Source organism: Thalassophryne amazonica, chromosome 17 (assembly GCF_902500255.1).
Source record: "Thalassophryne amazonica chromosome 17, fThaAma1.1, whole genome shotgun sequence".
NCBI lineage: Eukaryota > Metazoa > Chordata > Actinopteri > Batrachoidiformes > Batrachoididae > Thalassophryne > Thalassophryne amazonica.
This window is the reverse complement of record NC_047119.1, coordinates 64,558,700-64,625,441: the sequence shown is the minus strand read 5'-3', so window position 1 is coordinate 64,625,441 and position 66,742 is coordinate 64,558,700. Positions and strand designations below refer to the sequence as shown.

General features: G+C 41.7%; 7 protein-coding genes across 7 annotated transcripts; 4 read left to right on the top strand and 3 right to left on the bottom strand.

Moving 5' to 3' along the window:
* Nucleotides 1-18,283: 18,283 nt before the first annotated feature.
* On the top strand, nt 18,284-18,595 carry LOC117529124 (histone H4). The gene has a single exon (XM_034191825.1). It carries the CDS (start codon nt 18,284-18,286, stop codon nt 18,593-18,595), a length of 312 nt encoding a protein of 103 aa, XP_034047716.1.
* A 500-nt stretch (nt 18,596-19,095) lies between these two features.
* LOC117528905 (histone H2B) lies at nt 19,096-19,524 on the top strand. Its single transcript, XM_034191528.1, has one exon. It carries the CDS (start codon nt 19,096-19,098, stop codon nt 19,468-19,470), a length of 375 nt encoding a protein of 124 aa, XP_034047419.1. The 3' UTR covers nt 19,471-19,524.
* A 5,429-nt stretch (nt 19,525-24,953) lies between these two features.
* LOC117528902 (histone H1-like) lies at nt 24,954-25,598 on the top strand. The gene has a single exon (XM_034191524.1). It carries the CDS (start codon nt 25,035-25,037, stop codon nt 25,596-25,598), a length of 564 nt encoding a protein of 187 aa, XP_034047415.1. The 5' UTR covers nt 24,954-25,034.
* Nucleotides 25,599-29,196: 3,598 nt separating this feature from the next.
* LOC117528907 (histone H4-like) lies at nt 29,197-29,567 on the top strand. The gene has a single exon (XM_034191530.1). It carries the CDS (start codon nt 29,197-29,199, stop codon nt 29,497-29,499), a length of 303 nt encoding a protein of 100 aa, XP_034047421.1. The 3' UTR covers nt 29,500-29,567.
* A 12,170-nt stretch (nt 29,568-41,737) lies between these two features.
* LOC117529123 (histone H2A, sperm-like) lies at nt 41,738-42,378 on the bottom strand. Its single transcript, XM_034191823.1, has one exon. The coding sequence runs from the start codon at nt 42,376-42,378 to the stop codon at nt 41,809-41,811; it is 570 nt and encodes a 189-aa protein (XP_034047714.1). The 3' UTR covers nt 41,738-41,808.
* Nucleotides 42,379-42,650: 272 nt separating this feature from the next.
* On the bottom strand, nt 42,651-43,339 carry LOC117528900 (histone H1-like). Its single transcript, XM_034191522.1, has one exon. The coding sequence runs from the start codon at nt 43,236-43,238 to the stop codon at nt 42,651-42,653; it is 588 nt and encodes a 195-aa protein (XP_034047413.1). The 5' UTR covers nt 43,239-43,339.
* Nucleotides 43,340-62,162: 18,823 nt separating this feature from the next.
* LOC117529832 (histone H1-like) lies at nt 62,163-63,069 on the bottom strand. The gene has a single exon (XM_034192703.1). The coding sequence runs from the start codon at nt 62,977-62,979 to the stop codon at nt 62,386-62,388; it is 594 nt and encodes a 197-aa protein (XP_034048594.1). The 5' UTR covers nt 62,980-63,069; the 3' UTR covers nt 62,163-62,385.
* Nucleotides 63,070-66,742: the final 3,673 nt, after the last annotated feature.

Sequence of the window (66,742 nt, the reverse complement as noted above, 5' to 3'; positions counted from 1 at the left end):
TAACTCAGACAGAACAATCGGAGAGAAAGAGTCTAACCAAATACCGGCATCACTGAAAGCAGCCAAAGATAACGATACGTCTTTGGGATGGTTATGAGTAATTTTTTCTCTAATAGTTAAAATTTTGTTAGCAAAGAAAGTCATGAAGTCATTACTAGTTAAAGTTAATGGAATACTCAGCTCAATAGAGCTCTGACTCTTTGTCAGCCTGGCTACAGTGCTGAAAAGAAACCTGGGGTTGTTCTTATTTTCTAAAATTAGTGATGAGTAGAAAGATGTCCTAGCTTTACGGAGGGCTTTTTTTATAGAGCAACAGACTCTTTTTCCAGGCTAAGTGAAGATCTTCTAAATTAGTGAGACGCCATTTCCTCTCCAACTTACGGGTTATCTGCTTTAAGCTACGAGTTTGTGAGTTATACCACGGAGTCAGGCACTTCTGATTTAAAGCTCTCTTTTTTAGAGGAGCTACAGCATCCAAAGTTGTCTTCAATGAGGATGTAAAACTATTGACGAGATACTCTATCTCACTTACAGAGTTTAGGTAGCTACTCTGCACTGTGTTGGTATATGGCATTAGAGAACATAAAGAAGGAATCATATCCTTAAACCTAGTTACAGTGCTTTCTGAAAGACTTCTAGTGTAATGAAACTTATTCCCTACTGCTGGGTAGTCCATCAGAGTAAATGTAAATGTTATTAAGAAATGATCAGACAGAAGGGAGTTTTCAGGGAATACTGTTAAGTCTTCTATTTCCATACCATAAGTCAGAACAAGATCTAAGATATGATTAAAGTGGTGGGTGGACTCATTTACTTTTTGAGCAAAGCCAATAGAGTCTAATAATAGATTAAATGCAGTGTTAAGGCTGTCATTCTCAGCATCTGTGTGGATGTTAAAATCGCCCACTATAATTATCTTATCTGAGCTAAGCACTAAGTCAGACAAAAGGTCTGAAAATTCACAGAGAAACTCACAGTAACGACCAGGTGGACGATAGATAATAACAAATAAAACTGTTTTTTGGGACTTCCAATTTGGATGGACAAGACTAAGAGTCAAGCTTTCAAATGAATTAAAGCTCTGTCTGGGTTTTTGATTAATTAATAAGCTGGAATGGAAGATTGCTGCTAATCCTCCGCCCCGGCCCGTGCTACGAGCATTCTGACAGTTAGTGTGACTCAGGTGTTGACTCATTTAAACTAACATATTCATCCTCCTGTAACCAGGTTTCTGTAAGGCAGAATAAATCAATATGTTGATCAATTATTATATCATTTACCAACAGGGACTTAGAAGAGAGAGACCTAATGTTTAATAGACCACATTTAACTGTTTTAGTCTGTGGTGCAGTTGAAGGTGCTATATTATTTTTTCTTTTTGAATTTTTATGCTTAAATAGATTTTTGCTGGTTATTGGTGGTCTGGGAGCAGGCACCGTCTCTACGGGGATGGGGTAATGAGGGGATGGCAGGGGGAGAGAAGCTGCAGAGAGGTGTGTAAGACTACAACTCTGCTTCCTGGTCCCAACCCTGGAGGATTTAAGAAAATTGGCCAGATTTCTAGAAATGAGAGCTGCTCCATCCAAAGTGGGATGGATGCCGTCTCTCCTAACAAGACCAGGTTTTCCCCAGAAGCTTTGCCAATTATCTATGAAGCCCACCTCATTTTTTGGACACCACTCAGACAGCCAGCAATTCAGGGAGAACATGCGGCTAAACATGTCACTCCCGGTCCGATTGGGGAGGGGCCCAGAGAAAACTACAGAGTCCGACATTGTTTTTGCAAAGTTACACACCGATTTAATGTTAATTTTAGTGACCTCCGATTGGCGTAACCGGGTGTCATTACTGCCGACGTGAATTACAATCTTACCAAATTTACGCTTAGCCTTAGCCAGCAGTTTCAAATTTCCTTCAATGTCGCCTGCTCTGGCCCCCAGAAGACAATTGACTATGGTTGCTGGTGTCGCTAACTTCACATTTCGCAAAACAGAGTCGCCAATAACCAGAGTTTGATCCTCGGCGGGTGTGTCGTCGAGTGGGGAAAAACGGTTAGAGATGTGAACGGGTTGGCGGTGTACACGGGGCTTCTGTTTAGGGCTACGCTTCCTCCTCACAGTCACCCAGTCAGCCTGCTTTCCCGGCTGCTCGGGATCTGCCAGGGGGTAACTAACGGCGGCTAAGCTACCTTGGTCTGCACCGACTACAGGGGCCTGGCTAGCTGTAGAATTTTACACGGTGCGGAGACGAGTCTCCAATTCGCCCAGCCTGGCCTCCAAAGCTATGAATAAGCTACACTTATTACAAGTACCATTACTGCTAAAGGAGGCCGAGGAATAACTAAACATTTCACACCCAGAGCAGAAAAGTGCGGGAGAGACAGGAGAAGCCGCCATGCTAAATCGGCTAAGAGCTAGTAGCTACGCTAAGCTAGCGGATTCCTAAAAACACGCAAAGTGAATAATGTGTAAATAATTTACAGGGAGTGCTTTAGTTAAGGCACGTAAAGATTACACTGGGAAACAAATCGTAATCTAGATAACTAGATCAATCTAACTGCGCAGATTAAACAGCTAACGGATACAGAAAAACACCGCTGTGCTCCGGAACAGGAAGTGATACAATACCGCAGTGAGAGCCAACCACCAATAGAGGCAAGCAAGGATCGAGACTGCAGCTCCCAGTGCCATCATGCACCTGCTGTTGTCACCTCTTCTCATCGCTGCAGGGCTTTCCTTCCCGTCTGCGCTCGTTGCTTAAAGTGGGGATCAGCTCGCGCACACCAATTCCACTCTTTAGGCAAGGTGGCACTCCACAGTGGCACAGACAAGCTGAGACAGCTGTGGCGACCACAAGGCTGTAGGTTTTACATCAGAGTGACCTTCTCCTAGCCTCTGGCTAAAGAACCTTCCTCGGAGCCACGGGGGCAGTAACCCAGGCTGGGGGTTTAACATCAGGGTTTTCCTTCCCCTAGGTGGACCGCCTTAACAGGGTAATGAGTCCCATCTACCCACTGCTATAACCCAGTCAGCTGGGAGGCTCGTGATGGCGGGAGCGCCTAGATCCCGTATAGGTCATGGACCTACCACTGCCATACTTGAATAAACAATATCTGTGTTGTAAAACAATAACAACAAAAACACAAAGCCAACCTAGTGAAAACCAACGTGAGTGCAGCTCCAGGAAAACCTACCTGAAACAATCTAAAACTGACTGAAAATAAATCTGACTCAATCTAAACCGAAAACAATTCATATAACGCAACGTAACTATAGCTTGTAAGCTAACAAACGGAATATCAAATCAAATCAAATTTATTTATTTATTTATATAGTGCCAAGTCACAACAAACAGTCGCCCCAAGGCGCTTTATATTGTAAGGCAAGAGCCATACAACAATTACAGAAAAACAGAAAAAAAAAGTTTGGCAGATAGTTCTGGAGGAAATCACTGAAGAAATTAACACATTGAAAATATGGTTTGACCGAAACAAATTGTCATTAAATAAGACAGGGATGAAGTGGAGGTGTAAGAGTCACTAGGTGTTCACAGGAAACATTTATGTATGTATGTTCATTGTTAGTTGCTTTTATATTTTCTGTTGTGTTTCTATTCAGGTTCTTTTTGCCTCTTTCTCTAAAACTGTATATAATAATCATTAGATTATTAATATATAAACAAAAATAAATTTAAGAAATATTACAATTTGAAAACAAATGCACCCGAACGTGATGAGAGCTGCTTAATGCTAACTTTTAACATTGAAAATGCCATAGACATGCTAACGCGTTAGCGCTGCTCCCGTTTTTAAGTTATAAAATACATCTATCAACTGTTTCAGAAGACCATAACAGGTCGGTTTAACATAGAAAAGGTAAATAATACTCACAGAAGTATGCTCTTTAGGGTTTTAGCAGGGGAAAATTAAGCGAAAGAAAGAAAGAATAAACGAAGCAATAGATCGAAGCATTGCTTCAATCTGTGAACCACTGCTTGGATTGGTTCACGGTTCAAAGCAAAGCCGTGCTGCAGAAAAGTTGATTAGAGGCGCACATGATGTGAAATATATATATATAAACATTAAACTGAAGCCAAGAGTAACGAGGCTGTTTGTTTTAAAAATGTAAGGAATAGAAAGTACAGATACTTGTGTGAAAATGTAATGAGTAGAAGTCAGAAGTAGGCAGAAAAATAAGTAAAGGAGTAAAGTATAGATACCTAAAAAGTGTACTTAAGTACAGTAACGAAGTATTTGTACTTCGTTACTTGACACCTCTGGATAAAATCATTGCATGCATAAAAACTTTAGTTGCCTGTACAGATAGTTGAGGCCGTATATAACGAAAATTAGAGAGGCTAAATTTAACTGTGTGACACACTTTTTTAACCTGTGTTTTAAATGTGAATGTGTCAGAGCCAGACCCCTAAATATTTATATTCAGACACCACTTTGATCCTTTCCCCTGCCACATAGACATTTGGTTCAGTGACTAGACTTTTAGATCGTGTAAAAAACATTGCAACAGTTTTTGATACATTAAGTTGTAAACAATTTTCCTCAAGCCATGTTGTGACATCAGCCATGGACTGTGTTAATTTGTCACAGACCTGCTGTACATTATTTCCATCTACATAAAGAACAGAATCATCAGCATACATTTGAGTGAACAAATTTGGGCAGACCAATGGGAGATTATTTATATATAATGAAAATAATAGTGGCCCTAAAATTGAGCCCTGGGGCACTCCTGTATTAAGACAGAGAGAAGGTGAGTGATAATTACCAATTCTTACAGATTGTGACCTATTTGACAGATTCGACTCAACCCATTTTAATGCCCCAGGAGAAAAATTAAATCGTTGCAGTTTCATCAATAAAATATCATGGTTCACGGTGTCAAAGGCCTTTTTGAAATCAAGAAATATAGCTCCAACAACCCCACCTTTATCAAGTAATGATTTTATGTTTTCGGTGAGAAAGCAAGTTGCCGTTTCTGTGGAGTGTCTAGCTCTAAAGCCAAATTGCATCGGATGAAGGTTGAATGATGAGGTGTTGAGGTGTTGAGTCATTTGTTCAGTTACAATTTTCTCCAAGACTTTTGACACCGTAGACAAAATATTAATTGGACGATAATTTTGAACTGAAAACTTATCACCAGATTTGAACGCTGGGATTACAGCAGCAGACTTCCATATTTTAGGAAACAGAGCCTGTGCAAATGATTGATTAATAGTGGTTGCAATTGGGTTAATTAAAAATGCAGCCAAGTCTTTTAGCATTAGAGCATCCATACCAAAACTATCTTTTGTTCTTGAAGATTTTAGGGTAGAGATAATTTGTAACACCTGAGTTTCTTAGACACACTTAAAAGTGAAAGCTGGCTCCACGGTTACAACTGGAGAGCTCAGTGTGACATTAGGGGAAAACCCTTGGGCTATAGATTTGACTGACTCTATGAAAAAATTATTGAAGGCGACAGCAACCTCTTGTACATTACATGTGATCCTATCTTGAATTTTTACTTCTAATTGGGGATTAGCTTTTGTTTTCTTTCCTGTTAGTTTGTTTAATTGATCCCACAGTGTTTTAGTATTGCCATGTGATTTTTCAGTTAAAGTTAAGAAAAAGCTTGCTTTAGCTTTTCTTATACTTTTGACAATTTTATTTCTGAGTTGTTGAAATTTTATTTATTTTTTTGTTTTAGCTCTTGTAATGTCTTTAGATTCCACGTGCATGCATGCTCATGATTGATGGCAAGACAAATACGTACAACAATGTGGAGAATAACATGTGAAACGCCTTCGGGCAGCTTTGGTGTCATTTGGCGTAATATAAACAGTTAATTTATTGTCACTTTTTGTTTCTTTGAACTGCTCATTCATCTGCTTTTCATCAGTGCTTCACCATATAAGAAGAGGTTTTATTGTTTTTATCTCTTCTCCCACCCCTTTATTATTATTTTGTTTTTGGTATGTTTTGGTGTGTTTTGCACTGCGACAGACTGGCGTCCTGTCTAGTGTGTACCCCGCTTTGTGCTCTATGATTGCTGGAATAGGCTCCAGGCCCCCGTAAGCCTTGATTAGTCTAAGTTGAAGATGAGTGTGTGTGTATTTTGTGTTTTTAAAGACAGTTAAGTAGAAATGTTATTACACATTACAGCGACAAACAGCAAATACCTTTACGCAAAGTACAACCCCTGGTAATAATTATGGAATCACCGGCCTCGGAGGATGTTCATTCAGTTGTTTAATTTTGTAGAAAAAAAGCAGATTACAGACATGACACAAAACTAAAGTCGTTTCAAATGGCAACTTTCTGCCTTTTAGAAACACTATAAGAAATCAGGAAAAAAAAATTGTGGCAGTCAGTAACGGTTACTTTTTTAGACCAAGCAGAGGGAAAAAAATATGGACTCACTCAATTCTGAGGAATAAATTATGGAATCACCCTGTAAATTTTCATTCCCAAAACTAACACCTGCATCAAATCAGATCTGCTCATTAGTCTGCATCTAAAAAGGAGTGATCACACCTTGGAGAGCTGTTGCACCAAGTGGACTGACATGAATCATGGCTCCAACACGAGAGATGTCAATTGAAACGAAGGAGAGGATTATCAAACTCTTAAAAGAGGGTAAATCATCATGCAATGTTGCAAAAGATGTTGGTTGTTCACAGTCAGCTGTGACTAAACTCTGGACCAAATACAAACAACATGGGAAGGTTGTTAAAGGCAAACATACTGGTAGATCAAGGAAGACATCAAAGCATCAAGACAGAAAACTTAAAGCAATATGTCTCAAAAATCGAAAATGCACAACAAAACAAATGAGGAACAAATGGGAGGAAACTGGAGTCAACGTCTGTGACCGAACTGTAAGAAACCGCCTAAAGGAAATGGGATTTACATACAGAAAAGCTAAACGAAAGCCATCATTAACACCTAAACAGAAAAAAACAAGGTTACAATGGGTTAAGGAAAAGCAATCGTGGACTGTGGATTACTGGATGAAAGTCATATTCAGTGATGAATCTCAAATCTGCATTGGGCAAGGTGATGATGCTGGAACTTTTGTTTGGTGCCGTTCCAATGAGATTTATAAAGATGACTGCCTGAAGAGAACATGTACATTTCCACAGTCATTGATGATATGGGGCTGCATGTTAGGTAAAGGCACTGGGGAGATGGCTGTCATTACATCAATCAATCAATCAATCAATTTTTTTATATAGCGCCAAATCACAACAAACAGTTGCCCCAAGGCGCTTTATATTGTAAGGCAAGGCCATACAATAATTATGTAAAACCCCAACGGTCAAAACGACCCCCTGTGAGCAAGCACTTGGCTACAGTGGGAAGGAAAAACTCCCTTTTAACAGGAAGAAACCTCCAGCAGAACCAGGCTCAGGGAGGGGCAGTCTTCTGCTGGGACTGGTTGGGGCTGAGGGAGAGAACCAGGAAAAAGACATGCTGTGGAGGGGAGCAGAGATCGATCACTGATGATTAAATGCAGAGTGGTGCATACAGAGCAAAAAGAGAAAGAAACAGTGCATCATGGGAACCCCCCAGCAGTCTACGTCTATAGCAGCATAACTAAGGGATGGTTCAGGGTCACCTGATCCAGCCCTAACTATAAGCTTTAGCAAAAAGGAAAGTTTTAAGCCTAATCTTAAAAGTAGAGAGGGTGTCTGTCTCCCTGATCTGAATTGGGAGCTGGTTCCACAGGAGAGGAGCCTGAAAGCTGAAGGCTCTGCCTCCCATTCTACTCTTACAAACCCTAGGAACTACAAGTAAGCCTGCAGTCTGAGAGCGAAGCGCTCTATTGGGGTGATATGGTACTACGAGGTCCCTAAGATAAGATGGGACCTGATTATTCAAAACCTTATAAGTAAGAAGAAGAATTTTAAATTCTATTCTAGAATTAACAGGAAGCCAATGAAGAGAGGCCAATATGGGTGAGATATGCTCTCTCCTTCTAGTCCCTGTCAGTACTCTAGCTGCAGCATTTTGAATTAACTGAAGGCTTTTTAGGGAACTTTTAGGACAACCTGATAATAATGAATTACAATAGTCCAGCCTAGAGGAAATAAATGCATGAATTAGTTTTTCAGCATCACTCTGAGACAAGACCTTTCTGATTTTAGAGATATTGCGTAAATGCAAAAAAGCAGTCCTACATATTTGTTTAATATGCGCTTTGAATGACATATCCTGATCAAAAATGACTCCAAGATTTCTCACAGTATTACTAGAGGTCAGGGTAATGCCATCCAGAGTAAGGATCTGGTTAGACACCATGTTTCTAAGATTTGTGGGGCCAAGTACAATAACTTCAGTTTTATCTGAGTTTAAAAGCAGGAAATTAGAGGTCATCCATGTCTTTATGTCTGTAAGACAATCCTGCAGTTTAGCTAATTGGTGTGTGTCCTCTGGCTTCATGGATAGATAAAGCTGGGTATCATCTGCGTAACAATGAAAATTTAAGCAATACCGTCTAATAATACTGCCTAAGGGAAGCATGTATAAAGTGAATAAAATTGGTCCTAGCACAGAACCTTGTGGAACTCCATAATTAACTTTAGTCTGTGAAGAAGATTCCCCATTTACATGAACAAATTGTAATCTATTAGACAAATATGATTCAAACCACCGCAGCGCAGTGCCTTTAATACCTATGGCATGCTCTAATCTCTGTAATAAACTTTTATGGTCAACAGTATCAAAAGCAGCACTGAGGTCTAACAGAACAAGCACAGAGATGAGTCCACTGTCCGAGGCCATAAGAAGATCATTTGTAACCTTCACTAATGCTGTTTCTGTACTATGATGAATTCTAAAACCTGACTGAAACTCTTCATATAGACCATTCCTCTGCAGATGATCAGTTAGCTGTTTTACAACTACCCTTTCAAGAATTTTTGAGAGAAAAGGAAGGTTGGAGATGGGCCTATAATTAGCTAAGATAGCTGGGTCAAGTGATGGCTTTTTAAGTAATGGTTTAATTACTGCCACCTTAAAAGCCTGTGGTACATAGCCAACTAACAAAGATAGATTAATCATATTTAAGATCGAAGCATTAAATAATGGTAGGGCTTCCTTGAGCAGCCTGGTAGGAATGGGGTCTAATAAACATGTTGATGGTTTGGATGAAGTAACTAATGAAAATAACTCAGACAGAACAATTGGAGAGAAAGAGTCTAACCAAATACCGGCATCACTGAAAGCAGCCAAAGATAACGATACGTCTTTGGGATGGTTATGAGTATTTTTTTCTCTAATAGTTAAAATTTTGTTAGCAAGGAAAGTCATGAAGTCATTACTAGTTAAAGTTAATGGAATACTCAGCTCAATAGAGCTCTGACTCTTTGTCAGCCTGGCTACAGTGCTGAAAAGAAACCTGGGGTTGTTCTTATTTTCTTCAATTAGTGATGAGTAGAAAGATGTCCTAGCTTTACGGAGGGCTTTTTTATAGAGCAACAGACTCTTTTTCCAGGCTAAGTGAAGATCTTCTAAATTAGTGAGACGCCACTTCCTCTCCAACTTACGGGTTATCTGCTTTAAGCTACGAGTTTGTGAGTTATACCACGGAGTCAGGCACTTCTGATTTAAAGCTCTCTTTTTTAGAGGAGCTACAGCATCCAAAGTTGTCTTCAATGAGGATGTAAAACTATTGACGAGATACTCTATCTCACTTACAGAGTTTAGGTAGCTACTCTGCACTGTGTTGGTATATGGCATTAGAGAGCATAAAGAAGGAATCATATCCTTAAACCTAGTTACAGCGCTTTCTGAAAGACTTCTAGTGTAATGAAACTTATTCCCCACTGCTGGGTAGTCCATCAGAGTAAATGTAAATGTTATTAAGAAATGATCAGACAGAAGGGAGTTTCTGATGTTTACGCTGTGAAACTGCCGGACACTTTGTTACATCATCATTAAAGAGATGTGAGGTGTTACTACAGAAGCATGGAAAACTGGAGCCATGAGGAAGACCTGAACCTGCAACTGACAGATTTCAGCCTGACCTCACCAGCATGTGTGTTTTGTCAGTTGAAAAGTGAAAACTCATCTATGACTTACAGTCCCCCAAAATGATTCAAATCATGTCTAAACTGTCAACTAAGCAACAACGTCAGAGGACAGACACTCAAGTGGGAATGTCGTTAGTCATGTGTGATGTGAACATTTAATAGTTCAGCAGAGCAGAATTTCATTAAAAGGGCTTGATGTATCCAAATCGTGGTGCCCTCCCTCCTGTCTCTAAACCAGACAATGACTGATTCCATAACTCATAAAGACGAAGAAGGGAAAGAAGCAAATGACATAAACACAGCAAATAATGCTTCGTCAATCATATGTTTGTCCAGTATGGAGCTAAATCAAGGTGAAAACTTTTGTAATCTGAAAATAAAAAAAGATTGAAAAAATAAATTTTGAAACGGAAAATTCAATGTTTGTTCTTGAATTTTCTAATCATTTAAAAAGTATTATCAAAATAAAAACAAGTGTAAGATATAGATTTTTCAGTTTAAATAATTTTTTGATTCAGCTCTGTAATTTTTTTGATCATATAATTTATTTTCATTCATATTTCTTTTTTTTCACCTTCAGATATTTTTTTTTTCACTTTTAGATCTTATATTTTCAGTTTCAAACTTTTGGCCCCGTTCTGGCGTGGGAGGGCGTGGCTTCGATTGAGAGGGGCGTGGAATTGTGAGTGACAGGAGAGCAATCAGTCCTCACATGATGTTGCTTTCAGGAAACGTGGGTACTTTGATAGATAATGACTTAACACTTTCTCTCCACTTTATTGTAAATACCTGTAAATAAAGTGAGGCTAAAGATGTCTATTACAAGTAATTCTAGACCACTCTTGGTCATTTTTGATGTTTAAACACTGGAAAATATGCAAGATGTTAAAGTTGAACACCTATACCTAAAAAACTGATGTGTCCCAAATCCACAGAAGACCGTGAACGCAGCACCGCATCGCTGCATAAAAATCATTCAATCATCATTTTACAGGCTGCAGTGGAGTGTTACGAGCTTTCTAAGTGACACACAGAGAGTCCTGGCTCAGCAGATCTGAAGGAAGCTTTAATATGGCCACAACCAAGCAGACCGCCCATAAATCCAAAGCCAAAGCCGGAAGAGCGCTCTGGCTTCCCTCGGTGTGAAGAAGCCTCGCCGTTACAGGCCCGGCACTGTGGCGCTGAGAGATCCACCGCTACCACAAATCCACCTGGTCAGCAGCTTGTGGATCAGCAGCTCGGTGGATTTCTGGTAGCGGCGGTTGTCTCAGTGCCAGGCCTGTAATGATGAGGCTTCTTCACACCGCCGGTAGCCGGAGCACTCTTCCGGCTTTGGCTTTGGATTTATGGGCGGTCTGCTTGGTTCTGGTCACATTAAGTTTACGCTGTGAAACTGCCGGACACTTTGTTACATCATCATTAAATTCACTATCCGGTACAACCACTACGGTGGCCTGGAGGTGCAAACCAACATTACAAATTCTGAAACACTTTTACAAATCTTGAGACAAATTTACATTTTAAAAACACAATTTTACATATCATAATACAACATTACATTACCATAACACATTTACAAGTTCCAAAACAAAATTACATTTTAGAAAACAAATTAACAAGACGTGAAACACTTTTACAATCGCCGAAAAAAAATTACAAACTATATCAACCGGAAAGGGAATGTCCCAACTCTGGGATTGACCTGGAAGTGAAGCAGGAGCAGCAGATTGAAGTTTATTTTAGTTAAAAAGCGATGGAGTTATGTTTTGCCCATTTTGTGGAAAACACATGAGCCGCTTAACGCAGTTTTGCTTTTCGTGCGGTCGGTCTTTGGAGTTTTTAGATGGTGCAGACAAAACACGCAGGAGACATCCGAACAGCCGGATAATGCTAAACAAAGTAAATGCAGCATAATGCTAATCTTTTTAGTCACATAGCACTACTATTATTCTGAACACTACTGTATGTCACTGAATAAAAATAGGCAAGGATATACGAGGGCTGTCAATAAAGTATAGGTCCTTTTTATTTTTTTCAAAAACTATATGGATTTCATTCATATGTTTTTACGTCAGTCATGCTTGAACCCTCGTGCGCATGCGTGAGTTTTTCCACGCCTGTCGGTGACGTCATTCGCCTGTGAGCACTCCTTGTGGGAGGAGTCGTCCAGCCCCTCGTCGGAATTCCTTTGTCTGAGAAGTTGTTGAGAGACTGACACTTTGTTTGATCAAAATTTTTTCTAAACCTGTGAGGCACATCGAAGTGGACACGGTTCGAAAAATTCAGCTGGTTTTCTGTGGAAATTATAATGGCTGATGAGAGATTTTGAGGTGATACTGTTGCTTTAATGACTTCCCACGGAGCGGGACGTCGCAGAGCGGGACATCGCGCAGCGCTCCCAGGCGCCGTCGTCAGCCTGTTTCAAGCTGAAAACCTCCACATTTCAGGCTCTATTGATCCAGGACATCGTGAGAGAACAGAGAAGTTTCAGAAGAAGTCGGTTTCAGTATTTTATCCGGATATTCCACTGTTAAAGGAGATTTTTTTAATGAAAGACGTGCGGACGGGTCCACGCATCGGGACGCAGCCGGCGCGGTGCGGCGGCACAGGAAAAACACCTCTGTGTTGATAACCATTTGTAAAATCCAGGCGGCTTTTGATGGCTTTCAGTGGAGTGAGTATATGAGAAATTGTTTAACAGCTGGACATGTTCCAACTTGTCCTTAAAGCTTCCAACAGAGGTGTTTTTCCTGTGGCGGACCGTCGCGGCGGCTGCGAGCCGACACTGCAATCTGTCCGCACGTCTTTCATTAAAAAAATCTCCTTTAACAGTGGAATATCCGGATAAAATGCTGAAACCGACTTCTGAAACTTCTCTGTTCTCTCACGATGTCCTGGATCAATAGAGCCTGAAATGTGGAGGTTTTCAGCTTGAAACAGGCTGACGACGGCGCCTGAGAGCGCTGCGCGACGTCTCGCACCGTGGGAAGTCCTTAAAGCAACAGTATCACCTCAAAATCTCTCATTAGCTGTTAAAATTTTCACCGAAAACCAGCTGAATTTTTCGAACCGTGTCCACTTCGATGTGCCTCACATTTTTAGAAAAAAGTTTGATTAAACAAAGCGCCAGTCTCTCAGCAACTTCTCAGACAAAAGAATTCCGACGAGGGGCTGGACGACTCCTCCCACAAGGAGTGCTCACAAGTGAATGACGTCACCGACAGGCGTGGAAAAACTCACGCATTTCTTGGTTTAAAACACAGTGGTATTTGACTCATACTGGAAGAAAAAAATATGTCTCAAGTCTTAATTTCATTAAAATGTATTTTCTATCTTGTATGTATTGTCTGTAATAAGTTTCCACAAATGGACTCACTGTCTGTATTAACTGACTTTAATTATGCTTTCATTGTCTTCATTCTACATTTATCAAATTCTGTCTTATAAAACAAATTAATAACTGCAGGCTTTATGCTTTTAGAAGATAATACACATAAAGACATGATAAAAATTGCCAATGAAAAGTCTTTTACCACTTGTAAGTCATTTAAAGCTGATGCAAAAGTTAAAAAATTAAATAAAAAGACCATCAACAGATCAATACCACATATTAATGCTGAATATGACCATCAGACCAATTGAATTTTAAATAGTGTTGTGAAATACTAACACCAGAATGCAGTGCTTTCAAATGCCACGAGTTTTAGTATAAATAATAAAAATCATAACCAATTAATATATATACATATATATATATAAACAGTATTTTGCACAGTGTTTGATTTTACCTCAAAATATATCTAGTCATTTTTGAGTCTATTAAAGTGTAAAAACTGAAAGAAATCAATTGTAAGGCCTGAAAGAAGTTTCTGTAGGGAGTATTTTAGCCTTAAGTTCAAGTGAGAGGTGTGAAGTGTTGGCTTTGACTCAACGAGAGGATTTAGTACTGCTATAACAGACTGATGCAGCAGTGCCAAAGTAAGGATGCCGGCTGCCGTTATAAGCAACAAAAGAAGGGTTTGTTTTATTGCACAGGGACACACATTTTGAGAGGAGTGTGTTTCATGTCAAAATAAAGCCATAAAGTGTAAAAACTGAAGGAAATCAATTATAAGGCCTGAAAGCAGTTTCTGTAGGAAGTATTTTAGCAATAAGATCAAGTGAGAGGGGGGAAGTGTTGGCTTTTTAAGTACTTGAAAGACACCGGACTGATTAAACAATAAGGATGCCGGGTGTCGTTATAAGCCACAAAAGAAGGGTTTGTTTGTTTTATTGCACAGGGACACACTTTTTGAGAGGAGCTCGTTTCGTGTCAAAGCCATAAAATACTTTTTTCTTTTTTTTTTTTTAAGCTAGTGGTTTTATATGACATAAGTGGAACATGGAAACAAATTTTGATGGAAATCTGTATAGCTACAAATGGAGATTTTACACACATGCCATTTTCCCCAAAGGTACATTTGTTTAGGTGGATTGTAATTGTTGGTAAGATAAATGCAGTTGGAACACAGCAGTGAAAGTGTTTGTGTTCACTTTGCAGATTCAAAGATGGTCTTTCAGCTCTTCATTTGAGTGCACTACAGCAACACCCTACTTTGCTGACCCCGGTCCTGTGCCACTCTGAAAAGCGACTCACTGGCTTTGAACTTGAAAGAATCTTCAAACCTGACCTCAGCCCTTCAGGAAGTACCAGGAGACTAAAAGAAAGTCAAACATTGGCTTACTGGGCCGACTTTCTCCTTGATTGTGAAGGTAAGGGTTTTTTTTTTTGTAACTACTTGAAAAATCATATTACCATGGTATATATTAGTGTTTCTCAACTGGGAGTTGTTTGTGGTGAAGTTGCAAAAAACTTAAAATATCTTTTAAAAAAGATCCTATTATGTTCTGGAAGTTACAGCTGAATTTAAAATGCATTATATACAGGCATGCACATAACTGGTACTCATGGTGCTTGTACATGCTAAAAATAAAAGATGCGCAGCAGAAAGCACAAGGGAAGAACTTCGTAGGATGAAAGCAATGACAGATTGTAGGAAAAGTGTTTCTCTCTGTGTGCTGTCTGCTGTGCATCAATGACTTTTTTTTAGCACACATGACCATGAAGAGTACCAGTTATGTGCACACCTGATTATATATGAACATATCTTTCTTTGCAGAAGGTGAGGCTGCTGTGTCTGTGGGGGATATTTTGATGTTTGCAACTGGGCTGACATCACTTCCCCCATCTGGCTTGGATCCATTGCCACAAATCGAGTTCCTGGATGATTCGCCATTCCCAAAGGTAAATACATGTTCAAACGTTTTGAAATTACCACTCCTGGGTTCATACAGTGGGTTTAAATCACAAATGGAATTCGGAATTCAAAATAGTCCAGGATTTGGTTGTTTATAAGCCATATAACTGGATACCCCTAGAGCTCGGACTCTAAAAATGTTCTTTGTTCTTTGTTGTAGTTCTAGGTGCACATTGCTTTTGTTAAATAAGTTTTTATAATGTAAGGGTATGAGAGCAGTTAGCATTTTAATAATTGTTTTCAATCAATGATTCTCGTACTGTTGTGTATTTATGAATCACTGTTTTGGATTTAGACTGAAAAAAAATATTTAAAGAGATATTTGAATTTATTTGCTTCATTTTTATTCATTATTTCCAACTTTGAGGTACTGAAGTTGTGGGTGACTAATTCAGACACTTTGTGTACATGTTCCACCATTACAATAAACCTCCCTTCAACTCACAGTTGAGCAGTTTCTTTTAGCTTCAGATAGAGTTCAGTTGAAGACTGCCAATTCTCAGGCTTCTGTAAATAAGTGTGCTCCATGGCAAAGTCCAAGTACTCCTGCATGTTTGCATCCCCGCATGGAGCTCTTGTTGGAAGTGCCTCAGGAAAGCCATCAAGTTCAACCTGTTCAACTATAAATCCACAGTCTCTGGAGCAAAACCTATGTTAAACAGAAGACGTAATTAGATTTATTTAAATTTAAGATAAAAGGAAAACAAACACAAGCATCATCTATCACCAAAGTATTACCTGTGTGGCAAGTAGTAGAGTTCATTGGGCACTCCTCCTGGACATGATGCTGTTCTAGAGGGGTGAATCCTGTGGCTGTTCCACAGTCTCACACACTCATCCAAGTCCTTCTGAATAACATTTCCAAAGCAGTATCTCAGTAAACACTGATGCTCATGGCTCCTGTTGAAGTATCCGGCATCTCTAAGGTCTGCAAATAGCTCCATCCAGAACTGACCCCTATAAGAAAATGATAAAATAACACTCATTTTAAGAATATATGTTTGAATTAATAAATGAAGGTTACACATAATTGATTTACTTTATTAAGGTCACTCACCTTCCCTTTCTGAATATGGACCACCAAGACTCAATCCTCTGGTTGTTTGTGGATGAGCCATACATGTGGCTGGACGCTCCAGAGTAGCAGTCATTGTGGTTGTGACGTAGGGTGCACTGAATTGCGGCCATGGTCCCATTTTCCGTGCCGCAGTCAGTCCTCAATCTCATGGGAATGACGCCGAGTTTTTGCACACATGACAGGAAATAGTGAGCGATCACAGCTGGGTTATTATTTGTTGGTCCACATTCAAGCCATAGTACTTTATGTGAAAACCCATCGATACAGCCTGAAAGAGCCAAACCGAATGGCTTGAGTTTATCATAACCATCTGCATGCCACATATAGTTCGGTCCCATGGAGTGGTAGGTTCTCCTTATAAACCTTCTACATGCTCTCCTCTCGCACCCCCGAGGATTGAGCTCCCGGAGCAAATTCATTACATGGTCCCTCTTCACTCGCAGATGGTACTTCTGTTAGAGTACCTGCCACATCATGCGGTAGCCAAACAGCTGTCCGGGTTCACAAAGTTCCAGTCGTATGGCCCTTGTTATTGCGTCTGTAGCGGATAAATCCTTTCAGTGATAAAACCCGGCTTCATTCAGTTTGCTTTTCAAAGACCGCAAGCTGATGTGCACATCATGTAAACATGACATCATGTCCACAATTATAGCGTACGAGTGTCCCTCATTAAAATACCGTATGCACTGCTGCAGCATATCTGGTTCATCGGCCGAGTCCATTCGAATTAAAAACGCAAAAAGCAAAACCGCATTAAGCGGCTCATGTGTTTTCCACAAAGTGGGCAAAACGGAACTAAAATAAACTCCAATCTGCCGCTCCTGCTTTCACTTCTGGGTCAACCCCAGAGTTGGGACATTCCCTTTTTCCAGTTTATATAGATTGTAAATTTGTTTTGGGACTTGTTAATTTGTTTCAGTGTTTGTAAAAGTGTTTCACGTCTTGTTAATTAGTTTTCTAAAATGTAAATTTGTTTTGGAACTTGTAAATGTGTTATGGTAATGTAATTTTGTATTATGATATGTAAAATTGTTTTTTTAAATGTGAATTTGTCTCAAGCTTTGTAAAAGTGTTTCAGAATTTGTAATATTGGTTTGCACCTTCAGGCCACCGTAACATACGGATCCACTGAACCAACACATCGATCACAATAAACAGCTTTATCTCGAGGGTTTAAAGCCTCGTAATAAGCTTTCATTCTGTCTATTTTCTCTCACGTGCCAGACGCGTAGTAATCCACGATGAGGACGGGAGCAGAGTCATTATCTATCAAAGTACCGACGTTTCCTGAATGCAACATCATGTGAGGACTGATTGCTCTGCTGTCACTCACAATTCCACGCCCCTCTCAATGGAAGCCACACTGCCCCATGACAGAACGGGGCCAAAAGTTTGAAACTGAAAAATAAGATCTGAAAGTGAAAAAATGATCTGAAAAATATGAATGAAAATAAATTATTTGATCAAAATAATTACAGAGCTGAATCAAAAATTTATTTATACTGATTATATATATATATAAATATATATATATATATATATATATATATATATTACACTTATTTTTATTTTAATAATACTTTTTAAATTATTATAAAATTCAAGAACAAACATTTAATTTCAAGAACAAACATTTAATTTTCAGTTTCAAAATTTATTTTTTCAATCTTTTTTTTATTTTCAGATTACAAAACTTTTGGCCTTGATTTAGTTCCTCAGCCCAGCAAATGGTGCATAAGCGCCAAAGAACAATCACCAACCAGCAGCGGCCAAAGAAGAAAATAGCCACGCCCCTGTCTTCACATACGTCCTCAGATCGGGTTTAAAGGCCAAGGACGCCTGTACGATATTATCAGTTGTGTGTACTTTGGTTACGATGAGTGGAAGGGGCAAAGGTGGCAAAGGACTCGGAAAGGGAGGCGCTAAGCGGCACCGTAAAGTTCTTCGTGATAACATCCAGGGAATCACCAAACCCGCCATCCGCCGTCTGGCTCGCCGCGGCGGCGTCAAGCGGATTTCTGGTCTTATCTACGAGGAGACTCGCGGTGTGTTGAAGGTGTTCCTGGAGAACGTGATCCGTGATGCCGTCACCTACACTGAACACGCCAAGAGGAAGACTGTGACCGCCATGGATGTGGTGTACGCTCTGAAGAGACAGGGAAGGACCCTGTACGGCTTCGGTGGTTAAACCGCTTCAGTGTCTTTAATGACAACACAAAGGCTCTTTTAAGAGCCGCCCACTGTCCTATGAAAGAGTAAATCTCTTCATTGTAGTGTAGATTCATTGAATGTTGATTTGAGCGACTTCTATATTACTCTATTAATCCAGTCTTTCCAATTCTATTATCGTTAAACAGTCCCACATCCCACAGGAGTATGATTGCTGTCTTGCTTGCTTTGTCAACTGTTGGATCAGGCAGTAAAATATTTCGTTTCCAAACGTCCTTATAGTAATTTGCGGTGATTACAGCCTGTGTCCGTGTTCGTCAGTGTTAAGTGACCCTCATCCTTCTGTGGCGACTGCGGTCTGAACAAAACTTCTCATGCAAAAGAGCCTCACAGCAATGTTTCCGCCCCTCTTAACGCCATCCACCAATCACAGACGGGGAGTCCCACAGTTAAATTTGCATGCGGTGTCTTTAAATGAGCCGTTCTCGGAGTTGAAATTTCGTTTTGTTTATCTGAAACATGCCTGAACCAGCGAAGTCAGCGCCCAAGAAAGGCTCCAAGAAAGCGGTAACCAAAACCGCCGGTAAAGGAGGCAAGAAGAGAAAGAGGAGCAGGAAGGAGAGTTACGCCATCTATGTGTATAAAGTACTAAAACAGGTCCATCCTGACACGGGCGTTTCTTCCAAGGCCATGAGCATCATGAACTCGTTCGTCAACGACATCTTTGAGCGCATTGCTGCCGAGGCGTCCCGTCTGGTTCACTACAACAAGCGCTCCACCATCACATCCAGGGAGATTCAGACCGCCGTGCGCCTCCTGTTGCCCGGTGAACTGGCCAAGCACGCCGTGTCCGAGGGCACCAAGGCTGTGACCAAGTACACCAGCTCCAAGTGAACTGATGTGCGCCTTCACCATCAAACCAACGGCTCTTTTAAGAGCCACACACGTCTGCAAAAGTGCAAATTTTCTATATATTGTGGATAAACAGTCGTTTGACATTTTGTCTTTTGTATTTTTCTCATTCATACGTGATGCTGGATAACAATACAAACACACCACATGAAATGTTACAACTTACAGCAACTGCATAGTTTGATGTCCTCAGTGTTGGCACATACTGATGAAATGAATTGCAAAGAAAAGTTGGTGCATAAAGTGAAAATAGTGCAACAGCATAACTGCAAGTGGCGTTTAGAAAAACAGCAATATAAACTGCATCATAAACAGTGAACCAGTATTGTAATGTATGAGGAAATGTGGTTACACATTGGGCTTCAGTCCAGTAACCCGATAAACAAACCAAAAAAAGACCACTCAGACATTTACTGAATCAAGTCCAGTTATACTTTTGAGAGATCACACCTGTGTTATAACTTACAGTCTATTATGTTTTTCATAAAAATACAAGTTCTATAAGAAAAGTATCCGACCTTATTTTTTTCAAAAACCATATGGATTTGAATCACATGTGATTGCGTCAGACAAGCTTGAACCCTCGTGCGCCTGCGTGAGTTTTTCTATGCCTGTCGGTTGCGTCATTCGCCTGTGAGCACGCTTTGAGTGAGGAGTGGTCCACCCCCTCGGCGGATTTTCATTTTCATTGGAGCAAGACAAAACCACCTCCGTTTTGGTCTCACAGGACGGCTTTGAGATGGCGTTCAGGCAGCTGTCGGTGGTTTTTCCATCGAGTGATTATCTGAGAACTTGTGGATGTGCCTGGACATGCCAGAACATGTCCCGTGAGGCTTCATCACGGCATTGCTGTGCGCCATGCGGCACCGCCGCGACGCGCGAAGCCTCCACTCCTCTTTCCATGACAAAAACTCCTGTAACAGTGGAATGTGCTGTTCATTTCCAAACTTTTTCGGCACATTGAGACAGACATGAGGAGGAATTCTGCGCGTAGCGGCGGTGCCGTATGGCACAAAGCAACGCCGTGATGAAGCCTCATGGGACATGTTCTGGCATGTCCAGGCACATCCACAATTTCTCGGATAATCACTCGATGGAAAAACCACCGACAGCTGTCTGAACGCCATCTCAAAGCCGTCCTGTGAGACCAAAACGGAAGTGGTTTTGTCTCGCTCCAGTAGCGAATCCATCGTGATGCGCGAAGCCTCTGCTCGGCTTTCCATGACAAAATCTCTTGTTAAAAGTGAAATCTGCCGGAAAATGGTTGATGTCCAGCTCTTGTGATAACCAGAGAAAGTGCACACGACGGTCCTGGCTCCACAGAGCCATCCGTTTAGAAATGATCTGGTGGTTTGTGGCTCTCAATGGCGGCACGGAGCGCAGCATGCTGAGCGTCCTTAAAGCCATCCTTAAAGCCGTTCTTAAAGCTGTCCTTAAAGCTGTAGTAACAGTTCTTATTCTCTGTGAAGCCCGTAAAATTTTCACCGAAAGCCAGATAAATTTTTCGAATGGTTTCAGCTGCCAGTCTCTAACAGTTTCTGAAAAAATTCCGATGGAAAAAAAGCCCAAATCATTCCGCCATTTCCTGACAATGAAAATCCGCCGAGGGGGTGGACCACTCCTCACTCAAAGCGTGCTCACAGGCGAATGACGCAACCGACAGGCATAGAAAAACTCACACAGGCGCACGAGGGTTCAAGCTTGTCTGACGCAATCACATGTGATTCAAATCCATATGGTTTTTGAAAAAAATAATAAGGTCGGATACTTTTCTAATAGACCTCGTATATGAACAAATGTGCACACCAAGAGAGAGAGCGAGAGCGAAGGCATTGTAACGTTTTGGCGTAATTGTTTGACCACAACAAAACTCAGTTTAAACATGTTGCCCTCTTGTTTGTGTGCTAATATCCACCTATATATATATATATATATATATATATATATATATATATATATATATATATATATATATATAGCATATAGAGTATGTATTTTGTCTTTCTATAGTAAGCTAGCAGGTTGAACTTTAATCAAATCAAATCAATTTTATTTATATAGCACCAAATCACAACAAACAGTCACCCCAAGGCGCTTTATATTGTAAGGCAAAAGCCATACAATAAATACAAAAAAAACCCAACAGTCAAAACGACCCCCTATGAGCAAGCACTTGGCGACAGTGGGAAGGAAAACTCCCTTTTAACAGGAAGAAACCTCCAGCAGAACCAGGCTCAGGGAGGGGCAGTCTTCTGCTGGGACTGGTTGGGGCTGAGGGGAGAGAGTCAGGAAAAAGACATGCTGTGGAAGAGAGCAGAGATCAATCACCAATGATTAAATGCAGAGTGGTGCATACAGAGCAAAAAGAGGTGAATAAAAAGAAACACTCAGTGCATCATGGGAACCCCCCAGCAGTCAAAGTCTATAGCAGCATAACTAAGGGATGGTTCAGGGTCACCTGATCCAGCCCTAACTATAAGCTTTTTCAAAAAGGAAAGTTTTAAGCTTAATCTTAAAAGTAGAGAGGGTGTCTGTCTCCCTGATCTGAATTGGGAGCTGGTTCCACAGGAGAGGAGCCTGAAAGCTGAAGGCTCTGCCTCCCATTCTACTCTTACAAACCCTAGGAACTACAAGTAAGCCTGCAGTCTGAGAGCGAAGCGCTCTATTGGGGTGATATGGTACTAAGAGGTCCCTAAGATAAGATGGGACCTGATTATTCAAAACCTTATAAGTAAGAAGAATAATTTTAAATTCTATTCTGGAATTAAGAGGGAGCCAATGAAGAGAGGCCAATATGGGTGAAATATGCTCTCTCCTTCTAGTCCCCGTCAGTACTCTAGCTGCAGCATTTTGAATTAACTGAAGGCTTTTCAGGGAACTTTTAGGACCACCTGATAATAATGAATTACAATAGTCCAGCCTAGAAGAAATAAATGCAGGAATTAGCTTTTCAGCATCACTCTGAGACAATTTTAGAGATATTGCGTAAATGCAAAAAAGCATCCCTACATATTTGCTTAATATGCGCATTGAAGGACATATCCTGATCTCAAATGACTCCAAGATTTCTCACAGTATTACTGGAGGTCAGGGTAATGCCATCCAGAGTAAGGATCTGGTTAGACACCATGTTTCTAAGATTTGTGGGGCCACGTAAAATAACTTCAGTTTTATCTGAATTTAAAAGCAGGAAATTAGAGGTCATCCATGTCTTTATGTCTGAAAGACATTCCTGCAGTTTAACTAATTGGTGTGTGTCCTCTGGCTTCATGGATAGATAAAGCTGGGTATCATCAGCATAACAATGAAAATTTAAGCAATGCTTTCTAATAATACTGCCTAAGGGAAGCATGTATAAAGTGAACAAAATCGGTCCTAGCACAGAACCTTGTGGAACTCCATAATTAACCTTAGTCCGTGAAGAAGACTCCCCATTTACATGAACAAATTGTAATCTATTAGATAAATATGATTCAAACCACTGCAGCGCAGTGCCTTTAATACCTATGGCACGCTCTAATCTCTGTAATAAAATTTTATGGTCAACAGTATCAAAAGCTGCACTGAGGTCTAACAGGACAAGCACAGAGATAGATAGATAGACTTTATATAGATATGTTAGATAATATCTGTGCCAGGTCTTTATTTTATGTCAGCTATCAAGTATTTGTGTTATTTGTTTGGAAGTTCTGAGAAATATAAATTAAGTTTTTCTTCATCAAGTGTCGAAGTTTCAGACACAGGGAGCTCTTCCCCTGTTCATGACAGCCAGTAATATTAGAAATGTGAGACAAAACCACACCCATGATTAACACCCACAAGGTATAAAAAGTGTTGTATTTTAGGGTTAGGGTTGGGGGCGTTTCACAAGATGAACACACTGTCTGTGAGGGTCCCAGGCCTGCTTTTCTAACTTGACCTTTAATAAACTCAAAATGAGGAATACAATTGTTTGGTTTTTGGTAATGGGCAGAATCTTGCATAAATGAACCGGGTAAAAATAACAGATACCCAAAACACATTATATCATAGCTTCCGTTTCTATAATAAAATAACCATATTACCTTAGCGTACAAGCTATAATTTAATTTTACTACAAGTCTACAGACTAGGTATACGTATACTACAATCTTCTCCTGTATGAATGTTTAGGTTCTGGAAGCTAACTCTTATAATATTATGTAGTAACTATATTTCTTGTATATACTGTTTATTACCCTGATTGTGTAAATATCACTTATATACATGATGTCCATTTTCTTGAGCTGCTTAGGTGTGTAGGGAGAGTTCCCATGGGATAAAGCTTTTTTAACCTACCATCACTGGTTCTCAAGACCAGGCAGCAAAGTGGCTCGACTCTACTCTTCTTTTTATTTTAGATATTTAGATATACCTTAGTCTACACAAGTAGAGTTCTACCTTAGAACTGGAATGTAACATAGAAGACATACTTTACTGAATTTTCATGACAGATGAGAAATATCTGCTTTTGCATATATTTCCCTTTTATTTTGTGTGTGTGTGGGGGGGTGGGGGGTGGGGGGGGGGGAGGGCAACTGACTGATCGGAAATGATTGGGAATACATGTGCGCTGTTTAATGTCAAACACATTTTTGTAGCTATGAGAAATATCAGAATGAGGTTTACTGATGACCTGAGTCAAAACATGTCTTTTACTTTGGGTGGCTTTCATTCTATTTTTATCGGAAATGACGAAGTACACTGACTGTTGTTTCTAATGCGTATAATTTGCAAAAGGCACATTGGTCATTTTCATTTCTAAACATTCATATTCTTCGATTATGTCTGTATTATGTAAACACACAAGCACTGTAGACACTCAATATATCACTGAGATCACTTTATTTTAAAACCACGGACACATTTTCCCTAATAAAACTGTTAACTTTAGGAGATTCAAACGTTGTGATATGGTAATATGTTCATCACAAATAAAATATGCATTTTGGCACAATAACAACTGACTGAAATATGACATGTGAGCAACCCTGAAGTAAATCAGCCTCTGATCGCTTCTGACAAGAGTGTGTTTGCAGAAAGCAAAAACGCGTCCATTTCTGTCAGATTTATGTGTAAAATATCAGTACTCTGACTCTTAGTCAGCCAACAAGGATGTACTGTTCGGGTTTCAATGGTTTCAGTGAGCTTCTGCTGCTTTTTGAAGCATTTAAGAGAGAAAAAGCACAGAGCAGTGCCTCCCGCGGCAGTCATTCGGGGAGAATCAGCTTTCTTTGACTAAATGCGGAAAGCTTCCGAGCCCAACACAACATGCACATGTACAGACACCGCTCCTTTGTCATTTCCGTTGGGTTATTGTACATACATGTTGGTCCAGGTGGGAATTTCACCCATTTATTGTCGGAGAGAAAACACAAGTAACCCGACAAATCAGACTGCAGCGAGAAGCGGCGGGATGGATTGAGTCTCCACGGTTCTCATGGAGGCTTCAAGTACAGCCTCCTGCTCCGGAATCTCCAACAGTCCGTCAAACTCTCCTTGTGCTTTGCAACGTTCAGAGACGAGAAATGGCAGAAGAAGCTCCAGCTGCCGCCGCTCCGGCTAAGGCTCCCAAGAAGAAGCCTGCCAAAGCCAAGAAGGTGGGCCCCAGCGTTAGCGACCTCATCGTTCAAACTGTGACGGCGTCCAAGGAGCGGAAAGGTGTGTCTTTAGCTGCCCTCAAAAACGCTCTGGTTGCCGGCGGCTACGACGTCAAGAAGAACAATGCTCGTGTCAAGGTGGCCGTCAAGAGTCTGGTGACAGAAGGCAAGCTTGTCCAGACCAAGGGCTCCGGGGCGTCCGGCTCATTCAAGTTGGGCAAAGACACCAAGTCTAAACCGGCTGCAAAGAAAAGTGCTCCCAAAGCTAAGAAGGCCGCCGCCAAGAAACCAGCAGCAGCCAAGAAAGTTGCAGCAACAAAGAAGCCTGCTGTCGCTAAAAAGTCCCCGAAGAAGGTGAAGAAGCCTGCAGTGGCAAAGAAGGCAGCCAAGAGTCCAAAGAAAACCACAAAAAAGCCCGCTGCAGCCAAGAAAGGTCCAGCAAAGAAGGCCGTCAAACCCAAAACTAAGAAGGCAGCGCCCAAGAAAAAGTGAGCTGTCAATCATGCCCTACAAAAGGCTCTTTTAAGAGCCGCCCACATTACTGAAAGAGTGTTTCCTGTGTCACTTGAGCCACATCATAAATCTGTAGTAGCAAAAGTAATGTAATGTACAAAACCTACCTTTTTTAGGGAGGGGGCATTAAAAAAAAAGTTAACGCCACCTTTTTATAGGCTCGGTGTTTGATTCATCACAGTCTGACACGAAAGCCAAACACTGGTGTTATTACACTTTTAAATATTTCTAGAGAAGGCTTCCACATATTATCAACACTTCAAATAAAATAAATCAAATCAAATCAGTTTTATTTATATAGCGCCAAATCACAACAAACAGTTGCCCCAAGGTGCTTTATATTTTAAATCTGTGTTTTTAAAAACAGTTAAGTAGAAACCAGACAAGGACTAATTCCATAACTCATAAAAAGGGAGGAAAGAAGCAATGACATAAACACAGCAAATAATGCTTCGATAATCATATGTTTGTCCAGCAAGTGGCGCATCAGCTCCAAAGAACAATCACCAACCAGTAGCAGCCAAAGAAGAAAATAGCCACGCCCCTGTCTTCACTTACGTCCTCAGATGGGTTTTAAAGGACGTAGACGTTTGAACAGCTCTGCAGAGTGTTGCCAGATGTACGATAATTATCGTATTTGTACGATAGTTTTGCCCTCTGTACGATGTACGATCAATAATGGGAAAAAATCCAAAATGTACGATAATTTCAGTTGGTTGCCCAAACATGCATCTCTCTCTGACACCCAAGAATCATTTTGCAGGCGTTGCACTCAGGCGGCATCAAAGACACACACACCACACCACCCACAGCCGCTGCTGCTGGCCGGCCTGGCCGGGGCGGGACAAAGTCATTTGAAAGCCCACCCCCTCTCCATACAAAGTAATGAGTTCCCAATTCTCGGCCCTGGCCCTCCCTGGGCCCGAGACAACTGACCTGTAATGTAGACTGTTTTGGCTGCACATGCGCACATACATAGCTTAGCCCACGCCCACCCCCATTGCCATCACTACACACAAACAACTTTTGCAGCTAAGTGAGAAGAGAGAAACTGACTGTCAACACGTCACGACGTAAAAAGAAAAGTTCTTAAATGAGTTCAGAAAATGAAGAGGAGGGTGAAAGTGGAGGAGAGAAGAGAAAGGCAGAATCTGAAGTGCAACATAAAAGTAAGCATAGGCCACAGACATATCGGACAGAGTGGGAGAAAGATCCCAAATTTTCCAGATTGCTGAAACCTGTCCCGGGAAATGATGCCAAGGCATATTGCCGTTGTTGCAACCTTCAAATGGTAGCAGAGAGCACAGTTTTGAAAAACCACGAAAAGTCGAAGAAGCATTCAGAAAAAAAGAAACATCTTGCACCATCTCAGAAGTCGATAGCATACTGCCTACAAAAACCACCTGCAAAACCAAAATTAGATGAGGCTGTGAAGAGTGCCGAGATCAAACTTGCAGGCTTCATGGCAGAGCACAATGTGGCTATGACAAATTCCGACCATTTGGTCTTAGTCTTGAAGGACATTTTCAAAGACTCACAAATTGCCCAAAACATGAACCTTCGACGCACGAAAGCGACTGCCATAACAAACCATGTGATTGGCAATTGTTATACCGAGAGCCTTGCTGAAACTCTGAAAACGAAGAAATTTAGCGTTTTGATTGATGAGTCAACTGACATTGGCAATTGAAAACACTGTGTGTCGTGGTGCGTTTTTTTGATGAGGGACCACAGAGAATTCAGACAAGGTTTTGGAAACTGGTACAGCTCTTCTCCAACACAGACGACCACAGACTCGCAAGAGAGGGAGCCACTGCGGAACGACTATACACAGAGATGATCAAGTCATTCACGGATGCAGGTGTACCACCCTTTTACATTGTGGGCTTCGGGTCGGATGGCTGCAACACAATGATGGGTAAACATAACTCTGTCTCTAGCCACCTCAAGAGTGATTTTCCAGGCATCACAGTGCAGCGTTGTGTGTGCCATTCGCTGCACCTTTGTGCAAGTGAGGCATGTAAACAGCTCCCTCGCAGGTGTGAGGATTTAGCTAGAGACATTTATGGGTACTTCAGAAACAGCGCAAAACCAATTGCGCAGCTACGAGAGTTTCAAGACTTCTGCCAAGTTCAGCCCCACAAAATGCTCAAGCCCGCACAGACTCGATAGCCGTCACTGAATGACGTAGTGAAACGTGTGTCTTTGCAATGGGATGCTCTCCGCCTGTTCTTCACAGATCAGTGGCTTGAGGCCAGACTTACCTCTGCAGAGGCAATCTTCAATTCTCTAAATGACCCGTCTCTGCACCTTTTCTATTATTTCCTCGAGTGGGTGCTACCAAAATTCACAGACCTCAATCAGCACTTTCAGAGTGAAAAAGTGGTAATCACTTCCTTGATGAGCAAAGTCTGTGAGACTTACAAACATCTGTTGCTGACTTTCATGGACATGGACTATGTGATGCGCACTCCACTGAAAGACATCAATATGAAAAATGGCCCAAAGGTCACACTCAGCTCATTGTACCTGGGCATTAAATTGATGCAGCAGGGAAACATTTCCCCAGCCAACCTGACAGACTTCTTTGTGCGCTGGCAGAATTTCCTTCAGATTGCCTGCGGAGAAATCAAGAAAAGATTCGATTTTGATGATGCCCTCTTAACCCACCTTGCATGCCTGTCTCCTGCCACTGCAAATGATGCAAACGCACGCGCTCAGCATCCGTCTCTGCTCCCCCTCATGCAGCAGGTGCCACACTTGATTGACACTTCAGATACCGATCGTCTTCAAGCCATTGAAGACCAATGGAGAAGATTGCCCCTCGTGGGTTTGAGTGAAGATACGAAAGCAATGGATGTGGATGAATTTTGGAATCACGTCTCTAAGGTGGAGGATTTACAGGGGATTGCCATATTCAGTGAACTGGGAAAGTTTTCCCTGGATGTGCTCGTCTTTCCCCACTCCAATGCATCATGCGAGTGAGTTTTTTCCAAAGTGAATCTAATCAAAACAAAACCATGAAATCGGCTCATTACAGACACTCTCAACGGACTTGTGCACAGTTCAGAGTGTGTGAGGAATGCTGGTGGGTGTCACGCCTGTCAATCTACGAACACTGTGCTGCGGTCCATGACTGCATCCAATCTCTACCGTGACAGGAATATTCCCCAACTAACAACATCTGCACAAGTGGCCATGGCATTGGATGACGACAGCGACCTCGAGGTTGAATTTGACTGTTTCTAGTCTGATAATTAACACGTTTGTGTCCCTTCACAGAAAAAAAATCTTTCTAGTCTGGTAGTGCATTTGCTTGTGCATTTGCGTTCTTTTTGTGCCATAGTTTCCCCGTTACTATAGGGATATTGTGAATTACTGTTTAAAAATGTGACATAAAATTCTTTGGAAAAAAAAACAAAAAACGCTAAAATAGCTACGTTGTATGCGTTTTGTTTGTGTACGATAATTTCTCCCAAAATACGATAATTTTGAGGTTTTGGTACGATAGTTGCATATTTCCTATCTGGCAACACTGCGGCTCTGTCAGTTGTGTGTTATTTTGTGTTTGGTTACGATGAGTGGAAGTGGCAAAGGACTCGGAAAGGGAGGCGCTAAGCGGCACCGTAAAGTTCTTCGTGATAACATCCAGGGAATCACCAAACCCGCCATCCACCGTCTGGCTCGCCGCGGCGGCGTCAAACGGATTTCTGGTCTTATCTACGAGGAGACTCGCGGTGTGTTGAAGGTGTTCCTGGAGAACGTGATCCGTGATGCCGTCACCTACACTGAACACGCCAAGAGGAAGACTGTGACCGCCATGGATGTGGTGTACGCTCTGAAGAGGCAGGGAAGGACCCTGTACGGCTTCGGTGGTTAAGCCGCTTCAGTGTCTTTAATGACAACACAAAGGCTCTTTTAAGAGCCGCCCACTGTCCTATGAAAGAGTAAATCTCCTTTAATTGTATTGTTTCACAATCATCACAGCAAAACTGAATCAATTTATGTTCATTGTACGTTGATTTGTGCTACTTCCCTATATTTGTATCATTCCAATCTTTATGATACTATTATCGTTAAACAGTCCCACATCCCACAGGAGTATGATTGCTGCCTTGCTTGCTTTATCAACTGTTGGATCAGGCAGTAAAATGTTTTATTTCCAAACGTCCTTATAGTAATTTGCGGTGATTACGGCCTGTGTCCGTGTTCGCCAGTGTTAACTGACCCTCATCCTTCTGTGGCGACTGCGGTCTGCACAAAACTTCTCATGCAAAAGAGAGGAGCACAGGAAGCCAGGGAGGAGCAAACCAACAGGGGGGACAGGGGGCCAAGGAGCCACAGATGGACGGGCCACCACGCCCGGAGGTCCCTGATCTAGGGAAGGTGCAGGATGAGACCCGAAAGTGGGAGGGCAGCCGAGGAGCCAGGGGAGACAGGCGGGCCCCACAAACCCGGGTGGAGAGGCCGGGGCACGGGGGGCCACGCACACCCAAGCCCCGGGGAAAGGCACCACCCCTTGTCCAGGCACAAGACCACAACCCACCAACGGTAGAGCAGACAGACCCGACTGAAAAGGAACAATATTTTTTTGGCAATAGTCAGTGCTATAAGTATAGTTTTAGATTGTTTAGTTGGCAGTTCAGTAATTGTGTCTCCAAGTAAACACAAATTAGGAGATAAGGGATAACATGCTGGACTCTGAAAAATGATGCCCACCTCTTCCACCATTCGGAAGATTCAGACGGCTTTCGGTGGCTTTTCAGTCGTGTGACTATCCGAGAAATTGTGGAAGAGGTGGGCATGTCTCACATGTCCTGTGAGACTTCAACACCAAGGCGCTTTTGTTCCGCCATCAGTTTCGTGCCCAAGCCATCGGCATGAATTTTGCTGCAGCTCTTTTCATGGCAAAATCTTCTCTCACAGTGGAATGTGCCGAAAAAGTGCTAATGTCCACCTCTTCCGCAATTTCTCGGATAGTCACTCAATGGTCCCACATCACCACAGCGTTCACTTTGGAAGTGATTTGGCCATTTCAGCATGTTGATGGCCGCCCGGAGCGCGGCTCGCTCTCCACCGTTGTGCGGACGTCTTTAAACCGGTTGTACCGCTCCTTAATCCGTGTGATGCCCATAGCATCATCACCGAAAGCCGTCTGAATAATCCAAATGGTTTCCACCTGGCTGTCGCCCAGTTTCTGGCAAAATTTGATGCAGTCGTGCTGCTCCAGTTGTTTTGCCATTTCCTTGCAAAGAAAAAATGATGAGAGACTCCACCCATCCTCACATAAAGGCTGCTTACCAGCAAATGATGCAATCGACAGGCATGAAAAAACTTACGCATGCGCACGAAGGTTCAAGGTTGGCTCATGCAAGCACACGTGATTCAAATCCATCAGGTTTTTGAAAATTAAAAATGTCAAATACTTTTCTAACAGACCTCGTACATGTAAAAATCAGATTGAACAGAGAATCTGCGCTCAGCACTTCCATGACCAGGAATCAAACCTAGACTTAACAGTCCGCACGGAAAAACTGGTCCGCCCGCATTCACTGCATATACGTCGGGCTGAGCTCAACCGTTGATAACTCACTACAATCAAACACAAAGTGCGGCTTTTCCCCTGAAGTGCTCCCAGATGAATGTCCAGGGAGGAGCACGGGGCGACTTCCAGCTTTCACTCACACAGCCCCACCGACCACTGAGGGACACAGCGGGGCTCACTCCCAGCCAGGCACATGCCAGTCTGTGGGCCTCGTGCTCCGCCTCGCTGGAGGACTTTCATTCATCCAGGAATAGTTTAGGGGGAAATCCATACTTTGAGTGTGCCGTGGTGTGCGATCACAGTGCAGTGTCGGAGGTTCCAAATTGGCCAATTTTTGATTATGACTTGAGAATTCTCACACTTGTCTTTACCGAGGGACTGGAAGTATGGAAGCACATTGTATGGAAGCGATTTTACACACACACACACACACAAAATAAACAAATAAAAATAGCATGATCTCGTAATTACGAGATCATGATGTCGTAATTATGAGATCTTTTCTTGTAATTACGAGATCCTGATGTCGTAATTATGAGATCTTTTCTTGTAATTACGAGATCCTGATGTCGTAATTATGAGATCTTTTCTTGTAATTACGAGATCCTGATGTCGTAATTATGAGATCTTTTCTCATAATTACGAGATCAGGGGTCAAATTTTTTTAGTATTCAGACAGTTAGGATGGATTAAATGTGCTGCGCCTGTCGAACAACACTGAGTGTAGCGGGTCAGATGACCCAGATGACGGTCTAAGATGGCAGCCCCACGGCTCGTCAGCGCCAATAGACAGCAGCAGTCATACTACTGATAGATCATACCTGTGTTAAAGGTATTGTTACTTATGGGAACATTATTGTAGCGAAAGTATTTACAAATATAATGCAATCTGTATATAACAAAACGAATGAGATTTTGGCTCCGATAACCTTTCATTTATAGATACTGCATGCAAATTAAACTGTGTGAGTCCCCGTCTGTGATTGGTGGATGGTCTCAGGGGCATCCGTGTGTTTTTATTAGACTTTTCTGCATAAACGACACACTGTTGCATCGTTGACTTAGAAAATTGTCTCGTCTTTTCCACCCCGACATTTGCCATTTGGACATTTATGGGGTCCTTATTGTCGGAAAAGTATTTACAAATGTGTATTTTGATCTCTTCGAGGGACCAGCCACTGCGGTTAGCGATGTCATTGGTGCTTGCGCCCTCTGGTGGAGGCACACAGACAAGTCTCCACACACTCACAAATCGCTGCACGCATTTACATATATATATATATATATATATATATATATATATATATATATATATATATATATATATATATATATGCACTGCTAAGCTTCTGAGATCTGACAGGATCAGGCTGATACAGAGCAGACAGGTGTCCCGTCGAGATGAGGTGCGTCACCCTACTGCGCATGCGTGTGCATGCTCACATCGCTCTACCCCGGACTTGAAGACGTCACCCGTCGAGATGAGGTGCCTCGCGCAACTGCACGTGGAGATGATGTAACTCGCTCGACGTGCAACTGCGCATATGCATTTATTTTTTTTTGTATTTTTCCGTCAAAGTTTTTTTTTTATTAATTGCATTTAGTGTATTTATAGCCTAGTAAGTAAAACATTTTCTGTAGTTTACGTTAGGAGCATAAATGTATGTATATTAGAGGTGGGCGGATCGATCCTAATATCGATAATATCAATACCAGTGCTGGTATTGATATTGAATGATCCCCGTGTAAAAAGATCAATACTCAAGCTTTTTTCTCTCCCACACGAACTGACTGCTGCACATGCAGATTCATTAAAGTCTACTCTCTGTCTGTAAGAGCAGCACACGATTGACGGCAAGACGTATTCCATAATGCGGAGAAAAACGTGAAGTGGCTTTGGACAGCTTTGGCATCATTTGGAATCATATATACAGTTAATCAATGTCACTTTTTTGTTTCTTTGAACCACTCACTCATCTGCTCTTCAGCATTGCATCATCTCATGTAAGAAGACGTTTCATTGTTTTTATCTCTTCTCTCCTCCCACCTTATATTTATTTATTTATTTTTATTTTTTATTTTTTGTATTTTGTGTTTTTCAAGACAGTTAAGTAGAAATGTTATTACACATTACAGCTACAAACAACAGATACCTTGACACAAAGTGCTTCAAATCCATAAATGGCAACAGCTCAAATACCACCGACAAAGTAGCCAGAATTGCATTTAACACAGTGGAACTGGCGATTCATACGTAGCGCAACCTGGTTAGGGTTCGGGATTTTTCTTCTGTTTTCTCTTTTGTTGTTTTGCCCTATGTATTATTTATTTTTGTTGTGTTGTGTTTTTTTGTCCCCTTTTTATTTTTTGGTCGGAAAGGCGTGGCACGTGTGTGTGTTGAGATGAGGAACTTACATTCAAGATAACAGTTGCAAAGTACTACTAACACGTGTCTTCGCTTAGTGGAAACACCATCGAAGGTGTATAATGGAGCTTTGCATATCTATAAATGAGTGGTTACACTGGTCTAAAATATTTAGAAGTTGTCTGCTTCAGAAATAAAATGTGCTATTTGTCATGGATTTTGTCATGTTGAATTCAAATATGACAATAACAACGGCTAAATGGCTACTGTTTCCAAGATATACAAGGTTTTACATTTTGCTTTTACTTAATTATATTGTGTTAACAGTAGAGTTTTCATGAAAAATCATAACAACACAAAAATCAGTAAAAGGAATATATATTAATCCTTAGTAGCACAGTAGTAGCATTTCTTAACATTTTCATTCTCCGTGACTCAAAATGAGTAAAGTCTGACCGTCTTTATTTCAGAGGCACTTTGGCTGTAGACCAGTGTTATTGGAGCCAAAACCTCATTTATTTCTTTAAATGCAAAGTGCATATATGTACAGAGTCTCTGACAGGATCAGGCTGATACAGAGCAGACCGGCCTGGTGTGAAAGGCCCTTAACGCGCAGAACTGTAGCAAAAGTTACGTGTAAGAACACATCCAATCGAGTGGCCCGATTTTCACAGACACATGGATACACACGCACAGATTTTTTTTATGCATTTGTGGATCTGTTTACACACGCACAGATATGCATCTGCAAATACTTTTGCTGCAATAATGGCCCCATATCCCTGCAACAGGAGGAGAAACCAAGCGTGCAAGTCTATACTGTGAGGCATCAACTTTGGGACAAACAAATCTGGCCCATAAACAAATAAGCAGCCAGGTCCAAGTACCTATGAAAGAGGAGAGACAGATCAGAGTACCAATAAGAGGAGAAAGGTGTGAAGAACAGCACCAAACATTTGCTCAGCAGGTAACTCGGTTGTCATCTGACTTACATCCACCTGAAAACGACAGTGAGAATAACAAACGCTTAGATCCTAGGGAAGAACGGGTTTCACCCGCTCACGAAGAAGAACCATCGAGCGAGGTTAGGCGGTCACTCAGAGCCAGGAAACCAAGACAGATGTTCACATATCCAGCATTAGGGGAGCCACACACTCAATTTTGTTGTGGTCTCTCTTGGTGTATGCGTGCATTTGTGTGTGTGTGTATATATATATATATATATATATATATATATACACTCAACAAAAATATAAACGCAACACTTCTGGTTTTGCTCCCATTTTGTATGAGATGAACTCAAAGATCTAAAACTTTTTCCACATACACAATATCACCATTTCCCTCAAATATTGTTCACAAACCAGTCTAAATCTGTGATAGTGAGCACTTCTCCTTTGCTGAGATAATCCATCCCACCTCACAAGTGTGCCATATCAACATGCTGATTAGACACCATGATTAGTGCACAGGTGTGCCTTAGACTGTCCACAATAAAAGGCCACTCTGAAAGGTGCATTTTTGTTTTATTTGGGGGGCGGGGATACCAGTCAGTATCTGGTGTGACCACCATTTGCCTCTTGCAGTGCAACACATCTCCTTCGCATAGAGTTGATCAGGTTGTCAATTGTGGCCTGTGGAATGTTGGTCCACTCCTCTTCAATGGCTGTGTGAAGTTGCTGGATATTGGCAGGAACTGGTACACGCTGTCGTATACGCCAGTCCAGAGCATCCCAAACATGCTCAATAGGTGACATGTCCAGTGAGTATGCCAGCCATGCAAGAACTGGGACATTTTCAGCTTCCAAGAATTGTGTATAGATCCTTGCAACATGGGGCCGTGCATTATCCTGCTGCAACATGAGGTGATGTTCTTGGATGTATGGCACAACAATGGGCCTCAGGATCTCGTCACGGTATCTCTGTGCATTCAAAATGCCATCAATAAAATGCACCTGTGTTCTTCGTCCATAACAGACGCCTGCCCATACCATAACCCCACCGCCACCATGGGCCACTCGATCCACAACATTGACATCAGAAAACCGCTCACCCACACGACGCCACACACACTGTCTGCCATCTGCCCTGGACAGTGTGAACTGGGATTCATCCATGAAGAGAACACCTCTCCAACGTGCCAAATGCCAGCGAATGTGAGCATTTGCCCACTCAAGTCGGTTATGACGACGAACTGGAGTCAGGTTGAGACCCCGATGGGGACGACGAGCATGCAGATGAGCTTCCCTGAGACGGTTTCTGACAGTTTGTGCAGAAATTCTTTGGTTATGCAAACCGATTGTTTCAGCAGCTGTCCGAGTGGCTGGTCTCAGACAATCTTGGAGGTGAACATGCTGGATGTGGAGGTCCTGGGCTGGTGTGGTTACACATGGTCTGCGGTTGTGAGGCTGGTTGGATGTACTGCCAAATTCTCTGAAACGCCTTTGGAGATGGCTTATGGTAGAGAAATGAACATTCAATACACGAGCAACAGCTCTGGTTGACATTCCTGCTGTCAGCATGCCAATTGCACGCTCCCTCAAATCGTGCGACATCTGTGGCATTGTGCTGTGTGATAAAACTGCACCTTTCAGAGTGGCCTTTTATTGTTGGCAGTCTAAGGCACACCTGTGCACTAATCATGGTGTCTAATCAGCATCTTGATATGGCACACCTGTGAGGTGGGATGGATTATCTCAGCAAAGGAGAAGTGCTCACTATCACAGATTTAGACTGGTTTGTGAACAATATTTGAGGGAAATGGTGATATTGTGTATGTGGAAAAAGTTTTAGATCTTTGAGTTCATCTCATACAAAATGGGAGCAAAATCAAAAGTGTTGCATTTATATTTTTGTTGAGTATATATATATATCATCATCATCTTTATTTGCCAGACTCAGAGTCCAAAAAGAACATACACAACACAACACAACTTAAAAAACAAATATACAATTAAAAATTTAGACATTCATACCAGTACTTCCACACTGGTGACTGGTACCTAATTGCACTGAAGCAGGGATTAACCAGAAGAATTATCATGGTGTTCTGAGACATTCAAGCGCCTAATGAATTTGTACATCAAGTTTCTTATCAGTGCTCTGAAAGTGCTGACCCCTGCATTACAGAACAGGGCACTAGCACTACAACATCTTGGTCTCCTGAGTAAAATCTTTAAACAGTCATTATAGGCAACCTGTAACTTCTGTAGACTTGCCTTCTTAAACTTTACCCATAGGGGTGCAGTTTATAGTGGAGTGCAGTATGCTTTAAAAAGTTTGATTTTGAACACATGAAATTTCCGAGACAGGATATTAGCTTGTGCATACAACATGCGACATTGTCTATAAATATCATTATCATCAGATATCTGGTCTGTGATATAGTGACCCAGATATTTGGTTGTCTTACAAACACTCAAAGCTTGTCCTAACAGATAGAAATCTGGAAAACACCTTTTTGTCACCTTTAGTTCTCCATACCAAGACAAGACTTTTTTTGACATTATATTTCACATCATATTTCATCCCATACTTAGAACATATATTCAGTAGCTGTTGAAAGCCAGGAGAGAGTATTGCCAGGTCATCCACATACATAAAGTGATTTATCAAGGTGTTACTAATCATACAGCCAGTTCTGCATGCATTTAGTTGTTTTGATAAATCATCCATGTACAGGTTAAATAAAGCTGGTGAAAGTAGCCCCCCCGATGCACACCATTACTCACACCAAACGGAGCAGAGACACTGTTACCCCATTTAACCTACATTCTCTGTTTGGCATACCAATAAGACAGGATCCTTACAATGCTATCAGGTACACCCCTTTGGCTCAATTTCTTAAAGATTTACTCTGTCAAATGCCTTAGATGCATCAATAAAACCAATTAAAATAGAAGAATTCTGCCTCATGTACGTGTGTCACCTCTTTGCTTTAAAACCAAACTGATTAAAAGTGGTGCCTAAATACTGAGTAAGGCGTTCAAGTAATATTTACTCCAGGACTTTTGGCACTACGCTGGCTAAGGCTATTGGTCTATAATTATCCACACTTCCTACCTTGCCAGCCTTATCCTTTATAACAGGCACTAATGTAACAGACAACATAGATTCAGGCAACAGTCCATGAGTCATGAAGCCTGTAAAACAAATGGCAAGAAGTGCAGCAGTCTTAGGGGTTGCAAACTTAAGGTGTTCTGCTGTAATATGGTCAGTGCCACTCGCTTTATTATCAGCAAGATCTTTTATTGCCTGATAAACTTCATTAAAAGTAATTAATGTATACTTATTGGATATATCATTCACTTCATCATCATATCATTGGTGTCTAACCAGATCCTTACTCTGGATGGCATTACCCTGACCTCTAGTAATACTGTGAGAAATCTTGGAGTCATTTTTGATCAGGATATGTCATTCAAAGCGCATATTAAACAAATATGTAGGACTGCTTTTTTGCATTTACGCAATATCTCTAAAATTAGAAAGGTCTTGTCTCAGAGTGATGCTGAAAAACTAATTCATGCATTTATTTCCTCTAGGCTGGACTATTGTAATTCATTATTATCAGGTTGTCCTAAAAGTTCCCTAAAAAGCCTTCAGTTAATTCAAAATGCTGCAGCTAGAGTACTGACAGGGACTAGAAGGAGAGAGCATATCTCACCCATATTGGCTTCTCTTCATTGGCTCCCTGTTAATTCCAGAATAGAATTTAAAATTCTTCTTTTTACTTATAAGGTTATGAATAATCAGGTTCCATCTTATCTTAGGGACCTCATACTACCATATCACCCCAATAGAGCGCTTCGCTCTCAGACTGCAGGCTTACTTGTAGTTCCTAGGGTTTGTAAGAGTAGAATGGGAGGCAGAGCCTTCAGCTTTCAGGCTCCTCTCCTGTGGAATCAGCTCCCAATTCAGATCAGGGAGACAGACACCCTCTCTACTTTTAAGATTAGGCTTAAAACTTTCCTTTTTGCTAAAGCTTATAGTTAGGGCTGGATCAGGTGACCCTGAACCATCCCTTAGTTATGCTGCTATAGACGTAGACTGCTGGGGGGTTCCCATGATGCACTGTTTCTTTCTCTTTTTGCTCTGTATGCACCACTCTGCATTTAATCATTAGTGATCGATCTCTGCTCCCCTCCACAGCATGTCTTTTTCCTGGTTCTCTCCCTCAGCCCCAACCAGTCCCAGCAGAAGACTGCCCCTCCCTGAGCCTGGTTCTGCTGGAGGTTTCTTCCTGTTAAAAGGGAGTTTTTCCTTCCCACTGTAGCCAAGTGCTTGCTCACAGGGGGTCGTTTTGACCGTTGGGGTTTTACATAATTATTATATGGCCTTGCCTTACAATATAAAGCGCCTTGGGGCAACTGTTTGTTGTGATTTGGCGCTATATAAAAAAATTGATTGATTGATTGATTGACTTCACAAGGATCACTCTTAATACAGTTAAATAAAGCAGAATAATGTTGTCTCCACAGTTCAGCTATATTGTCACCCCCAGAGCCACCCTCTATGACACCAGGAAGTGATGTGTTAGTCCTGTTCAGAGCTCTCACCTCCTTCCAGAAACCAACAACGTTGTTACATAGGAGTTGGTCAGCTAAAGCATCTGCTCTCATGGCCTGCTCATGCTTGTCAATGTACCTGATGGCATATTTATATCTAGCATTTGTAAGTTTTTTATACTCCAGAACAGGCCCATTTCTGGGTCTGCCTGCCTGTACCCATGCCCTAAAAGCCTCCTTAGCTTCAGCATGGTAAGCTGCCACAAATGTATTCCATCCTGGCTTGTTGACATTATGTTTAACAGTGTGGCTACAGCATGCCTTACTGGCCTCATATAAAACTTCAACAATATGATCATACATATCACAAAGGGCCTTACCATGACATATATCCTTACAGCCCACATCTGAACACACAATAGCATCCCGGGGTATATATATATTACTTATACCTGCATCAGTTTTCATACATTATGCCAATAGATCATCATTTGTAAGTGCTGACCAGTCCATATATATATATATATATATATATATATATACACACACATATATGCATCCATTTTCTTCCGCTTTATCCGGAGTCGGGTCGTGGGGGCAGCAGCTCAAGCAAAGCCGCCCAGACCTCCAATCCACACACACCTCCCCCAGCTCCTCTGGGGGAACCCCAAGGCGTTCCCAAGCCAGCCGAGAGATGTAGTCCCTCCAGCGTGTCCTGGGTCTTCCCCGGGGCCTCCTCCCAGTGGGACGTGCCCGGAACACCTCTCCAGCGAGGCGTCCACGGGGCATCCAGAAAAGATGCCCAAGCCACCTCAACTGACTCCTTTCGACGTGGAGGAGCAGCGGCTCGACTCCGAGCTCCTCCCGAGCGACCGAGCTCCTCATCCTATCTCTAAGGGAGCGCCCAGCCACCCTGCAGAGGAAACTCATCTCAGCCGCTTGTACTCGCGATCTCGTTCTTTTGGTCATGAGCCAAATCTCATGACCATAGGTGAGGATCAGAACGTAGATCGATCGGTAAATCGAGAGCTTTGCCCCCTACTCAGCTCTCTCTTCACCACGACGGTCCGATACAGCGACCGCATCACTGCAGATGCTGCACTGATCCGTCTATCAATCTCACGCTCCATCCGTCCCTCACTTGTGAACAAGACCCCAAGATACTTAAACTCATCCACTTGAGGCAAGGACACTCCACCGACCTGAAGAGGGCAAAGCACCTTTTTCCGGTCGAGAACCATGGCCTCGGATTTGGAGGTGCTGATTTTAATCCTGGACGCTTCACACTCGGCTGCAAACCGCCCCAGTGCACGCTGAAGGTCCTGATTTGACGAAGCCAACAGAACCACATCGTCCGCAAACAGCAGAGACGAGATTCTGTGGTTCCCAAACCAGACCACCTCTACACCCTGGCTGCGCCTAGAAATTCTGTCCATAAAAATAATGAATAGAACCAGTGACAAAGGGCAGCCCTGGCGGAGGCCAACGTGCACTGGAAACAGGTTTGACTTACTACCGGCAATGCGAACCAAGCTCCTGCTGCGGTCGTACAGGGACCGGATAGCCCTTAGCAAAGGACCCCGGACCACGTACTCCTGGAGCACTCCCCACAGGGTGCCCCGAGGGACACGGTCAAACGCCTTCTCCAGATCCACAAAACACATGTGGACTGGTTGGGCGAACTCCCATGAACCCTCGAGCACCCGATGGAGCGTGTAGAGCCATTCATAGAACAACAACAACAAAAAAAAGACAGTGGGGCCGCCATCTTAGACCGATCATCTGGGTCATCCGACCTGCTCCATTCAAATGCTTTTAATGACCATATTCAGATAGCTTCCATAGTGTACATAATGGGGTTGAATAAGAACGGAGACCACATTTTGAAATGACAGAAAAATAATAATAAAATTAATGCCTGAGATGGGAAAATATTTTTGGTGAAAGTCAAATATGTCCTTAATGCTGTGGGATATAAATAAAAATAATACAACTCAGTAAAATGTGAAAATATTTAGGTCCAATTCTCTCCATTCTCATGGAATGACAAAATATTTCTGTCTAATAATTTTCAAAATAGTTTGCTGTACTTTTCTTTATCAAAAGCATTAGTTACATCAAGCATGGTCACAAAAACATCGCTTTTCTTGTTCTAATGACTTATGACCTCATTCATGACAAAAGCTGCATCAAGTAGTGGAGACACCCGGTTTAAAACCAACCTACAGGTCAGAGGTCATCAAGGCTTGTTTTTCTTTGACTAGAATAATGATATCATGTTTTTGCAATAATGCTGCTCAAGGTAATGGCATGATAATCATTTCAATTAGAAATCATGCTCTTAATTTGTCAAATGGATTGAAGAAATCTGGCTGGAAAATTTTACTGCATACGTTCCTCTCTGAGATTTTTCATGTTTTTCAGTTTAACTATTTTGGGGAAAAAAAGTAAGTAGTTTGCTAATGATAAACAATTTTTGCAGTAATTCTGCTCAAGATAATGGCACAGTAATTATTTGAATTTAAAATCATGCCCTTAATTAGTCAGAATTGGACTTAATAATAAATCTTGGCAGATCATATATATGATTTGCCTGCATACCTTCCTATCAGATTTCTTATGTTTCAGTTGATGAAGTATTCTGAGAAAAAATAAATACGCAAAAAAAATATCACACATGGGGAGTGTAGAACGTTGCTCCTTAAATACAAGTGATGTGGCTCTGAAAAGAGCCTTTTTGGGGTCCAGCCTGTACCAGCTGAATGAACAAGTTTACTTGGACTTTGCGGGCTTCTCGGTTTTTTTGGGCAACAGAACAGCCTGAATGTTTGGCAGCACGCCGCCCTGAGCGATGGTCACTCCGCCCAGCAGTTTGTTGAGCTCCTCGTCGTTGCGGACAGCCAGCTGCAGGTGACGGGGAATGATACGAGTCTTCTTATTGTCCCGAGCAGCGTTGCCGGCCAGCTCGAGGATCTCAGCGGTCAGATACTCGAGCACAGCCGCCAGATAAACGGGGGCTCCAGCACCCACACGCTCCGCATAGTTGCCCTTCCTCAGCAGACGGTGGACACGACCGACTGGAAACTGCAGGAGCGCTCTTACGGGCTGCTTTAGTGGCGAGCTGCTTCCTTGGCGCTTTGCCACCGGTTGACTTACGAGCGGTCTGCTTGGTTCTTGCCATGTTTTACCGACCGTCTTCTTTATGCTAAAGAGAAAATATGTGTTGCCGTCAGAGCGCACAACGTCCTTATAAAGGCAGCGGCGTCGTGGCGCCAGAGGTGATTGGTCCAAGAAAAGGGAGCGCTGTCGCTGATTGGACAAAAGCAATTCAAAGCTTTCCATGCGCTTGTATATCAAATGCAAGTAAATCGAATCACAAGTGTTTGTGGTTTTGTGGCCAACTCACTTGTCAAACAGCGAGCCTTTAAAAAGGTGGCGCTTACATGTTTTTCCACTCCCTCAAAAAAAAAAAATGTTGTGCAATCAGACCCTGAATTTTTCTTAATTAGTTTCGCTACTACGGATTTATGATGTGGCTCAAGTGACACAGGAAACACTCTTTCAGTAATGTGGGCGGCTCTTAAAAGAGCCTTTTGTAGGACATGATTGACAGCTCACTTTTTCTTGGGCGCTGCCTTCTTAGTTTTGGGTTTGACGGCCTTCTTTGCTGGAGCTTTCTTGGCTGCAGAGGGTTTTGTGGCCTTCGGACTCTTGGGTGTCTTCTTGGGACTCTTAGCTGCTTTCTTTGCCGCTGCAGGCTTCTTCACCTTCTTCGGGGACTTCTTGGCGACAGCAGGCTTCTTTGTTGCTGCAACTTTCTTGGGTTTCTTGGCCGCTGCTGGTTTCTTGGCGGCGGCCTTCTTAGCTTTGGGAGCACTTTTCTTGGCAGCCGGTTTAGACTTGGTGTCTTTGCCCAACTTGAATGAGCCGGACGCCCCGGAGCCCTTGGTCTGGACAAGCTTGCCTTTAGTCACCAGACTCTTGACGGCCACCTTGACACGAGCATTGTTCTTCTTGACGTCGTAGCCGCCGGCAGCCAGAGCGTTTTTGAGGGCAGCTAAAGACACACCTTTCCGCTCCTTGGACGCCGTCACAGTTTGAACGATGAGGTCGCTAACGCTGGGGCCCACCTTCTTGGCTTTGGCAGGCTTCTTCTTGGGAACCTTAGCCGGAGCGGCGGCAGCTGGAGCTTCTTCTGCCATTTGTCGTCTCTGAACGTTGCAAAGCACAAGGAGAGTTTGACGGACTGTTGGAGATTCCGGAGCAGGAGGCTGTACTTGAAGCCTCCATGAGAACCGTGGAGACTCAATCCATCCCGCCGCTTCTCACTGCAGTCTGATTTGTCGGGTTACTTGTGTTTTCTCTCTGACAATAAATAGGTGAAATTCCCACCTGGACCAACATGTATGTACAATAAACAAACGGAAGTGACAGCGGAGCGGTGTCTGTACATGTGCACGTTGTGTCGGGCTCGGAAACTTTCCGCATTTTGTCAAAGAAAGCTTCGAATCTCCACGAACGACTGCCGCGGGAGGCACTGCTTTACTTTTTCTCTCTTAAATGCTTCAAAAAGCAGCAAAAGCTCACTGAAACAACTTAGACTCTGACACTACATCCTTGTTGGCTGAGTAAGAGTCAGAGTACTGATATTTTCCACATAAATCTGTCAGAAATTGACGTGTTTTTGCTTTCTGCAAACACACTCTTGTCAGAAGCGATCAGAGGCTGATTTATTTCAATGTTGCTTGCATGTAATATTTCAGTCAGTTATTATTAGTTATTGTGCCAATGCATATTTTATTTGTGATGAACGTATCATTGATAGTCAAGACGATCAGCACGTGTTTGTCAGTCATAACATTCAAATCTCCTGCAGTTGGCAGTTTTATTAGGGAAAATGTGTCCATGTTTTAAAAATTAAGTGATCTCAGTGATATGTTGAGTGTCTACAGTGTTTGTGTTTTTACATAATACAAACATAATAGAGGAATATGAATGTTTAGAAATGAAAATGACCAATGTGCCTTATGCAAATAACATGGAATCGATCCAACAAAGTCGGTGTCGTTCTGTTTTTCCGATACAGAACCATAGAATGAAAGCCACCTAAAGTAAAAGACATGTTTTAATAAGTCTCAGGTCATCAGTAAAGCTCACTCAGATATTTCTCATAGCTAGAAAAAGTGTTTTACATAAAACAGCACAAATGTATTACTTATCATTTCCAATCAGTCAGTACCCCCCCCCCCCCCCCAAACACACACACACGCACACACACACACACACACACAAAATAAAAGGGAAATAACACCTTGGGGTTCCCTCTGAGGAGCTGGGGGAGGTGTGTGTGGATCGGGAGGTCTGGGCGGCTTTGCTTGAGCTGCTGCCCCCACGACCCGACTCCGGATAAAGCGGAAGAAAATGGATGGATGGATGGATGGATGGATGGATGGATGGATGGATGTATGTATATATGGATGGATGGATGGATGGATGGATGGATGGATGGATGGATGGATGTATGTATATATGGATGGATGGATGGATGGATGGATGGATGGATGGATGGATGGATGGATATATGCTAAAGCAGGTATTTCTCATCTGCCATGTCACTGAAAGTTTCTACTCAATCAACACAAGCTTTGGACAATCTGTGTAGTTGGCTACATTTGAGGTGTGTCCTCAATAATTTTTTCATTCTTTCAAACCTTTATTTAACCAAAAAAGCTCATTGAGATTAAAAATCTCTTTTCCAAGAGAGTCCTTGCCAAGACAGGACTCTCAAGACAGCAAAAGAGACAAACAGGATAAAACAAACATTGATACTCATGAAACATGTTAAAAATAAGCATCATGTGATCATCTGTCGAAGCATCTACAGACTGATGTTTCAGCCTCCAAGTCATGTGCTTTAAAAGTATTTAAAGAGACCAGCTCCTGAAGTTTCAGGTCATTTTGTAAGTTGTTCCAGGCGAATGGCGCAGTGAAAATCTCTCTGATTACAGCTTTCAGGTGTCCAAATTACAACATTCCAAATCTTTACTCATGTTTATAGCTTGATTGGCTGCAATAATTATGTGTAGGTCTATTTCAGTGGCTATTAGCACAACAAGCAAGAGGACTGAGAGACATATGACATATGTTTAAACTCAGATTTGTTGTGGTCAAAAATGACACTGAATGGTTACAATGCCTCTCTCTGTCAGTGTGTGCACATTTGTTTATATATATATATATATATATATATATATATATATATATGCCAACGTCCAAATTACAGCGAAGGCTAATGTTCCACAGCCTTCTACACCATTCACTTAAACTGTGGAATAGCTTTTTCCCCAGAGCTTTGGCTGAGTTTTGAACAGAGGATCCTCTGTTCTGAAGAGTTTATGGACCATTCATAGACAAAAAAAGACTCTTGGAGGTGCCAACTCCTGATCTCGGGGGCTGAGGTTGCGCCGCGCATGCGCGAAAGGAGTTTGGGTTCTTCTTTTGCCAGCACTTTGTTCACAGGAATTATAAACTCCAATAATCTGTTGGGAATCAGTGATATCAAACATCACAAAATAAGGTTAAATGTTTTAATCAATTATTCTGAATATTTTACCGAGCATTACATTTTGTAGCTGCCTCAATTATTACACAGGTATGATCTATCAGTAGTATGACTGCTGCTGTCTATTGGCGCTGACGAGCCGTGGGGCTGCCATCTTAGACCGTCATCTGGGTCATCTGACCCGCTCCACTCAGTGTTGTTCGACAGGCGCAGCACATTTAATCCAACCTAACTGTCTGAATACTAAACTGATTTTAATGCATTTTTTTCTGCAGATGTCTTACATGTAACTATCATACAGGACAAATGGTTTGTCGTATTTTAAAATTCATATTGGGATTAACAGCAATAGAAAATTCTGATATATACAGAAGCATATTGCATTCACTGGATAAAAAAAATTTGACCCCTGATCTCGTAATTATGAGAAAATATCTCATAATTACAACATCAGGATCTCGTAATTACAAGAAAAGATCTCATAATTACGACATCATGATCTTGTAATTACAAGAAAAGATCTCATAATTACGACATCATGATCTTGTAATTACAAGAAAAGATCTCATAATTACGACATCATGATCTTGTAATTACAGTTTTTCGGTGCGGACTGTTAAGTCTAGGTTTGATTCCTGGTTTGATTTTGAAATGACCAAATCACTTCCAAAGTGAACGCTGTGGTGATGTGGGACCATTGAGTGACTATCCGAGAAATTGCGGAAGAGGTGGACATCAGCACTTTTTCAGCACATTCCACTGTGACAGAAGATTTTGCCATGAAAAGAGTTGCAGCAAAATTCATGCCGATGGCTTGGGCACGAAACTGATGGCGGAACAAAAGCGCCTCGGTGTTGAAGTCTCACAGGACATGTGAGACATGCCCACCTCTTCCACAATTTCTCGGATAGTCACACGACTGAAAAGCCACCGAAAGCCGTCTGAATCTTCCGAATGGTGGAAGAGGTGGGCATCATTTTTCAGAGTCCAGCATGTTATCCCTTATCTCCTAATTTGTGTTTACTTGGAGACACAATTACTGAACTGCCAACTAAACAATCTAAAACTATACTTATAGCACTGACTATTGCCAAAAAAACATTGTTCCTTTTCAGTCGGGTCTGTCTGCTCTACCGTTGGTGGGTTGTGGTCTTGTGCCTGGATGAGGGGTGGTGCCTTTCCCCGGGGCTTGGGTGTGCGTGGCCCCCCGTGCCCCGGCCTCTCCACCCGGGTTTGTGGGGCCCGCCTGTCTCCCCTGGCTCCTCGGCTGCCCTCCCGCTCTGGGGTCTCATCCTGCACCTTCCCTGGATCAGGGACCTCCGGGCGTGGTGGCCCGTCCATCTGTGGCTCCTTGGCCCCCTGTCCCCCCTGTTGGTTTGCTCCTCCCTGGCTTCCTGTGCTCCTCCGTGGCTGCCCACCTCCCCCGTCCCGTGGTTACCCTTGCACCTCCGCCAGATCTGGGGTTGGGCTGGGGGCCTGGTGGGGCTGGTGTGGGTGGCCTCCTCCCCTTGCCACGCCTCTCCTTCTGCCTCCTGCTTGGGGTTGGGCCTCACGTGTCACAACCTTTTAATGCATTTCACCAGGTTAGCACCTGCACCCACATCATATTGGGTTGTAAGTAGCACATTGTAGGGTTCACATGATTTGCGGTAGGGTGTTGGGGATGGGTTTGCAGGACAGTCTGTGGCGCAGCTGTGCCCTGCAGCCTTCCACTGTGATCTCTATCCGCCACTCCCGTTTTGCAATTTTAATGCACACACAGACCTTACTTTTACACATTTAGTAAACACCTTCACCCTCTGTGGTGTTTCCAGGAACAGGAGGCATGTGTTACTAGTACTTTGCAACTGTTATCTTGAATAGAAATTTGAATTCTTTTGGACTGTTTCTGAGGGGCAGCAGTTGCACAACACACCTGCCATGGAATGCCCAGTATGGGTGTTTGCTTGGCACCATTGCTCCAGGAATGATGGCAATCAAATGATATGTAATAAAAAAATATATATATCTCGACTGCGCAGTCTTTGATTTGTCATTATGCACAGGGTTCATTCATGCACTAATACACTAGTTCCTCATCTCAACACACACATGTACCACGTGTTTCCGACCAAAAAATAAAAGGGTAAAAAAAAAGAAAAATTTAAAGTATTAATAACAATACTATACAAATACAGAAACACTTTAAGAAAAGGACATCAGTGAATACTAAACAGCACTAAATTCACTCCCTTTTTATGATCTATGTTGTGTCATTTACACTGTGATACCAGCGTGTCCAAATGAGAACCTGCGCTTGTATAGGAGGCCATGATAGTGGCTACTGGATACATTAATTGCACAGGTCCCTGTAATTTGATAAATTCCTTAGTAACACGAGATGACAAACATCAACATCTGTGACAAATAGGACAGTCTAACTTTTGTCGATATTGCTCTTGACATCATAATGTGATTTATGACAAAATGTAAATCACACGTATGAATTGGCACTTCCACTGTGTAAAATGTGCTTCTGGCTACTTTGTTTGGTGGTATTTGAGCTGTTGCCATTTATGGATTTGAAGCAGTTGGTGTCAATGTATCTGTTCTGTCACTGTAATATGTAATAAAATTTCTACTTAATTGTCTTTAAAAACACCAAATTTTAAAAATGGAGGGGGAGAAGATAAAAAAAAAAAATATATATATATATATATATATATATAAAATATAAAACACAAAATGCCAAAAACAAAATAATTATTGGGGGGGAGATAAAAACAATGAAACCTCTTCTTATATTTGCCCTATTGATGTTTAAAATCCCGCAACACTTCGAAGAGTTCGCGGTGCTGCGAGATCTCAGTAACAGTGAGAACTGCATTGAGATGCTCTGATCACGCTGCACTTTAACCGCTGCACACGGACAGCAGCATTAACATCGCAACATAAAACTATTTTTATATTGTGCCTAAAACTCTCATGAATATATTCTCTGGGTTTCTAGACGTTGTTGTTGTGTTTGTTTTATGTGAACATCACAGTGTTACGTGTCGGACGCGGTCGGAGCACCGACCCAGCGTTTGACAGGACCCAGCATAAAATAAGCAGAGCACGGTTCAAAAGATAACAGAATTTAATAATCATAATGAGTGCAGTGATAAACAACCAAAAATGTCCGCGGTCTGGTGAGGTGAAAACACGGCGCGCTCTCAGCAGCGCAAACGGTCCGAAGCCACAGCAGTTCGGACCCAGGGACCCCGCCGACACCCCCCAGGTGGCCGTGACAAACCGAGTCTGTGAAGAAAGAAAACATGAGGTGAGTCCAACTCCACACAGAGAGGCACAACTCAAAAGGTGCACACAATCAGCAAACACTTCCTGGCTTAAATATATATCAGCTTCTCACCCTGCAGGCACAGAACAACTCAGTTCAAATGTCCACTGCAGCAGAAGCTGATTAGACAATTAGCATAACGTGACAGCTCAATAACACAAGGTGTGAGGGACACCAAATCCACTGCCATTACTTTATAAAAGTCACCAAAACCAAATTACCTCAGGAAGTGTGCTGAAGAGCGTGAGACCTCACCCAATCCTCCTTCACAGACTGTGGCGTCAAACCTGGAGCGGTCTCTGCGTCCGTAATGGTGAGATTGTTCTCCTGATGTCGATCTCACATGTCTGCTCACAAGGTCGAGTCTCTGGCAATCACACACTGTGCATTCAAGGTTTAAGTGTAGCAATCTCTGATCAAGACAGAATACACCACAGCTGTGAGTCCTGATGACCTGCATGTGAAAACAAGCCTCAGGTGTTCAGGGTGAGGTCCTAATACTCAGCCACTCAGTCCTGAATGCATACCACCTGGTGGGAAAAACAGAAACCAAGCCAGCCAAACACCCCAGCACACAACACACAGGTTGTCTCTCACTTATTGTCAATGGGAGCTGTTTTGAGCGATGCTCGCTTCCTGATCATGTCGTTCTGGGAGAAAGTGAATTTTGCTCTTTAACGTCTTGATTATTGTTCTTTACAACACTGTTTGTCCTTTTTGTTCCAGACTAATATATATATGTCTGAAATTCGGTTTCCATTTATTAAATTCCATGCAGATTAAACGTAGCAGACACGGATTATTTGTTATAATTGTTTTAGCAAGTTTTCAGGGTATCATGCATGCAGTCTCTTACTAACGTGATGAAAAGCATAAAAAAATTTACATTTTTGTAGTATAATATTCATTTACAATTGGCATCATGTGGATTCTCTATATGTTGGGTGTCGGATGCTGTAGCTTTCTCTGGGCCCCTCCCCAATCGGACCAGGAGTGACATGTTTAGCCGCATGTTCTCCTTGAATTGCTGGCTGTCTGAGTGGTGTCTAAAAAATGAGGTGGACTTCATAGATAATTGGCAAAGCTTCTGGGGAAAACCTGGTCTTGTTAGGAGAGACGGCATCCATCCCACTTTGGCTGGAGCAGCTCTCATTTCTAGAAATCTGGCCAATTTTCTTAAATCCTCCAAACCGTGACTATCCAGGGTTGGGACCAGGAAGCAGAGTTATAGTCTTACACACCTCTCTGCAGCTTCTCATATTGATTTATTCTGCCTTACAGAAACCTGGTTACAGCAGGATGAATATGTTAGTTTAAATGAGTCAACACCCCCGAGTCACACTAACTGCCAGAATGCTCGTAGCACGGGCCGAGGCGGAGGATTAGCAGCAATCTTCCACTCCAGCTTATTAATTAATCAAAAACCCAGACAGAGCTTTAATTCATTTGAAAGCTTGACTCTTAGTCTTGTCCATCCAAATTGGAAGTCCCAAAAACCAGTTTTATTTGTTATTATCTATCGTCCACCTGGTCGTTACTGTGAGTTTCTCTGTGAATTTTCAGACCTTTTGTCTGACTTAGTGCTTAGCTCAGATAAGATAATTATAGTGGGCGATTTTAACATCCACACAGATGCTGAGAATGACAGCCTCAACACTGCATTTAATCTATTATTAGACTCAATTGGCTTTGCTCAAAATGTAAATGAGTCCACCCACCACTTTAAACATACCTTAGATCTTGTTCTGACTTATGGTATGGAAATTGAAGACTTAACAGTATTCCCTGAAAACTCCCTTCTGTCTGATCATTTCTTAATAACATTTACTCTGATGGACTACCCAGCAGTGGGGAATAAGTTTCATTACACTAGAAGTCTTTCAGAAAGCACTGTAACTAGGTTTAAGTATATGATTCCTTCTTTATGTTCTTTAATGCCATATACCAACACAGTGCAGAGTAGCTACCTAAACTCTGTAAGTGAGATAGAGTATCTCGTCAATAGTTTTACATCCTCATTGAAGACAACTTTGGATGCTGTAGCTCCTCTGAAAAAGAGAGCTTTAAATCAGAAGTGCCTGACTCTGTGGTATAACTCACAAACTCGCAGCTTAAAGCAGATAACCCGTAAGTTGGAGAGGAAATGGCATCTCACTAATTTAGAAGATCTTCACTTAGCCTGGAAAAAGAGTCTGTTGCTCTATAAAAAAGCCCTCCGTAAAGCTAGGACATCTTACTACTCATCACTAATTGAAGAAAATAAGAACAACTGTTATGTGTCGGATGCAGCCCGGAGAACCGACCAGCGTTTGAAGGACCCAGTATGAAATAAGCAGAGCACGGTACAAAGGATAACAGAGTTTAATAAACATAACAGTGATGTGATAAATATACAAACAAATAAGTGCGCCGTCTGGCGAGGTGGTAAACGGTGCGCTCCCAGCAGCACTAACGGTCCGGAGCCAGAACCAGTTCGGACCCAAGGACCCCGCCGACACCCCCCCAGGTGGCCGCAACAAACCGAGTCTGTGAATGAAGAAATCATCATGTGAGTTCACACTCCACACACAGAGAGACCGCTCAAAGGTGTACAAACAGCAAACACTTCCTGGCTTAATTACTAATCAGCTTCCCACCCTGCAGGCATGGAACACCCTGTTCACAAACTCCACTGCAGTGGAAGCTGATTAAACGACCAACATACAGCTCAATATAATAAGGTGTGAGGGACACCACATTTACTGACTGTACAAATGTTAGTCACAAAACTTAACGTACCTCAGGAAGTGTGCTGACGAGCGTGAGACCTCACCCCCTCCTCTTTCACAGACCATGCATCAAACCTGGACGTTCTCTGCATCCACTGATGATGAGATGGCTCTCGAGACGACGATCTCACCCGTCTGGTCACAAGGTCGAGTCTCTGGCAAATACACACTGTGTACTCCAGACTTAAATGCCACCATGTTCCAATCCGTGTAGATGCACCACAGCTGTGAGTCCTGACGAGCCGCACCTGATCAGCCTCAGGTGATCAGGGTGAGGTCCTGGTAACTCAGCTACACAGCCACTCAGTCCCAAATGCGCACCACCTGGGAGGAAAACCAAAAGACAGAAACAGAAGACAAACAAAAGCCAGCCAGGCACGCCAGCCACAACAACAACCCTAGGTTTCTTTTCAGCACTGTAGCCAGGCTGACAAAGAGTCAGAGCTCTATTGAGCAGAGTATTCCTGATCATCTGCAGAGGAATGGTCTATTTGAAGAGTTTCAGTCAGGTTTTAGAATTCATCATGGTACAGAAACAGCATTAGTGAAGGTTACAAATGATCTTCTTATGGCCTCGGACAGTGGACTCATCTCTGTGCTTGTTCTGTTAGACCTCAGTGCTGCTTTTGATACTGTTGACCATAAAATTTTATTACAGAGATTAGAGCATGCCATAGGTATTAAAGGCACTGCGCTGCGGTGGTTTGATTCATATTTATCTAATAGATTACAATTTGTTCATGTAAATGGGGAATCTTCTTCACAGACTAAGGTTAATTATGGAGTTCCACAAGGTTCTGTGCTAGGACCAATTTTATTCACTTTATACATGCTTCCCTTAGGCAGTATTATTAGACGGCATTGTTGTGTGGGCCGCCAGAAGAAGAGGTACTGCTGGCCCACCACCAGAGGGCGCCCTGCCTGAAGTGCGGTCTTCAGGCACAAGAGGGCGCTGCCGCCACGGACACAGCCGGGGGTGACAGCTGTCACTCATTCATGCTTCATCATCTCACTCCATAAAACCCGGACGTCATCTCCACCTCATCGCCGAGATATCGTCAAACCGTTCAGGTAGTATTCTCAGCCTTGAAAGGGAACTGTGTATCAGTCTGAACTCTTTTTTGCAGCCGCTTTCCTGTGGTGTTCCGTGTCTGTGTGACCGGCGTTCGGTGTGTCCAGCAACGGCTCTGCTGCACACCTCTACCAGATAAGTGGGTAGACAGGAGCTGCACGAGTGTGTGTTAGAGGTGGAGGTGGCATTCCCACCGTTGTTGCTACTGGGTGTGCACACACCCATATCTTACTGTCTCTGCTCCCTGCCAGCAGTACCAGATCCGACCTTCGAAGACGGTGGCCACCTGGGGACTCGGGACTTGGCGGCTCCAGTATTCTCCGGGTTCAGTGGCGGAGGAAATCGTGTGGTTCCGGTTCATCTCAGGACAGACGTCTTCTATCCTCGAGCCTGCCCACACGTCACCCTTGTGATTGACTGTCTGTTAAATTTCACATTCCTCTGTGTTGTGCTCATTCACAACAGTAAAGTGTTCATATTTGACTCTTTCATTGTCTGTTCATTTGCGCCCGCTGTTGTGGGTCCGTGTCACTACACTTTCACAACAGGCATTGCTTAAATTTTCATTGTTACGCAGATGATACCCAGCTTTATCTATTCATGAAGCCAGAGGACACACACCAATTAGCTAAACTGCAGGATTGTCTTACAGACATAAAGACATGGATGACCTCTAATTTCCTGCTTTTAAACTCAGATAAAACTGAAGTTATTGTACTTGGCCCCACAAATCTTAGAAACATGGTGTCTAACCAGATCCTTACTCTGGATGGCATTACCCTGACCTCTAGTAATACTGTGAGAAATCTTGGAGTCATTTTTGATCAGGATATGTCATTCAAAGCGCATATTAAACAAATATGTAGGACTGCTTTTTTGCATTTACGCAATATCTCTAAAATTAGAAAGGTCTTGTCTCAGAGTGATGCTGAAAAACTAATTCATGCATTTATTTCCTCTAGGCTGGACTATTGTAATTCATTGTTATCAGGTTGTCCTAAAAGTTCCCTGAAAAGCCTTCAGTTAATTCAAAATGCTGCAGCTAGAGTACTAACGGGGACTAGAAGGAGAGAGCATATCTCACCCATATTGGCCTCTCTTCATTGGCTTCCTGTTAATTCTAGAATAGAATTTAAAATTCTTCTTCTTACTTATAAGGTTTTGAATAATCAGGTCCCATCTTATCTTAGGGACCTCATAGTACCATATCACCCCAATAGAGCGCTTCGCTCTCAGACTGCAGGCTTACTTGTAGTTCCTAGGGTTTGTAAGAGTAGAATGGGAGGCAGAGCCTTCAGCTTTCAGGCTCCTCTCCTGTGGAACCAGCTCCCAATTCAGATCAGGGAGACTGACACCCTCTCTACTTTTAAGATTAGGCTTAAAACTTTCCTTTTTGCTAAAGCTTATAGTTAGGGCTGGATCAGGTGACCCTGAACCATCCCTTAGTTATGCTGCTATAGACGCAGACTGCTGGGGGGTTCCCATGATGCACTGAGTGTTTCTTTCTCGTTTTGCTCTGTATGCACCACTCTGCATTTAATCATTAGTGATTGATCTCTGCTCCCCTCCACAGCATGTCTTTTTCCTGGTTCTCTTCCTCAGCCCCAACCAGTCCCAGCAGAAGACTGCCCCTCCCTGAGCCTGGTTCTGCTGGAGGTTTCTTCCTGTTAAAAGGGAGTTTTTCCTTCCCACTGTCGCCAAGTGCTTGCTCACAGGGGGTCGTTTTTACCGTTGGGGTTTTTACGTAATTATTGTATGGCCTTGCCTTACAATATAAAGCGCCTTGGGGCAACTGTTTGTTGTGATTTGGCGCTATATAAATAAAATTGATTGATTGATGTTTGACTGCAGCGACTCTCTGGCACGCAAGGGATTATGGGATATGTCAATAGGGCGAATGGTGAAGCAATGATGAAGAGCAGATGACTGAGTAGTTCAAAGAAACAAAAAAGTGACATTAATTTAACTGTTTATATTACGCCAAATGACAACAAAGCTGCCCGCAGGTTCTTCACATGTTAGTCTCCGCATTATGGAATACAATAGTTGTACATCTTTGTCTTGCCATCAATCGTGTATGCTCACACACGGTATGTAAAGGCATTTCTTTAAAAACACTTTTAATGACCATATTCAGAGAGCTTCCATAGTGTATATAACCGGGTTGAAGAATGGAGATCACATTTTGAAATGACAGAAAAATAATAATCAAACTAATGCCTGAGATGAGAAAATATTTTTGTGAGAGTCAACTATGTCTGTGGGATATAGATACAAATAATACAATCTCATAAAGAATGTGAAAATATTTAAGTCCAATTGTAACCATTCTCATGTAATGACAAAATATTTCTTCCTAAATTAAAAAATAGTTTGCTAATGATAAACAATTTTTGCAATAATGCTGTTCAAGATAATGGCACGATAATTATTTGAATTGGAAATCATGTTCTTCATTTGTCAGAATTGTACTTAATAATAAATCTTGGCGGGCAGCACGGTGGCTTAGTGGTTAGCACTGTTGCCTCACAGCGAGAGGTCGTGGGTTCAATTCCCGTGGCCTTTCTGTGTGGAGTTTGCATGTTCTCCCCGTGTTTGCATGGGTTTCCTCCGGGTGCTCCGGTTTCCTCCCACATCCAGAGACATGCGGGTTAGGTGGATTGGAATCTTTAAATTGTCCGTAGTGTGTGGGTGTGTCTGTGTTTGTCTGTTTGTGGCCCTGTGACAGACTGGGTCCTGTCCTGGGTGTACCCCGCCTCGCGCTCTATGGCTGCTGGGATAGGCTCCAGCCCCCCGCGACCCTTAATTGGACTAAGTGGTAGAAGATGAAGCCTTTGTGTTGTCATCAAAGACACTGAAGCGGCTTAACTACGAAGGCCATACAGGGTCATTCCCTGCAATAAAATGATATAAAAAAAAAATATCTGAACTGCACAGTCTTTGATTTGTCATTATGCACAAGGCTTCATTCGTGCACTAATACACCAGTTCCTCATCGCAACATGCACATGTGCCACACTTTTCAGACCAAAAACTAAAAGATTAAAAAAAAAGAAAAATTTAAACCATTAAGAACAATACTATACAAATGCAGAAACACTTTAAGAAAAGGACATCAGTGAATACTAAACAGCACTAAATTCACTACCTTTATATGATCTACGTTGTGTTGTTTACACTGTGATACCAGCGTTGTTATGTGCAGACGCAAGTTGAGGAGCGCGACCAGTGTCTGACTGAACCCAGCGCTAAAATAACCAGAAAGCGGTTCCAAAAACAAAACAAATTTATTTTCCTTCTGTGCAATAACTGTGTACAACATAAATGTGAGGTTATCTGGCGAGGTGAAGGACGGCGCGCTCTGCAGCGCCCAAATGGATCGAAGCCCGACGCTTCTGGACCCAGACTCACCGTCGAACACCCCCCAGGTGGACACGACAAACTGACTCTGTGAAGGATGGAAAAGGTGAGGTAAGTCAACAGCTACAACAAATATCCTTCAAAGGCACACACTATCAGCAACACATTCAGGTCTGAATTTAAGCTTTATGTAAATGAGCAGCTTCTCACAACAGGTGGAGGATCATCATTCCGTATGCCACGGCAGTGAGAAGTGAGCTGCACAATTCTCATCAATGTTCAAATATACTGCGTAACAAAATACCAAATTACTGTTAACACTTATTCAGACAATCATCACCTCTGATGTGTGCTGACAGCATGTGTCCCTCACCCATTTTCCTTCACAAGCACGATGTGTCAAACCCAGGCGCGGTCCTCAGCGTCTCACAACCGAACGTCACAAGGTCGAGTTCCCGGCAAGTCTGCTCGAACCACTCATGGCTTAAATGCAGAAGGCCATCTCATTATCTGCTTCAGCTGAAAGTCTTTAAGTTTGCACGTGAGCATCATCCACAGGTGCTGCAAGTCATTAGGCCTGCACGTGAACATCCTCCACAAGTGCAGCCAATAATGCTGATGAGGGTGAAGGACTCTTCTGCCAGCACCTTCTCCACAGACAAAAAACCAGTTTGCATACCACCTGGAGAGCAAAGAAAATAAAACACCAAAATGTCCAGCCAAACCCCCCAACACACAACAAGCGTGTCCAAATGAGAACCTGCGCTTGTATAGGAGGCCATGATAGTGGCTACTGGATACATTAATTGCACAGGTCCCTGTAATTTGATAAATCCCTTAGTAACACGAGATGACAAACATCAACAGTTGTGACAAATAGGACAGTCTAACTTTTCTCGATCATATCAAAATCATAAACTCTGATAAGACAAGCATGTTTATGAGGGATAGTTATGAATAATAATAAATAAAGATAAGAATAAAATATGGGAAATTTGCAGCAGATACATTTTCAAAATGAGGAAATATATGTTGGATTTGTAGAACTTTATATCAATGCAGTTCCATCACTAAACCAAACCAGGTTGCACTACGTATGAATCAGCACTTCCACTGTGTAAAATGTACTTCTGGCTACTTTGTTGGTGGTATTTGAGCTGTTGCCACTTAAAGATTTGAAGTACAACCCCTGGCAAAAATTATGGAATCACCGGCCTCGGAGGATGTTCATTCAGTTGTTTAATTTTGTAGAAAAAAAGCAGATCACAGACATGACACAAAACTAAAGTCATTTCAAATGACAACTTTCTGGCTTTAAGAAACACTATAAGAAATCAGGAAAAAAATTGTGGCAGTCAGTAACGGTTACTTTTTTAGACCAAGCAGGGGGAAAAAATATGGAATCACTCAATTCTGAGGAAAAAATTATGGAATCATGACAAACAAAAGAACGCTCCAACACATCACTAGTATTTTGTTGCACCACCTCTGGCTTTTATAACAGCTTGCAGTCTCTGAGGCATGGACTTAATGAGTGACAAACAGTACTCTTCATCAATCTGGCTCCAACTTTCTCTGATTGCTGTTGCCAGATCAGCTTTGCAGGTTGGAGCCTTGTCATGGACCATTTTCTTCAACGTCCACCAAAGATTTTCAATTGGATTAAGATCCAGACTATTTGCAGGACATGACATTGACCCTATGTGTCTTTTTGCAAGGAATGTTTTCACAGTTTTTGCTCTATGGCAAGATGCATTATCATCTTGAAAAATGATTTCATCATCCCCAAACATCCTTTCAATTGATGGGATAAGAAAAGTGTCCAAAATATCAACGTAAACTTGTGCATTTATTGATGATGTAATGACAGCCATCTCCCCAGTGCCTTTACCTAACATGCAGCCCCATATCATCAATGACTGTGGAAATTTACATGTTCTCTTCAGGCAGTCATCTTTATAAATCTCATTGGAACGGCACCAATCAAAAGTTCCAGCATCATCACCTTGCCCAATGCAGATTCGAGATTCATCACTGAATGTAGTGTGTAGTCTTACACACCTCTCTGCAGCTTCTCTCCCCCTGCCATCCCCTCATTACCCCATCCCCGTAGAGACGGTGCCTGCTCCCAGACTACCAATAACCAGCAAAAATCTATTTAAGCATAAAAATTCAAAAAGAAAAAATAATATAGCACCTTCAACTGCACCACAGACTAAAACAGTTAAATGTGGTCTGTTAAACATTAGGTCTCTCTCTTCTAAGTCCCTGTTAGTAAATGATATAATAATTGATCAACATATTGATTTATTCTGCCTTACAGAAACCTGGTTACAGCAGGATGAATATGTTAGTTTAAATGAGTCAACACCCCCGAGTCACACTAACTGTCAGAATGCTCGTAGCACGGGCCGGGGCGGAGGATTAGCAGCAATCTTCCATTCCAGCTTATTAATTAATCAAAAACCCAGACAGAGCTTTAATTCATTTGAAAGCTTGTCTCTTAGTCTTGTCCATCCAAATTGGAAGTCCCAAAAACCAGTTTTATTTGTTATTATCTATCGTCCACCTGGTCGTTACTGTGAGTTTCTCTGTGAATTTTCAGACCTTTTGTCTGACTTAGTGCTTAGCTCAGATAAGATAATTATAGTGGGCGATTTTAACATCCACACAGATGCTGAGAATGACAGCCTCAACACTGCATTTAATCTATTATTAGACTCTATTGGCTTTGCTCAAAAAGTAAATGAGTCCACACACCACTTTAATCATATCTTAGATCTTGTTCTGACTTATGGTATGGAAATAGAAGACTTAACAGTATTCCCTGAAAACTCCCTTCTGTCTGATCATTTCTTAATAACATTTACATTTACTCTGATGGACTACCCAGCAGTGGGGAATAAGTTTCATTACACTAGAAGTCTTTCAGAAAGCGCTGTAACTAGGTTTAAGGATATGATTCCTTCTTTATGTTCTCTAATGCCATATACCAACACAGTGCAGAGTAGCTACCTAAACTCTGTAAGGGAGATAGAGTATCTCGTCAATAGTTTTACATCCTCATTGAAGACAACTTTGGATGCTGTAGCTCCTCTGAAAAAGAGAGCTTTAAATCAGAAGTGTCTGACTCCGTGGTATAACTCACAAACTCGTAACTTAAAGCAGATAACCCGTAAGTTGGAGAGGAAATGGCGTCTCACTAATTTAGAAGATCTTCACTTAGCCTGGAAAAAGAGTCTGTTGCTCTATAAAAAAGCCCTCCGTAAAGCTAGGACATCTTTCTACTCATCACTAATTGAAGAAAATAAGAACAACCCCAGGTTTCTTTTCAGCACTGTAGCCAGGCTGACAAAGAGTCAGAGCTCTATTGAGCTGAGTATTCCATTAACTTTAACTAGTAATGACTTCATGACTTTCTTTGCTAACAAAATTTTAACTATTAGAGAAAAAATTACTCATAACCATCCCAGAGACGTATCGTTATCTTTGGCTGCTTTCAGTGATGCCGGTATTTGCTTAGACTCTTTCTCTCCGATTGTTCTGTCTGAGTTATTTTCATTAGTTACTTCATCCAAACCATCAACATGTTTATTAGACCCTATATTAGACCCTATATATACGTATATATATATACATATATATATATATACATATATACGTATATATATATATATATATATATATACGTATATATACATATACATATATATACGTATATATACATATATATATATATATACGTATATATACATATATATACATATATATATATATACGTATATATACATATATATACATATACATATATATACGTATATATACATATATATACATATACATATATATACATATACATATATATACATATATATATATACGTATATATATATATATATATATATATATATACGTATATATATATATATATATATATATATATATATATATATATATATATATATATATATATATATATATATATATATATATATATATATATATATATATATATATCATGTTTACTAAACTGTATAATAATGTGAAGTGTTTTATGTATGTATTTTAACTAACACTTATTTTTAGGGTGATTGTTACCACCTGTCCAGGGACTGAAGATGAAAAACAGCCGCTAAGGCTAATTCTGGTGCATTTACAGAAATGTTCATTAATGTACATTGTCCCTGTCAAATAAACTAATAAATAAATAAATAAAAAAGAAAGAAAAAAATATTAATTGCTTTGCAAAAAAATTCTTCAAAAATGCTTTTAATGACCATATTCAGATAGCTTCCATAGTGTACATAATGGGGTTGAATAAGAACGGAGACCACATTTTGAAATGACAGAAAAATAATAATAAAATTAATGCCTGAGATGGGAAAATATTTTTGGTGAAAGTCAAATATGTCCTTAATGCTGCGGGATATAAATAAAAATAATACAACTTAGTAAAACGTGAAAATATTTAAGTCCAATTCTCACCATTCTCATGGAATGACAAAATATTTCTAATAATTTTCAAACTAGTTTGCTGTACTTTTCTTTATCAAAAGCATTAGTTACATCGAACATGGTCACAAAAACATCGCTTTTCTTGTTGTTCTAATAACTTATGACCTCATTCATGAAAAAAGCTGCATCAAGTAGTGGAGACACCTGGTTTAAAACCAACCTACAGGTCAGAGGTCATCAAGGCTTGTTTTTCTTTGACTAGAATAATGATATCATGTTTTTGCAATAATGCTGCTCAAGGTAATGGCATGATAATCATTTCAATTAGAAATCATGCTCTTAATTTGTCAAATGGATTTAACAAATCTGAGAAAATATGTGTTGCCGTCAGAGCGCACACCGGCCTTATAAAGGCAGCGGCGTCGCTAGGTTACTATAGAAAGACAAAATATATACTCTATATGCTGTCTAATGGAAACCCCAAACTTTGATGGTTGATATTTATTGAAGAACCCATAAACTAAAGAATCATTAAAAATCTACACCATGTAAAAATAAAAGTGTAAATCATAAAAGTAAGCTAACTATAGCTAGATGAGCTACCGTTAATTTAGCCGTGTGACATTTAGCCATGTCATTGAAAGTGTCTCCTCAATCAACACTACCATTGGAAAATCTGTGTAGTTGGCTACATTTGAAGTGTGCCCTCAATAAATCACTATGATTACTCCTTTCAGGCGTCCAAATTACATCATTCCAAATCCTTACTCATATTTATAGCTTGACTGGCTGCAATAATTATGTGATAGTCTATTTTGGTGGATATTAGCACACAAACAAGAGCGCAACATGTTTAAACTCAGTTTTGTTGAGGTCAAACAATTACGCCAAAGTACGACAATTACTGGATTGGTGTCCTCAAACAGGCCGACCAGATAAGCCTCACTGGCCTCCTGCAGAGCCATCACAGCGCTACTCTGGAAACGCAGATCAGTCTTGAAATCCTGAGCGATTTCCCTCACCAGGCGCTGGAAGGGCAGCTTGCGGATCAGCAGCTCGGTGGATTTCTGGTAGCGACGAATCTGAGGGCCACGGTACCGGGTCTGTAGCGGTGAGGCTTTTTCACGCCGCCGGTGGCAGGAGCGCTCTTACGGGCTGCTTTAGTGGCGAGCTGCTTCCTTGGCGCTTTGCCACCGGTTGACTTACGAGCCGTCTGCTTGGTTCTTGCCATGTTTTACCGACTGTCTTCTTTACGCTAAAGAGAAAATATGTGTTGCCGTCAGAGCGCACAACGTCCTTATAAAGGCAGCGGCGTCTCGACGCCAGAGGTGATTGGTCCAAGAAAAGGGAGCGCTGTCGCTGATTGGACAAGAGCAATTCAAAGCTTTCATGCGCTTGTATATCAAATACAAGTACAAATCGAGTCATCAATGTAAAAACACAAATATACATAGAAAAAGCATCCATAAACGCACTTTTCCCTTAGTTTACAAACATTTCGATTTATTGTAATTGTTGATAATATGCGGAATATAAAATGTCTTGTTCTCTGGATATATTTCGAAGAGTAATAACGCCAGTGTTTGTGGTTTTGTGGCCGACTGACTTGTCAAACAGCGAGCCTTTAAAAAGGTGGCGCTTACATTTTTTTCGCTCCCTCAAAAATAAAGCATCATTTTGTGCAGTCAGACCCCGAATTTTTCTACATTACTTTTGCTACAACGGATTTATGTGGCACAAGTGACACAGAAGACACTCTTTCAGTAATGTGGGCGGCTCTTAAAAGAGCCTTTTGTAAGACATGATTGACAGCTCACTTTTTCTTGGGCGCTGCCTTCTTAGTTTTGGGTTTGACGGCCTTCTTTGCTGGAGCTTTCTTGGCTGCAGCGGGCTTTTTCGTGGCCTTCTTCGGACTCTTGGGTGTCTTCTTGGGACTCTTAGCTGCTTTCTTTGCCGCTGCAGGCTTCTTCACCTTTTTCGGGGACTTCTTGGCGGCGGCAGGCTTTTTTGTTGCTGCAACTTTCTTGGGTTTCTTGGCCGCTGCTGGTTTCTTGGCGGCGGCCTTCTTAGCTTTGGGAGCACTTTTCTTGGCAGCCGGTTTAGACTTGGTGTCTTTGCTCAACTTGAATGAGCCGGACGCCCCGGAGCCCTTGGTCTGGACAAGCTTGCCTTTAGTCACCAGACTCTTGACGGCCACCTTGACACGAGCATTGTTCTTCTTGACGTCGTAGCCGCCGGCAGCCAGAGCGTTTTTGAGGGCAGCTAAAGACACACCTTTCCGCTCCTTGGACGCCGTCACAGTTTGAACGATGAGGTCGCTAACGCTGGGGCCCACCTTCTTGGCTTTGGCAGGCTTCTTCTTGGGAACCTTAGCCGGAGCGGCGGCAGCTGGAGCTTCTTCTGCCATTTGTCGTCTCTGAACGTTGCAAAGCACAAGGAGAGTTTGACGGACTGTTGGAGATTCCGGAGCAGGAGGCTGTACTTGAAGCCTCCATGAGAACCGTGGAGACTCAATCCATCCCGCCGCTTCTCGCTGCAGTCTGATTTGTCGGGTTACTTGTGTTTTCTCTCTGACAATAAATAGGTGAAATTCCCACCTGGACCAACATGTATGTACAATAAACAAACGGAAGTGACAGCGGAGCGGTGTCTGTACATGTGCACGTTGTGTTGGTCTCGGAAGCTTTCCGCATTTAGTCAAAAAAAGCTTCGACTCTCCCCAAACGACTGCCGCGGGAGGCACTGCTTTGTGCTTTTTCACTCTTAAATGCTTTAAAAAGCAGCAGAAACCCACTGAAACAACTTAGACCCGAACACGACATCCTTGTTGGCTGATTAAGAGTCAGAGTACTGATATTTTACACATAAATCTGGCAGAAATTGACGCGTTTGTGCTTTCTGCAAACACACTCTTGTCAGAAGTGATCAGAGGCTGATTGATTTAAGGTGGCTCAAATGTCATATTTCAGTCAGTTGTTATTGTGCCAAAATGCATATTTTATTTGTGATGAACATATTACCATATCACCACGTTCAAATCTCCTAAAGTTAACAGTTTTATTAGGGAAAATGTGTCTGTGGTTTTAAAATAAAGTGATCTCAGTGATATATTGTCTACAGTGCTTATGTGTTTACATAATACAGACATAATAGAAGAATATGAATGTTTAGAAATGAAAATGACCAATGTGCCTTTGGCAAATTACACGCATTAGAACCAACAAAGTCAGTGTTCTTCGTCGTTTCTGATACAGAACCATAGAATGAAAGCCACCCAAAGTAAAAGACATGTTTTGATAACACTTAGATCATCAGTAAACCTCATTCTGATATTTGTCATGGCGACAAAAAGTGTTTGACATTAAACAGCCCACATGTTTTCCTAATCATTTCCGATCAGTCAGTACCCCCCCCCCCCCCCCCCCACACACACACACACACACACACAATAAAAGGGAACTATATGCAATAGCAAATTCTTCTCATCTGCCATGAAAATTCAGTTATTTATGTCTTCTGTAATACATTCCAATTATAAGGTAGAACTCTACTAGTGTATAAGGTATATCTAAAAAAAAAAAAACAAAAAGAACAGAGTAGAGCCACTGAGGTGCCTGGTCTTGAGAACCAGGGATGGTAGGTTAAAAAGCTTTATCCCATCGGAACTCTCCCTACCCACCGAAGCGGCTCAATAAAATGGACAGCATGTATATAAGTGATATTTACACAATCAGGGTAATAAACAACATATACATTAAGAGTTGTAGTCTTACACACCTCTCTGCAGCTTCTCTCCCCCTGCCATCCCCTCATTACCCCATCCCCATAGAGACGGTGCCTGCTCCCAGACCACCAATAACCAACAAAAATGTATTTAAGCATAAAAATTCAAAAAGAAAAAATAATATAGCACCTCAACTGCACCACAGACTAAAACAGTTAAATGTGGTTTATTAAATATTAGGTCTCTCTCCTCTAAGTCCCTGTTAGTAAATGATATAATAATTGATCAACATATTGATTTATTCTGCCTTACAGAAACCTGGTTACAGCAGGATGAATATGTTAGTTTAAATGAGTCAACACCCCCAACTAACTGTCAAAATGCTCGAAGCACGGGTCAAGGAGGAGGATTAGCAGCAATCTTCCACTCCAGCTTATTAATTAATCAAAGACCCAGACAGAGCTTTAATTCATTTGAAAGCTTGTCTCTTAGTCTTGTCCATCCAAATTGGAAGTCTCAAAAACCAGTTTTATTTGTTATTATCTATCGCCCACCTGGTCATTACTTTGAGTTTCTTTGTGATTTTTGAGACCTTTTGTCTGACTTAGTGCTTAGCTCAGATAAGATAATTATAGTGGGTGATTTTAACATCCACATAGATGCTGAGAATGACAGCCTCAACACTGCATTTAATCTATTATTAGACTCAATTGGCTTTGCTCAAAATGTAAATGAGCCCACCCACCACTTTAGCCACACTTTAGATCTTGTTCTGACATATGGCAAATGGCCTTTTTGTCTGATCATTTCTTAATAACATTTACATTTACTTTAATGGACTACCCAGCAATGGGGAATAAGTTTCATTACAGTAGAAGTCTTTCTGAAAGCGCTGTAACTAGGTTTAAGGATATAATTCCTTCTTTGTTATGTTCTTCAATGCCATATACCAACACAGTGCAGAGTAACTACCTAAACTCTGTGAGTGAGATAGATTATCTCGTCAATAGCTTTACATCCTCATTGAGCACAACTTTGGATGCTGTAGCTCCTCTGAAAAAGAGAGCTTTAAATCAGAAGTGCCTGACTCCGTGGTATAACCCACAAACTCGCAGCTTAAAGCAGATAACCCATAAGCTGGAGAGGAAAAGGCATCTCACTAATTTAGAAGATCTTCATTTAGCCTGGAAAAAGAGTCTGTTGCTCTATAAAAAAGTCCTCCATGAAAGCTAGGACATCTTACTATTCATCACTAATTGAAGAAAATAGGAACAACCCCAGGTTTCTTTTCAGCACTGTAGCCAGGCTGACAAAGAGTCAGTGCTCTATTGAGTCAAGTATTCCTTTAACTTTAACTAGTAATGACTTCATGACTTTCTTTGCAAATAAAATTTTAACTATTAGAGAAAAAATTATTCATAACCATCCCAAAGACATATCTTTATGTTCGGCTGCTTTCAGTAATGCTGTATTTGGTTAGACTCTTTCTCTCCGATTGTTCTGTCTGAGTGACTTTCATTAGTTGATTCCTCCAAACCATCAACATGTCTATTAGACCCCATTCCTACCAAGCTGCTCAAGGAAGCCCTACCATTAATTAATGCTTCGATCTTAAATATGATCAATCTATCTTTATTAGTTGGCTATGTACCACAGGCTTTTAAGGTGGCAGTAATTACTAATTACTTAAGCTTAAGATGGCTTTTTAAGTAATTACATTACTTAAAAAGCCATCACTTGACCCAGCTATCTTAGCTAATTATAGGCCAATCTCCAACCTTCCTTTTCTCTCAAAAATTCTTGAAAGGGTAGTTGTAAAACAGCTAAATGATCATCTGCAGAGGAATGGTCTATTTGAAGAGGTTCAGTCAGGTTTTAGAATTCATCATAGTACAGAAACAGCATTAGTGAAGGTTACAAATGATCTTCTTATGGCCTCAGACAGTGGACTCATCTCTGTGCTTGTCCTGTTAGACATCAGTGCAGCTTTTGATACTGTTGACCATAAAATTTTATTACAGAGATTAGAGCATGCCATAGGTATTAAAGGCACTGCGCTGCAGTGGTTTGAATCATATTTATCTAATAGATTACAGTTTGTTTATGCAAATGGGGAGTCTTCTTCATGGACTAAGGTTAATTATGGAGTTCCACAAGGTTCTGTGCTAGGACCAATTTTATTCACTTTATACATGCTTCCCTTAGGCAGTATTATTAGACGGCATTGCTTAAATTTTCATTGTTACGCAGATGATACCCAGCTTTATCTATCCATGAAGCCAGAGGACACACACCAATTAGCTAAACTGCAGGATTGTCTTACAGACATAAAGACATGGATGACCTCTAATTTCCTGCTTTTAAACTCACATAAAACTGAAGTTATTGTACTTGGCCCCACAAATCTTAGAAACATGGTGTCTAACCAAATCCTTACTCTGGATGT

Bases quoted from the DNA above. Each gene is read 5' to 3' on its own strand.
- LOC117529124 (XM_034191825.1), top strand. From the start codon at position 18,284: ATGAGTGGAAGGGGCAAAGGTGGCAAAGGACTCGGAAAGGGAGGCGCT.
- LOC117528905 (XM_034191528.1), top strand. From the start codon at position 19,096: ATGCCTGAACCAGCGAAGTCAGCGCCCAAGAAAGGCTCCAAGAAAGCG.
- LOC117528902 (XM_034191524.1), top strand. From the start codon at position 25,035: ATGGCAGAAGAAGCTCCAGCTGCCGCCGCTCCGGCTAAGGCTCCCAAG.
- LOC117528907 (XM_034191530.1), top strand. From the start codon at position 29,197: ATGAGTGGAAGTGGCAAAGGACTCGGAAAGGGAGGCGCTAAGCGGCAC.
- LOC117529123 (XM_034191823.1), bottom strand. From the start codon at position 42,378: ATGGAAAGCTTTGAATTGCTTTTGTCCAATCAGCGACAGCGCTCCCTT.
- LOC117528900 (XM_034191522.1), bottom strand. From the start codon at position 43,238: ATGGCAGAAGAAGCTCCAGCTGCCGCCGCTCCGGCTAAGGTTCCCAAG.
- LOC117529832 (XM_034192703.1), bottom strand. From the start codon at position 62,979: ATGGCAGAAGAAGCTCCAGCTGCCGCCGCTCCGGCTAAGGTTCCCAAG.